This window comes from Solanum dulcamara, chromosome 10, assembly GCF_947179165.1.
Source record: "Solanum dulcamara chromosome 10, daSolDulc1.2, whole genome shotgun sequence".
NCBI classification, from domain to species: domain Eukaryota; kingdom Viridiplantae; phylum Streptophyta; class Magnoliopsida; order Solanales; family Solanaceae; genus Solanum; species Solanum dulcamara.
In genome coordinates this window covers 55,107,306-55,179,394 of record NC_077246.1, presented here as the reverse complement: position 1 = coordinate 55,179,394, position 72,089 = coordinate 55,107,306, and the positions used below count along the sequence as shown (strand labels likewise).

Below are 72,089 nucleotides of genomic sequence, written 5' to 3'. Positions count from 1 at the left end.
TTTAAATACATTAAATTGTTGATTTATCAAAAGTCCTTATATGAAGGCATGAAAAGATTTTGATCATGTTCTAAAGTATTTTGATCATGTTCTAAAGTATTTTGATCATGTTCTAAAGTATTTTGATCATGTTCTAAAAGTATTTTGATCATGTTCTCTCATGCCTAAAATAATTTGGGCATAACTTTTCATAGGATACTCCAAATTAGGTCCCTCCTCCACACCTATAAATATCCATCTTATTTCCTCATTTTATTCACCAAGCTTTCTTAAGCAACTCTTCCCTCTATATACTTCTTTACTCCTTCTCAAATATAGTTTTAGTTTTAGTAGTATAAAAATACTACTCTGGTTATTCTTATACTCCGGGTAGTACACAAAATGCTCCGGCGAGAAGAAAAGGCTAGGGGTCTAAGAGTGCTCCAATTCGGAGTAAACCTTCCGATTTAAGGTATGTAAGGCTTTCATAGCATTTGATTGAGTTCATCCATGCGTCCAATATTTAAATTTATTATAATTGAGTTATAGTTGAGTTTTATCCAAATCTTGAATTCTAAATGAATTAATTCTTCTTCTATTGAGTTTGATATATTTATGCATTAATATTATTATTATTGTTATCTCTCATATTATTGGAATTATTGTTCATGGCTATTTTTCCATGAATCCTAATTGATTTGATGTTCATAAATATTTTTACACATTTTTTTGAGTAAAGATGTTGGCTTTTATTGTTTTCATTGATAAAAAGAAAGTTATATGAATTAATACTATATATGTATTTTATTGAGTTTTGAAAGAGCAAAAGAGTTGAGTTTGAATGAATTTGAGCAAATGATATTTTGAGCAAGATGTTTTGATGAGATGTAAATGATGTTTTTGGAAGTATAATGATTGATGAACATGAAATGAGATGAGTTTGATGATTTAAATTAAAGTCCAATGAGACTAGATGATGAGATTAATATGAGCACATATTTTGGGAGTAGTATTGAGCACCGAGTTGGGTAAGAGTTTAATTGATTCAAACCCCAGAACTACGTAGCCAGCGTAGGATGGAGGCTATGCCTCTTAAGTCCCAAAAAGAGGACTTTGATGAGTGGATCCAAGATGGTGATGTCCTTTACCCTGGCAAGGTATTGGATGGATGTGGCAACAACATCGCTTCGTTGTATCATCGCTAGCTCATAAGTGATGGTTGTCGGTTAGAGAAACTCCCAACTGAGTAAGCAATTCTTATTACTATTATTTTTATTATTATATTTTAAACTTGCATTACATATTGATGTTGAGATGATGTTGAGTTCTGAGCTGAGTTTTATTGAGAGGAGTATCTTGATATTTGTCCTTACCTTCCTTCCATTTTACATACTCGTACATTCCACGTACTGATGTCATTCGACCTGCATCGTTTTATGATGCAGATACAGGTGTTAGAGATCCTCAACAGGCGCTTCGTTGAAAATCATTATTTTTCAGCTATTTGGTGATTCATTCTTGTATTCGGAGGAACTCTTTATCCTTTAATTATTATTGAGTATTATGTTTCTTTTAAGGTAGCCATGGACATGTCAGTGGCCCTATCTAAGAGTATTAGAGGCTTCATAGACAGAGTTTGATGTAATTGGAGTAGTTCTCCTTTGAAACTACTTCTTCTAAAAAAAATTCTTCTTTCATTAGATGTTGTTAATGGAGAGCCCATATAAGTATTCTTATTAAGTCTTCCACTGATGAATGAATAAGTGATGAGACCAAGTGGTTCTCAGAGGCCAGAGATGGTTTCTGAGTGCCGGCCACGCCTAGGGTACCCTTTCGGGGTGTGAGAAACTTGGTATCAGAGCACAGAGTTCAAGAGTCCTAGGGTGTCTATGAAGCCGTGTCTAGTAGATTCTTGTTTATAGGTGTGTCGTGCACCACACTTATAATCAGGAGGCTATAGGACATTAGGAATTATTTTACTTCTTTCATAATCTGAGTTTGTGCGATAGAGTTTAACTCTATAAAAGCTTCTTTTCTAATTCGTGCGTTTACACATTTCAGACATGCCTCCTAAACGTTCAACTAGTCAGAGGAACACTGCCAGCACTGAGGTTCCACAATCAGTGATGCCTCCACAGAGAATTAGGGGCCGACCTGTAAGGTCTACTGAGGTACCCCAAGTACCTACTATTCAGACCACTCCTACTTCTGAGGAAGATTTTCGAGGAGCGATTGCTATGCTCACCCAGTTGGTGGCTGCTCGAAATAGTAGCCAGAGTTCACCAACTCCTAGATCTAGTTATCAAGAGTCGTCTGTTGCCACAAGGATTAGAGATTTTCTGAGAATGAATCCGCCGATCTTCACAGGTTCCAAGGTTGATGAAGACCCTAAAATTTCATTGATGAGATGTGGGAGATACTAAAAGTGATGTATGCTATAGAGATCGAAGGGGTTGAGTTGGTGTCTTATCAGCTCAAGGATGTGGCAAATGTCTGGTATAACCAGTGGAAAGAAAGTAGAGGTGAGGATACAGAGCCTTCTCTTTGGGATAAGTTTGAAAGAGCATTTCTTGATAACTTTTTTCCCCAAGAGCTACGTGAAGCAAAGATTGAGGAGTTTGTGAGCCTCAAGAAAGAGAGTATGACTGTGAAAGATTATAGTTTGAAGTTTATTCAGTTGTCCAAATATGCCCAAGAAATGATTCCTCATATGAGGTCTAAGATGAGGAAGTTTGTCTCTGGCCTAGGCAAACATGTAAAGAAAGAATATAAAGCAATGTTAATGATTTCTAACATGGATTTTTCTAGATTGATGGTGTATGCTCAACATGTTGAGGATGACAAGAAAAAGGACTGAAAGGAACACCTAAGCAAGAAGGCTAAGTCTGCTGGGCATGAGAACGAGGAAAAGCAAGGGAAGGGTAACAATTCCTTCTTTCAGAAGAGGTCTTCTAATTATGTACCTTCCCCAACAAATGCTTTTACACCTAATACCAGGTATGATCAGAGGTCGCTGAGTCACCAAAACTTCCGAGCTCAGGGTTCTCAGTCCCAATTAAGTGTGTCTCAAGGTTCTAGAGGGAAACCACCATGTGCTAGATGTGGGAGGCTCCATTTGAGAGAGTGTCCTATGGGAACCAATGCTTGCTACGGATGTGGAAAGACAGGTCACTTCCAAAATGAGTGTCCTTCAAAGAGACAGGGAGATGGAAGTAGTAGAGCTCAATTTTCTTCTGCAGCTCTACAGAATAGAGGTAATCATAGAGGTACAGCTTCAAGTGCAGGCAGGGGAACCAACCGTCTGTATGCTATGGGTAGTTGCCAAGACCAAGAGAATGCACCCGATGTTGTTACTGGTATGCTTCGAGTCCTTTCTTTTGATGTGTATGCATTACTTGATCCAGGTGCTACATTAACTTTTGTGACTCCTTACTTGGCTAGTAAATTTGAGATCCTTCCTGAGTGTCTTCTTGAGCCTTTTAGCATGTCTACTCCTGTTGGTGAGTTTATCTTAGCTGAAAGGATCTATAGAAATTGTACTGTGTCAATCTATCACAGGGATACCATGGCTGACTTAGTTGAGTTGGACATGGTTGATTTTGATGTAATTCTTGGCATGGACTGGCTTTATTCTTGTTATGCTTCAGTTGATTGTAGGACCCGAATTGTCAAGTTTCAATTTCCAAACGAGCCTATCTTAGAGTGGAAGGGGAGTTCTATAGTGCCTAGGGGTAAATTTATTTCCTACCTTAAGGCCAAAAAATTAATCTCCAAGGGATGTATATATCATATAGTCCGAGTCAAAAATATTAAGGATCAAGCTCCATCTCTTGAGTTAGTTCCCATTGTGAATGAGTTTTCTGAAGTCTTTCCTGAGGATCTCCCCAGAATCCCTCATGATAGAGAGATAGACTTTGGTATTGATGTCCTTCCTGATACACAACCTATCTCCATTCCTCCTTATAGGATGGCTCCTGCTGAGTTGAAAGAGTTAAAAGAACAACTGAAAGACCTCCTAGATAAGGGTTTTATTAGGCCAAGTGTCTCACCTTGGGGCGCTCCTGTCTTATTCGTGCGAAAGAAAGATGGGTGACTTAGAATGTGCATTGATTATCGACAACTAAACAAGGTCACCATAAAGAACAAGTATCCTCTCCCCAGAATAGATAATTTATTTGACCAACTTCAGGGTGCCACATGCTTCTCTAAGATAGACCTCAGATCAGGCTATTACTAGTTGAAAGTGAGAAAATGTGACATCTCGAAGACGGCTTTCCAAACCTGCTATGGTCATTTTGAGTTTCTTGTTATGTCTTTTGGATTGACAAATGCTCCAGCAGCTTTTATGGACCTTATGAATCGGGTATTCAAGCCATACCAGGATACATTTGTAATTGTCTTCATCGATGATATTTTGGTCTACTCTAGAAGTAAGAGTAAGCATGCTAATCACCTTAGGATTGTCCTTCAAACTCTTAAAGAGAGGGAGTTGTATGCTAAGTTTTCGAAGTGTGAGTTTTGGCTTGAATCTGTAGCATTCCTAGGCTATATTATATCTGGTGAAGGAATTCAAGTGGATACTCAAAAGATTGAGGCAGTTAAGAACTGGCCCCGACCCACCTCTCCAACCGACATAAGGAGTTTCTTAGTTTGGCTGGTTACTACAGGAGGTTTGTTGAGGGATTTTCATCCATATCCTCACCATTGACTAAGCTGACTCAGAAGAAGGCTAAGTTTTAATGGTCTGATGCTTGTGAGAAAAGTTTTCAAGAGTTGAAAGCTAGATTAACTACTGCTCCAGTACTATCCCTACCCGAAGGAACAGATGGTTTTGTAATCTATTGTGATGCTTTCAGAGTTGGGTTGGGATGTGTATTGATGTAAAAAGGTAAGGTCATTGCCTATGCCTCCAGACAGCTTAAGGCTCATGAGAGAAACTACCCCACTCATGACCTTGAGTTGGCAGCTGTGGTATTTGCTCTTAAGATCTGGCGTCACTATCTTTATAGTGTACATATGGATGTGTTCACATACCATAAGAGCTTACAGTATGTATTCAGCCAAAAGGAGCTGAATTTGACGCAGAGGAGATGGCTAGAGTTGCTCAAGGATTATGACATGAGCATTCTCTACCACCCAGGTAAAGCAAACGTAGTTGCTGATGGTCTTAGCAGGTTATCTATGGGGAGTACAACTCATGTGGAAGAGGAAAAGAAGGAGTTGGCAAAGGAAGTGCATAGACTTGCGCGTTTGGGAGTTCAACTTATTGACTCTAGTGAGGGTGGTACGATAGTACAAAATAGAGCTGAATCATCTCTAGTTACAGAGGTAAAAGAAAAGCAAGATCAGGATCCCATTCTTCTTCAACTGAAGGATGAGGTTCACAAGCAGAAGGTAATGGCTTTTACCAAAGGGGGAGATAGAGTGTTGAGATATCAAGGAAGATTATGTATTCCAAGTGTTGATGGTATTCGAGAGAGAATCATGGCAGAAGCCCATAATTCCAGGTATTCCATCCACCCAGGTTAAACAAAGATGTACCACGACTTGAGAGAAGTATACTGGTGGAGTGGAATGAAGAGAGATATAACAGAGCTTGTGTCCAAGTGCTCAAACTGCCAACAAGTTAAAGTTGAGCACCAAAGGCCGTGTGGAGTGGCTCAGAATATAGAGATCCCATAATGGAAGTGGGAAATGATCAATATGGACTTCATTACCAGTTTACCACGAACCCACAAATAACATGACTCTATTTGGGTGATTGTGGATAGGATGACCAAATCGGCTCATTTCTTGCCAGTTAAGACTACAAACACTGCAGAAGATTATGCCAAACTGTATCATAGAGAGATTGTTAGACTACATGGAGTTCCTTTGTCTATCATCTCTGATAGGGGAGCTTAATTTACTTCTCAATTTTGGAAGTCATTTCAGAAGGGTTTGGGTTCAAGAGTGAACCTTAGTACTGCTTTTCATCCACAAACAGATGGCCAGGCAGAGTGTACGATACAGACTTTGGAGGATATGTTAAGAGCTTGTGTCATTGACTTCAAAGGTAATTGGGATGATTATTTACCCCTTATCGAGTTTGCATATAATAATAGTTTTTATTCGAGTATTCAAATACCTCCTTATGAAGCTCTGTATGGGAGGAGATGTAGATCACCAATTGGTTGGTTCGAAGTTGGTGAAGCTGAGTTGATTGGACCAAACTTGGTTCACTAAGATATGGAGAAGGTGAAAACCATCCAAGAAAGGTTGAGGATTGCTCAGAGTCGCCAAAAATCCTACACTGATGTTAGGAGGAGAGATTTGGAGTTCGAAGTGTACGATTGGGTATACTTGAAAATTTCACCCATGAAGGGTGTGATGAGATTTGGAAAGAAAGGAAAGCTTAGTCCTTATCAGATTATGAGGAGGGTAGGTAACGTAGCCTATGAATTAGAGTTGCCCCCAGAATTAGTTGCTATTCATCCTGTGTTTCACATCTCTATGCTTAAGAAGTGTTTGGGAGATCCTTCACTTGTTGTCCCAGCTGAGAGCATTGGGGTGAAAGAGAGTTTGAGTTATGAAGATATTCCAGTTCAGATTCTTGATCATCAGGTTCGCAAATTAAGAACTAAGGAAGTAGCATCTATCAAAGTCCTATGGCGAAATTAATTTGTTGAAGAGGCTACATGGGAAGCTGAAGAAGATATGAAGGCTAAATATCCTCATTTATTTGTGCCTTCCGATGATGATGTTCAAGGTAATATTCCTTACTCGTACCTTTGAGTCGATGTATATTCTTGAATTTTAGTCATGGTGTTTTTGAGAAATTGATGTCTTGATGATACTCATTCTTGATGTCTCCTAGTTTCATCTTCATTCGAGGACGAATGATTCCAAGGGAAAGATATTGTAACACCCCTAAATATTATTGATTCATTGATCCTTTCTTTCATGAAGTCCAAATGAATTATCAAAGTTTTCTATTTAATTCAAGCATGAAACTTTATTGATTTTTCATATCATAATTCCAAATGCATAGATTATTAAATATTTGAAATTTAATTACCTATCTTATATTAACTTATATTGGCTTTTAAATGCATTAAATTATTGATTTATCAAAAGTCCTTATATGAAGGCATGAAAAGATTTTGATCATGTTCTAAAGTATTTTGATCATGTTCTAAAAGTATTTTGATCATGTTCTCTCATGCCTAAAGTAATTTGGGCATAACTTTTCATAGGATACTCCAAATTAGGTCCCTCTTCCACACCTATAAATACCCATCTTATTTCCTCATTTTATTCACCAAGCTTTCTTAAGAAACTCTTCCCTCTATATACTTCTTTACTCCTTCTCAAATATAGTTTTAGTTTTAGTAGTATAAAAATACTACTCCGGTGATTCTTATACTCCGGGTAGTACACAAAACAAACCGGCGAGAAGAAAAGGCTAGGGTCCAAGAGTATTCCAATTCGAAGTAAAGCTTCCGATTTAAGGTATGTAAGGCTTTCATAGCATCGGATTTAGTTCGTCCATGCACCCAATATTTAAATTCATTATAATTGAAATTATAATTGAATTTTATCCAAATCGTGAATTCTAAATGAATTAATTCTTCTTCTATTGAGTTAGAAATATTTATGCATTAATATTATTATTATTGTTATCTCTCATATTATTGGAATTATTGTTCATGGCTACCTTCCCATGAAACCTAATTGATTTGATGTTCATAATATTTTTATACATGTTTTGAGTAAAGATGTTGGCTTTTATTGTTTTCATTGATAAAAAGAAAGTTATATGAATTAATACTATATATGTATTTTATTGAGTTTTGAAAGAGAAAAAAAGTCGAGTATAAATTAATTTGAGTAAATGATGTTTTGAGCAAAATATTTTGATGAGGTGTAAATGATGTTTTTGAAGTATAATAATTGATGAAGAGGTAATGAATGAGTTTGATGATTTAAATTAAAGTCCAATGAGACTAGATGATGAGATTAATATGAGCACATATTTTGGGAGTAGTATTGAGCACCGAGTTGGGTAAGAGTTTAATTGACTCAAACCCCAGAACTACATAGCCAGCGTAGGATGGATGCTATGCCTCTTAAGTCCCAAAAAGAGGACTTTGATGAGTGGATCCAAGATGGTGATGTCCTTTACCCTGGCAAGGTATTGGATGGATGTGGCAACGACATCGCTTCGTTGTATCATCGCTAGCTCATAAGTGATGATTTTCGGTTAGAGAAACTTCCAATTGAGTAAGCATTGCTTGTTACTATTATTTTTATTATTATATTTTAAACTTGCATTACATATTGATGTTGAGATAATGTTGAGTTCTGAGCTGAGTTTTCTTGAGAGGAGTTTCTTGATATTTGTCCTTACCTTCCTTCCATTTTACATACTCGTACATTCCACGTACTGTCGTCATTCGACCTGCATCGTTTTATGATGCAGATACAGGTGTTAGAGATCCTCAACAGGCGCTTCGTTGAAGATCATTATTTTTCAGCTATTTGGTGATTCATTCTTGTATTCGGAGGAACTCTTTATCCTTTAATTATTGTTGAGTATTATGTTTCTTTTAAGGTAGCCATGGACATGTCAGTGGCACTATCTAAGAGTATTAGAGGCTTCATAGACAGAGTTTGATGTAATTGGAGTAGTTCTTCTTTGAAACTACTTCTTCTAAAAAAAATTCTTCTTTCATTAGATGTTGTTAATGGAGAGCCCATATAAGTATTCTTATTAAGTCTTCCGCTGATGAATGAATAAGTGATGAGACCAAGTGGTTCTTAGAGGCCAGAGATGGTTTCTGAGTGCCGGCCACGCCTAGGGTACCCTTTCGGGGCGTGAGAAACTTGGTATCAGAGCACAGAGTTCAAGAGTCCTAGGGTGTCTATGAAGCCGTGTCTAGTAGATTCTTGTTTATAGGTGTGTCATGCACCACACTTATAATCAGGAGGCTATAGGACATTAGGAATTATTTTACTTCTTTCATAATCTGAGTTTGTGCGATAGAGTTTAACTCTATAAAAGCTTCTTTTCTAATTCGTGCGTTTACACGTTTCAGACATGCCTCCTAAACGTTCAACTAGTCAGAGGAACACTGCCAGCACTGAGGTTCCACAATCACTGATGCCTCCACAGAGAATTAGGGGCCTACCTGTAAGGTCTACTGAGGTACCCCAAGTACCTACTGTTCAGACCACTCATACTTCTGAGAAAGATTTTCGAGGAGCGATTGCTATGCTCACCCAGTTGGTGGCTGCTCGAAATAGTAGCCAGAGTTCACCAACTCCTAGATCTAGTTATCAAGAGTCGTTGGGGTTGTTTATAAATTTGAATTACCTAATTTGGACTGATCTATAAAAAGTTATACCCAAAATATAGAAGCAGTATCATTTTCATCGAAAATTGAAACACCACATACAACGTTTTAGGACTTGTTACAATATCTTTGTAGTAGTTGTGTCATAAACCTCTTTGATATACACTTAATCTATAAAACCGCAATAGAGATTCTGACCTTAATCCTTTCACAAAATGGCAAAATCATCTCCTCTTGACTAAAACAAAGCTGAGTAAGCATAGTTGGATAAGGCACAAAATCTAGCCTCATAGGCTACACAGACATCTTCCCTTGCTCTATATTCAGGAACTCATCTCTCCTCTTGTCCCTTAAGGTCCGGCGGATATACTTTTCCATAAAGAAGATAGAAGACGTTGCCTAAGTCATAGAGAACCTCTAACAACACTATCAAAAATGTTAGATCAGTAGCTATGATTATAAACAACTATTAAGAATGACAAACAAAACTCAATGGTCCATACATTCAATCACACGTAGCCGAGATGTGACCCTGATGACTAAATGAATCTTAAGGCTGTCGGACAACTGTAAGTATTCGTGGTAGCTCTTCTACATATTCTTATAAGCAAAGTGGTGCTTGTAGAACCATTGGTATACTTCAACTATCCCAAACAATACCAAATGTGCCATAGCACAAATGCCCAAGTCTGCCCAAGGATGCCACCCTACCAAAATGACAATCACATGATCGATATAGCTGATCCACCAGTAAGGAATCACCTGTAGATATAAAAACAGGCACAGGCATATGTAGCGAGTCATACTCCAATCCATATCCGAAATAAAGTAGGTGGTCACATAAGAATATACAGAACGAAGGTCGAATAACACAAGATACTACTTTCATAATGCCCATATCAAACATTTACATTCATCTGACTCCATCTCTTTGAGTTTTAGCTACTCACAATCAACCAGTCCGGTCCCTACACATACTCGATTTATCAAATCCCACATACTTCTTACAGTAATCCACTTTTGTACTAGCTCTAACGAATGGCTCAGTGATTGTTGTTGATTTAGTTCTGATCATTTGCAAAAATAGAGTGAAGAAGGACATATACCAATTTCTATCACCTAGATACTAATTAGATTCAAGTAATAGCACGAAAAAAAGAAAGAATAAAGTTTTCCTAAGGTCCCGTAGCTTCTAGAAGAAAAGTAAAGCATTCCGTACTGTTTCGCAAGACTCTACTAGACCTGTTCTTATGTGATGAGATCACTGAATCTAAGGCTCTGATACCAAGTTTGTCATGACCCAAAATGGACATGAGTGTCACTCACACTTAACCTCCTAGGTGGGAGAACCAAAGACACAAACCCCAACCTATATTAGTTGTTCAACTTATGAAATACGATAATAATACGGAAGCTCAAATCTCATTAAAGTAACAAATAACAAAAACCACTAAAGACTATTACGTACATTCTCCAAAATCTGAAAGTCATCACATTAAGGACATCTAATCTCAAAATATCAAGTCCAAGAGCATCAAACACCAAATTAGGTAAATAAAGTAGCTTGTGTCCAAAAACTAAGGATATCATGCCATGACTAAGAAAATCTAACACGAGCTAGAAGGATAGCTCACCCTGAAAATCGATATACTGGAGACTGGCTAGAGATGAGGGTGAATTGAAGTCGATGGAATACTCGCTACACTCCAAAAATAAAATAAAGAAAAATACAAGTAGGGGTCAGTACAGGACAACATGTACTGAGTATGTATCATCAGCTGACTCGAAATAGGAATTAATATGCATAAAGTAATTGAAGAAAATCAACTATAACACTTAATAGGTGGCAAGAAACAAGTACAAGTAACAACACAATGAAACAAATACGTAATCAATCAACAATATCAAGATCACACATGAGGACTCAGGTCTCCACACCACGCTCATTTGAAAAATGAGTTCTTTGGGATTGAGTAGATTAAGTCATTTTAATATGTTTTCCTTTAATATTATCGTGCCAAAACATGGCGCCCGATCCAATAATATCATGTCGGCTCTAGGCACCCTATCCAATTATATCATGTCGGCTCGTAACACCCAATCCAAACATATCGTGTCAGTTCATGACATCCGATCCAAATATAATTAATTCATCATTCTTTATTATCACTTTCTACTTCATTAACAATTTTTTATCAAGTTTTTTTTATACAAGGCATCACTTTTGATATGACAAGTTCAAGATTATGGATTTTACGGTCTTGGAATTGCATGTTAGTCACAATAATATATCAACCATCCAAACCACAATAATTAAATGCATAGTAAACTTCACACATTACTCAATGATTATCAATCATTATTAAGAGTCTATCTATGATTAATAAACCATAACCTACATCAATCGAAGAACCGAATTCAAGCAGGCTAATTCACCAATGCCTTTCCTTTCTTCAATGCCTCAAAACATTTTTGATCTATCAAATATATAATATTTGTAAGCAAACAAGTCCGTAGACACCCATATTACTATAACCAATTTTTTAAATCTCAAGCCTAAGGCTAAGTCTCAATTCCTTCAAATAACGTAACTCTAATGGTATTTATATAATATAATACACGTCATATTTTATTACATCTACTAATATAATTGTGATAATTATAGAAACAAATTTGAAATCAAAACTAGTAACTAAAACACGAAGCCAATTACATTTATCCGTGAATTTGTTAGGCATAATGTTATCTATGCATCTATCCTATAATATAAATTGATAACCTTCCTCCCAATGATGAGATAATCATTATGTTCATAATTACATCATAATTACCCAATAGTTGTTGTCCTTAGTAACGAACAAAATATGCCAACATTGTAACAATTTAATGACCAATTCTTTAGACACTAACGTACAATAACACTTATAGAAATATGCCCCCTGCCGATATATCCAATTTAAGGTTTAGGCGTAGTTACCTGATGCAGTTTTGCGGCTGCACTTTCTTTACGTTATCGACTTTTCCCTCTTTTGTTTTGAAACGAAAATTATGACCCATTATTTGTCACGCCCCGAGAGGGTACCCTAGGCGTGGACGGCACTCAGAAACCATCTCTGGCTTCCGAGAGAATCACTTGGTCTCATTACTCATTTGTTCATCAGCGGAAGACTTAAGAATACTAATGTGAGCTTGTCATAATCAAAGGAAAAATAGATAATTCTTAGAAGAAGTAGTTTCTAAGGAGAACTACTCCGATTACATCATCAAATTCTGTCTATGAAGCCTCTAATACTCTTAGATGGTGTCAATGACATGTCCATGTCTACCTTAAAAGAAATATAATACTCAACAATAATTAAAGGATAAAGAGTTTCTCCGAATACAATAATGAATCACCAAATAGCTGAAAAATAATGATCTTCAACGAAACGCCTGTTGAGGATCTCTAACACCTGTATCTGCATCATAAAACGATGCAGGTCGAATGACGTCAGTATGTGGAATGTACGAGTATGTAAAATGGCAAGAAGGTAAGGACAGATATCAATAAACTCCTCTCGAGAAAACTCAGCTCAAAACTCAACATTATCTCAACATCAATATGTAATGCAAGTTTAAAATATAAAAATAATAGTAATAAGCAATGCTTACTCAGTTGGGAGTTTCTCTAACCGACAATCATCACTTATGAGCTAACGATGATACAACGAAGCGATGTCGTTGCCACATTCATCCAATACCTTGCCAGGGTAAAGGACATCACCATCTTGGATCCACTCATCAAAGTCCTCTTTTGGGGACTTAAGAGGCATAGCCTCCATCCTACGCTGGCTACGTAGTTCTCGGGTTTGAGTCAATTAAACTCTTACCCAACTTGGTGCTCAATACTACTCCCAAAATATGTGCTCATATTAAACTCATCATCTAGTCTCATTGGACTTTAATTTAAATCATCAAACTCACTCATTTCATGTTCATCAATCACTATACTTCCAAAAACATCATTTACATCTCATCAAAACATCTTGCTCAAAATATCATTTGCTCAAATTCATTCAAACTCAACTCTTTTGCTCTTTCAAAACTCAATAAAATACATATATAGTATTAATTCATATAACTTTCTTTTTATCAATGAAAATAATAAAAGCCAACATCTTTACTCAAAAAAATATGTAAAAATATTCATGAACATCAAATCAAATGGGAAAGTAGCCATGAACAACAATTCCAATAATATGAGAGATAACAACAATAATATTAATGCATAAATATATCAAACTCAATAGAAGAAGAATTAATTCATTTAGAATTCAAGATTTGGATAAAACTCAAATATAACTCAATTATAATGAATTTAAATATTGGGCGCATGGATGAACTTAATCCAATGCTATGAAAGCCTTACATACCTTAAATCCAAAGCTTTACTCCGAATTAGAACACTTTTGGACCCCTAGCCTTTTCTTCTCGCCGGAGCATTTTGTGTACTACCCGGAATATAAGAATCACCGGAGTAGTATTTTTATACTACTAAAACTAAAATTATATTTGAGAAGAAGTATATAGAGAGAAGAGTTGCTTAAGAAAGCTTGATGAATAAAATGAGGAAATAAGGTGAGTATTTATAGGTGGGAAAGAGAGACCTAACAATAAATAAAATAATTATAAAAAAAAATTTGAAAATTTAATGGAATATATTGATGTCATGGATGATGTTAAATGGAGGACAATTTATGTCATGAGTGATGTCAAATGTATCTAGATCTTTCCATGGTAGGTAAGATGAGTTCTTTTTAATAGAATACTCTTTTTCGGAGCTGCGTTTGAATAAGATAAATTCCTTATTAGGATTTGGTGTCTTCATAAGAATTGTAGATATGGAAGTCTAGTTTCATATAGCTCAAGAATCAATCAATTTGGAGCAAACTACAGTGAGATATGAATTTTCTTCTATAAATACTCAATTCCGTTACAATACTATATCTTGCAAAGATTAATTTATTTGACCTACTTATACTCCGAATCTTAAGACATGTTCTTCATGAAAGTTGTAGGTAAGGATGTTATGGTTACCCAAAAAATTGAATCACCTAATTTGGACCAACCTATGAAACGTTATGCTCAAAATACAGAGGCTATATTATTTTCGTCGAGAATTGAAATACCGACATACAACATTTTAGGGGTTGTTACATTATTATCAAACCTACTAACTCTAATTTAATAATTATGGGATAAATGGTATAGAGTATTAAATAAATTATCACTTTAGCCTATTAATTAAATTAGTTATCTAAACTTACCCATCAACTAAATAACCGTAATTATTGAGTAGTCCAAAATAATCATTAAAAATTTATGGGATGAATTTTTTATGAAATAAAAAACTCTAGTACTCAAAATGACCTAATGGCGCGTTACACAGTGTACATATGTATTTTTTATTTTAGGACACATCTTTGATCTATTATGAGGGCACTTGGATGAAATGATTGAATAAAGTCAAACTCCCTAAACTATATCGATTGTATCCATTTGATAGTTGCTAAGTAAGTCACAGATTAAGACTACATTGTTAGTAATGTTGATTTAGGGTGAAGCAATTGGTTTTAAAATTTTGATTCAAATGTGGTCAATATTTGCTTTAAAATTAAATGTCGATAGCAACTTTTTGAAACCATTGTAAGCATTTTGCTTTGTTTTACTTAAATATAGTTGTTTTAGAGTCCACTGTAGTTCTAGCTTGCTTGAGGACAAGCAAAGACCTTCAGTTGGGAGTGTTTGTCTGCCTAGAAATTAAAACATATTCTATATTCTTTTCTTAGTATTTTGAATGTTCTTACACTTGTTTTACTATGCTTTTCTCTATTTTTGTGTTAGTTTTTATTTTATAGGATTTTGATGTCCAAATGGTCAAAAAGCAGAAAACACAATACATTTTCAAATTTTAGGTAATTTACGACCACATTGTATACCGTGGATATTTTGACGGAGCATATCTTCAATTGTGGAAATCTTCAGAGAAATTTTCTATTAAAAGTTCTCTGACGAATGTTAAAACACGAAGTAAAAGACGATCGCAAAATTATGTGAGAATCTGAGCTTGGCGAAAAAAATCTAAATTGTTATGGGGGTTGCGAGACAACAAAGTACTTGTGAAAATAAAAGCACGTCCGCAAAATAAAACATGATGCGACTCCAAAAAACCTAATTGGTAATTGACGACAACATAAAGTTGAGTCCATAATTTGTAAAGTAACTGATGGCCCTGAAATTGATCGCAGAAGTCTATCAGTGAAGCTTACCTTATCTGTTTAGGATTTCACTTTTTTTGGACTAATAGATGTGTATGCTTCAATTGTGAGGGGTCGATAATTTTCTTAGATTTTAGTTATACTAGTTTTTGTCGTCCAAGTTTACAATTTCCATAGTTATTGAATAAAGACTTCAATATTGTTCAAGCTTTCAACATTCGTAGTAAGTTAATGCTTTTTTAAAATTTATATTCTTGTTATTTCTTTTTCAGTATGAGTAGCTAAATCCTCTACTGTGGTTGTGAAATCCAATGTGATTATGTAGTTCATAAGGTTTCGTGTGATTACATGTTACTAGGTTGTTAAATATCAAACTTCTTTTTGTTCTTAATTAAGGGGTCGTTTGGTTGGGAACAAGTTATCCCAAAATTAATTATCCAGGGATTAGTTATCTTGGGATATGGATAACTTATCCTATCAGTATGGTATAAATGGTGGGATAAGTTATATCCAAACTTGCCAACCAAACAAGACACCAAAATTTTATCCCCGGACTATTATTTTATCCAATGACTATTTATGCATATCTCTTACACAAACGACCCCTAAAAGAATTAGTGGTTGCAAACATTAACACAAACCATAATAGCTTAATAAATTGTAACAACCCCAAAAATGTTGTATGTCGGTATTTCAATTCTCGACGAAAATAATACAGCCTCTGTATTTTGGGTATAACTTTTCATAGGTTGGTCCACATTAGGTGATTCAAATTTATGAGTAACCACAACATCAATACCTACAACTTTCATGAAGAACACATCTTAAGATTCGGAGTATAAGTAGATCAAATAAATTAATCTTTGCAAGATATAGTGTTGTGACGGAATTGAGTGTTTATAGAAGAAAATTCATATCTCACTGTAGGTTGCTCCAAATTGGTTGATTCTTGAACGATATGAAACTAGACTTCCATATCTACAATTCTTATAAAAACACCAAATCCTAATAAGGAATTTATCGTATTCAAACGCAGCTTCGAAAATGAGTATTCTGTTAAAAAGAACTCATCTTACCTACCATGGCAACATCTAGATACATTTGACATCATTCATGACATAAATTGTCCTCCATTTAACATCATCCATGACATCAATATATTCCATTAAATTTTCAGATTTTTCTTTATAATTATTTTATTATTGTTAGGTCCTTCTTTCCCACCTATAAATACCCACCTTATTTCCTCATTTTATTCATCAAGCTTTCTTAAGCATTTCTTCTCTCTATATACTTCTTCTCAAATATAGTTTTAGTTTTAGTAGTATAAAAATACTACTCTGGTTATTCTTATACTCCGGGTAGTACACAAAACGCTCCGGCGAGAAGAAAAGGCTAGGGGTCTAAGAGTGCTCCAATTCGGAGTAAACCTTCGAATTTAAGATATGTAAGGCTTTCATAGCATTTGATTGAGTTCATCCATGCGTCCAATATTTAAATTTATTATAATTGAGTTATAGTTGAGTTTTATCCAAATCTTGAATTCTAAATGAATTAATTCTTCTTCTATTGAGTTTGATATATTTATGCATTAATATTATTATTATTGTTATCTCTCATATTATTGGAATTATTGTTCATGGCTATTTTTCCATGAATCCTAATTGATTTGATGTTCATAAATATTTTTACACATTTTTTTGAGTAAAGATGTTGGCTTTTATTGTTTTCATTGATAAAAAGAAAGTTATATGAATTAATACTATATATGTATTTTATTGAGTTTTGAAAGAGCAAAAGAGTTGAGTTTGAATGAATTTGAGCAAATGATATTTTGAGCAAGATGTTTTGATGAGATGTAAATGATGTTTTTGGAAGTATAATGATTGATGAACATGAAATGAGATGAGTTTGATGATTTAAATTAAAGTCCAATGAGACTAGATGATGAGTTTAATATGAGCACATATTTTGGGAGTAGTATTGAGCACCGAGTTGGGTAAAAGTTTAATTGACTCAAACCCCAGAACTACGTAGCCAGCGTAGGATGGAGGCTATGCCTCTTAAGTCCCAAACAGAGAACTTTGATGAGTGGATCCAAGATGGTGATGTCCTTTACCCTGGCAAGGTATTGGATGGATGTGGCAACGACATCGCTTCGTTGTATCATCGCTAGCTCATAAGTGATGGTTGTCGGTTAGAGAAATTCCCAACTGAGTAAGCATTGCTTATTACTATTATTTTTATTATTATATTTTAAACTTGCATTACATATTCATATTGAGATGATGTTGAGTTCTGAGCTGAGTTTTCTTGAGAGGAGTTTCTTGATATCTGTCTTTACCTTCCTGCCATTTTACATACTCGTACATTCCACGTACTGACGTCATTCGACCTGCATCGTTTTATGATGCAGATACAAGTGTTAGAGATCCTCAACAGGCGCATCGTTGAAGATCATTTCTTTTCAGCTATTTGGTGAGTCCTTCTTGTATTCGAAGGAACTCCTTATCCTTTTATTATTGTTGAGTGTGATGTTTCTTTTGAGGTAGCCATGGACATGTCATTGGCACCATCTAAGAGTATTAGAGGCTTCATAGACAGAGTTTTGATGATGTAATCGAAGTAGTTCTCCTTAGAAACTACTTCTTCTAAGAATTATCTATTTTTCCTTTGATGATGACAAGCCCACATTAGTATTCTTAAGTCTTTCCGCTGATGAATAAATAAGAAATGAGACCAAGTGGTTCTCTCGGAAGCCATAAATGGTTTCTGAGTGCCGGTCACGCCTAGGGTACCCTTTCGGGGCGTGACATAAATAGACTCGAAAGAGCGGACTAGAATTTAGTAAAAGAAGATTGACATGAGCTCGAAGTGTTAATCATTGTTTGAAAGATTTACATTAGACATAACTAAAATTTACTTATCATAATCGATCGTTCTTACTGTCAATAACTCATATAGTTGCATAAACATCATATGTAGATAAACTTTTAATGAACTTGGAAACGATTGAGTGATAATGTATGAGACTGAGACACTGAGTACATATCTATTAGGATTATGTATCGGTCGGTTCGATTAATATTTTAAAATTTATCGGTTCAACTTATCGATTATTGATTTGTAGACATGATGAACTATTTTGGTTATCAGTTTATCGGTTATTGATTATTATTAGTTCGATTATCGATTTAAGCATTAAGATTTGACACAAAAAAATCATTGAAAATCATTTTGAAACAAGATGACAAATTAAATGAACCATGCACATGAGTTGATAGATTGCATTTTGTTTAAAATCAAACACTGACACATTGTAGAATAACCGAGAGTTGAGATAGATAGAAAAAAGGATGAAACTAAACCCTAAGTGAAGAAATATGTATATATCATATAATATAAATATAATTTATTAATTTACTATCCAGTTATTGATTAACCCAATGAAAAAATCTCAAATCGTTAAGAAGTGATAACCTGATAATAAAAAAATTAAACTATTGTTGAAATCGCTAAACCAATAACTCATTATCGATAAATCAATAACTTGTTAATATGAATAATTAATTAATCAGAAAAGGGTCAAAACTACCCTCGAACTATTCGAAATACCTCACATATACCGTTCGTTTATTTTTGGGATCAAATATACCCTCACCGCTACTAAAGGAGACCACTAATACTCCTTCACTTAACGGTTGGCCAATTAAGTTAACGTGACAATGCCACATGGAAAAAATATCTATATGAACGGCCACATCAGCTTCTCTCCCTCGTCTTCTTTAGTTCAGGGATATTTTTGACCATTTTTTTTATAGTTTTAATTTTTTTTTCTAAATTTTCTACACCACCACATAATCCCTCCCTCCACAACCCCACCCATTTTTTTTAATTATTAATTATTATTTTTTTGATTTTTCTACAACACCAAATACCCCCAATACCCCGCTCCCCCCCCAAAAAAATTTAAATTTTTTAATTTTTTTTGAATTTTCTACACCACCACATACCTAGCCCCCATCCCCTCACCCTAAAAAAATTCTTAAATTTTTTTTAAAAGTTATTTTTTTAAATTTTTACACCACCCACTCCATAACCCCCTCCCACACTCCAGCACTCTCTCCAAAAATTTAAATTTTTAATCACTCAAATTTATAATTTTTTATAATAAATAAATAAAATATGAAGTAGATTGATTTCTTTTTACTCCACGACCTCACCTCCTTCACGACCTACACTCCATCACCCTCCAAAATAAGTGTTGAAAATTTTTCTTTTTTGATTCTCTATACTATTTCCAACAAAAATTTAAAACTTTAAAAAACAATTTTTTTGGGGGAGAAAGAGGAGGGTGGGGGAGTATGTGGTGTTGTAAAATATTCAAAAAAAATAATAATTAATAATTAAAAAAAATAGATAGGGTTGTGGAGAGAGAAAATATGTGGTGGTGTAGGAAATTTAGATAAAAAATTTAAAACTATAAAAAAAGGGGTTAAAAATACTCCTGAGCTAAGATGAAGAGTGAGAGAGGCTGACATGGCCGTCCATGTGGATAATTTTTTCAATATAGCACTGTCACGTTAGCTTAAATGGTCAATCGTTAAGTGAAGAAATATTAGTATTTCTGATAATGACGATGATATATTTGATCCCAAAAATAAATAAAGGATAAATATGAGCTATTTCGAATAGTTGAAATTAATTTTGATATTTTTCGTTAATTGATCAATAGAAATTAAAAAGAAAACAAGTTAAAGAAAAAGTTCCATTCTTTCTCAATTCAGTAGGCTGCTGAGATTCTCTACTCCACATTTTCCGGTTTCCTCACCAGTGCCGTTTCTCCACCTCTTCAGCTACAAAATCAACATTTCACATCCCACACTCACGGGATTCAACGATCAAGATGGCTTTATCCACTAATCGGACGGTAAATCAACTTCTAAAGCCTTTGACAGCCGCCATCTCCGCCACGCGCCGCCTATCGTCGGAATCCACTGCCACCATCACTGTGGAAACCAGCCTCCCGTTCACTGCCCACAAAATCGATCCTCCGTCACGCGCCGTTGAAACCACCCCTAATGAACTCATGAACTTTTTCAAAGACATGGTGGAGATGAGGCGTATGGAGATTGCCGCAGATTCGCTGTACAAAGCCAAACTCATCCGCGGATTCTGCCATCTCTACGACGGACAAGAAGCGGTTGCAATAGGCATGGAAGCTGCAATTACAAAAAAGGATTGTATCATTACGGCTTATAGAGATCACTGTATATTCCTTGCCCGTGGTGGAGGGTTATATGAGTCATTTGCGGAGCTAATGGGGAGAAAAGATGGTTGTTCCAAAGGGAAAGGAGGTTCGATGCATTTCTACAAGAAGGAGAGTGGATTTTATGGAGGTCATGGAATTGTAGGTGCTCAAGTTCCTCTAGGTATTGGACTTGCTTTTGCGCAGAAATATTCCAATGAGGACCATGTTACTTTTGCTATGTATGGTGATGGTGCTGCTAATCAAGGACAGTTGTTTGAGGCTTTGAATATGGCAGCTCTATGGGATTTGCCTGCTGTTCTAGTCTGCGAAAATAATCACTGTAAGAATTATAGTACTTTTTTTCCTTGTTTTGCAAGTAATACTATAAATGCATGTGCTTTATATTCTAATGAATTTGTTGACATTATGTGGTGCACCAAGTTTAGTTCTACAATAGCATTGATGTTCATGAAAAGGAAAAAATTATTGGTTCCTCAAATAAGTTGATGCAAAGATTGTGGATAAGCGCCTAGGACTATGCGTGATTGCTTTTGTTGATGCAGATGGAATGGGGACTGCAGAATGGAGGGCTGCAAAGAGTCCATCCTATTACAAAAGAGGGGATTATGTTCCTGGTTTAAAGGTGATACTCAGTCACATCCTGCAAATACATTGTTATGATTTGTAGACATAATTTAGATGTTCCCCTTTTTTGTTTTATGTGTTAAGTAGGTATCGGAGACTACCTTTTACATCAGATATCTAGAATGGCCAACTTCTCTCCAATTTGAAGCCTGGGAATGGGTGGATTATATGCTGTTAGATGAGAATTAAAATGTTGTGTTTGCAACTGTAATTTTAAAAAAAAAATCATATCTTAAAGATAATATAGCATAGAAATAGTAGTGTTATACTTGTTCTTTTACCATTAATTTTAACTCTCACTTGGGACTTCTTACTCCAGCTGTTCCAAGAGTCTCCGCTTGGTGAACCATCACATTGGAAATTCTTTAACTCTGTAGTTGTTTTATTGTGAATATATTCATAATAATACATGTATATACCCTTTTAGGTTATTGGTTCAGCAAAATGCTTTAGAACTCTAGAGAAAAAGTCTGCAGTTTTCTTACACCTCCACTAATCTACTCAGTACTTGTTATCACCTCGTACCTACCCAAGTACCTGGTAGCATTGTTCACCCATTCTTAGATAGTTAGAAAGACATCATCTAGTGTTTTCTTTCCTCTGTTGAGATTTGAACCATGCTCTCTCATGGCCCATTCAACTTCTGACGGTTGATCCACACTAAATTGTGAAATTCATTTAACATATATTTCAAAACCCATGAATGACAACTTTAACACTATAATTCTTATGCAAATTTTCAGCGGTTACATTTCCATGGATAAGTGTCATTATAAATTTGCATGTTTCGGCTAAGCAAAAATAATCTTCTTTAAAACTTCAACTATAAGCTATTCTTCTCTTCTATATTTATTGGTTTGCGAATGTCTTGCAAGGCTTACATCCCATTGGGGTCAAAGTGGAGTTGCATTTTTTCGCTATTTGGTGAACAAACAAGAGAGTATTTACTCTAGTTTTTATACTACAATATTGCGTATTTCTTGTTTGCATCATAAACATTGGTCTCTTTGCCACCCACATCTTCAACATAGAAGGAAGAAAGTAAAAAAAATATGAAAAATCTTTCTCTTACTGCAAATATAAAGACCCAATGAGATCATTCTAAGTGAGAATCGATACAAAGCTTCAGAAAAGAATGTAAGAGTATGCTAACAATGTTCTTCATTTTATGTTTCAAATAGGTGGATGGTATGGATGCCCTTGCTGTAAAACAAGCATGCAAATTTGCCAAGGAACACGCCCTTAAGAATGGACCAATTGTAAGTACATAGCATGTCTAAATTTCAGGATCGATATGCAGTAAGTTACCCTTATCTCATAAAAAAAAGGATTGATATGCAGTTGCATTTCACACGTGCTTAAGTGATAATAATGTCGCGTGTACGTACTACGTTGAAAGATGTTTTAAATACTAGATATTAGATACTCTTGGGGCTTCATAGATATTTCCACAAAGTTAACTGATTAGCTAGGTTGAGACAGGTAATATGAGAAAATTGGCAAGGCATGAGAGAAATGAACATGAGAATTGAGATGCTAGACATTTCAAATCACATGGCTTAGCAGTTGCAATATAGTCTTTTTTTACATAAATCTAGTTCCTTGACATGATACTATTCTGTATCTTCTGATTCTTTGTTTGATCTTTCATGGTCATAGAGCCCCTCTTTAGGAGACTTTGCTAGAGATAATTCTTTTCTCTCTGCTCTCCTTTCTTCTTTAAGAGAAGTTTCTGAAAAAATGTGTGTCGCTATATTAATGCTAGTACTTCTTCTAATATTGAAGGGAGGAAAGTGGCTGGAAGATATGAATGAGATACTAGACCTTTCAAATCAGATGGCTTAACAGTCATTATATTTTATTTATTTCCGTAAAACATTCTAGTGTCTTGATGCTATTCTGTGTTTTATGGTTGGGACAATACATGAGATGTTTCCCAAAGTAGGCTGATTTTGCCTCGATGAGCTTTAACTATCGAGTGGTCCTATTTCCTCCTTTACTACTTTGAACAGATATCAATACCTCATTATAAGGCTAGATAAAGGAGAGTGAGATGCAGTGTTTTGGATGGGGAAGGGTGACAAGGGAGTAGCGAGGCGCTCGCCTTTTTGAATTGAGGCGCCAATTAATACCATATTCTTAAAATATTTAATTGCATAGATAAATATCCAAAATCTCAATAGCAATAGCATATATTAGCAAATATTTCAATTCAAAAACTAATAGTAGATACTAAAAGACTAGAACTTGAATGATTCAATAATTCATAAGACAATTGACAAACAATGCTAGAGCTCTAAAAGTCTATTCTTCTTCAAGATTATCAAAATCTTGAAGATCAACATCCACTTCATTATGATTATATTCATCTTCCTCCTCCTCGGATTCTTCATCAATTAGTATCCAAGATGTCCTACTTGAACTTGTAGATGTAGTTTGTACTCCTTTGCCCTTGTCAAGTGCCCTTGATCTTGAAGGAATTCCCCTAAGGCCATAGATACTCTCGTCAGCTCCAATTGCCGTAGCAACAGTACCCCAAGTAAGATCACCTTCCTCATAGACTAGTTCATCTTCTTGATCTTCTGGGCATCCAACCAACCTTTCATTTGCCTCGTCAATATAATCCAAGGCAATTGCATCAATGGTATCACGAGTATCATAATGACATTTCAATGTTCTATTGTACTTAATGTACACTAGATCATTGAGACTCGATAGTGCAAGCCTATTTCTCTTTTTAGAATGAATCTGCGCATAAGTAGTAGATATTAACTAACAAATACTACTAATAATATAATATGGATATTTGGATATAAAAATATTCTTCTTACGTGTTCAAACACACTCCAATTTTGCTCACATCCGGATGAGCTACAAGTTAGACTTAAACACTTTCATGGCAAACTTTTGCAAGTTTGGAGTTTGACTACCAAATAGTGACCATCATTCAACTATAAAATAAATAAATTTAAAGGTTAATAATAAGTATACATAAGTCAAATAACTTAAGTAAAGCTATAGTATAAAGAACTAAATCAACTCACTTACCCGGTGACCTTGTGTCTTTGGCTCTTTGAGTCTGACCACAACCAAACAGTCCACCATTTTGTACCTAGGAAGCTCAGTGACTAGTAAATCTTGTGTTGCTATATCGGGGTTCATCTTCTCAACACATGCATGATAACTCGTCCACGCATCTTGATGTATAGTGCCATCTTTATGTGCTTTATAAAACAATCCTGGGTTTAAAATATGGCCTGCAGCATGCAAAGGCCAATGGAGTTGGTCAGTCCACCTTGCATCAATAATTTCAAACACCTTCTCATATAGCTTCTTAACTCCACCAAAGGCCCGCTCAGTAGTTTCCTTCGCTCTATTCATTGCTTCGTAAATATAGCCCATTGGTGGTTTTTTCTCCCCATCCACCAAACGAAGCACTGTTGTCAAAGGACCACAAATTTTGAGTGCCCGAACAACATCATTCCAAAAGTGGGTAGAAATAAGAAGGTTGACAACATCTTTTCCCCAAGTTTCCTTTGCAAATCTACTTGAGTCCATACGTTGAGAAGATTAGCATTCTCAAATTTTTCTTTTAACTGTACTTAGCTCTCAAAGTCAAGTAGGTCGTTGCAAATCTTGCCCTGGCCGGTTTCACCAAATTTCTTTCATTGGTGAATTTTCTCATCAAGTTCAACAACAATGACCTTTGACTAATGTAAGAATGGATCTTGATGACCTTCTTAAAAACTGTTAAAGTAATATAATTACGGTAATTAGTATCTAATAAATATTAAATATTAACTTTAAAGAAAGTTAGAGGATATGAGAGTGATATTACCCGAAGCATATGGGTTATTCTTGAATATGCCACCAAACATCAAATTGATGCAATGAGCAGCACATGGAGTCCAATAAATCTGTGGGTACACACCCATCATCATGCTTCCTGCTTTAACATTCTCACTAGCATTATCGGTGACAACTTGTACAACATTTTCCGGTCCGATTCTTTTAATAGTGTTCTTGAACAAGTTCTACATTTTGGTAGAATCGGTAGATTCATTGCTAGCATCAATAGAACCAAGAAACACTCTACCGATTGGAGAATTCACTAAAATATTGATGATCATTTTACCATTTTGTGCCGTCCATTTGTCCATCATAATGGACCATCCAAACTTAGTCCATTGGACTCTATGCTCATTAACAATTTTGTCAACTTTCTTCACCTCTTTTTTTAGGTGAGTAACTCTTACTTCATGGAAGGTAGGAGGCTTCATTCCGGGGCCATATTGTCCTACTGCCCTAATGAATTTATCAAATGATTTGTAATTAACACAATTAAAAGTGAGCCCCACATCATACATCCATAATGCAAAAACACTTACCGTACGCTCCCTTAGAACTTTCTTGGTTTCATCAAATCCTGCTCCCTTTTCAAAGCCTCCTTTTTGTTGTGATTTTTGTGAAAAATAGAAATTGAGAAGACCTTTCGTCACTTGCTACCCCGTGGATGATGCACTTCCACTAGAAGACATCTTTTGAGTTTTTGAGGGAGGCATCATTTCACCATATTCATCCATATCATCATCATCAATATTAACCACATGTTCTTCTTGCTGCCTCACTTGAAATCTCGGATTACTCGCCATTTTATTTTCTACATAAGCTCTTATTTCTTCTCTAACTTCCGGCGGACATTTTGGATATTGTTTTACATTTCTATTTCCACCCATCAAATGTTGCTTGTGTCGAGTAATACCACCATTATAAGTAACTTTTCAAAACATACATATTACCAAATTTTTGTTGGTCCTTGCATACCATAATTCCATCCAATGTCCTTTTTGTTAGCATCGGATGCCATTGAAATAACTATTTATGAACAAATAAATACTATGTTAATTAGTGTAAAACTAAATTGATTATGAGAGAAATAAATAGAGAAAAATTAATTTTTTTAAATGTTGGCAGATTGCTGCAGCTACAACAGTGACTCAAAACTCAGTCCCAAAAATAAAACAGAGACAAGAAAAACAGAGAGAGGCGCAGAACACTGTGCCTGAGTCGAAGAAAGAAACTGAAGAAAAAAACGAGAAGAAGAAAGAAGAAGAAGAAAGAAGCAGAGAAGAAGAAAAATAAAGAACTGAAGAGAAGAACATACCTGTTGAGACTTGAGAAATTGCTGAAGAAGAAAGACAACTTGAGCAAGAGGAGAGGAACTGATGCGCGACTTGTGCGAAGAAGATGAAGGAAACTGATGTGCGACTTGTGCAGCAAAAAAACCCTAAAATTTTCTTTTATTTAATAAAGCAGTTCATTTTTTAAAACAAATTCAAAAGGCGCGCCTTTCTCGCCATCGCCTCGCCATGTCGCCTCTCGTCATTCATCGACTATTGGATCTCGCCTCGCCTAGAAGAGAAAAGGCGACAGGGCATCGCCTCGCCTCGCCATCTCGCCGCTGGCAAGAGGCGCTCGCCTTTTAGAACCCTGGTGAGATGGAATAAGGGGAGTTAAATTTTATCATTTTAATTATTTTGCACTTCTTTTGGTCTTTTCGTTTTCTTTCTAATCACGTGTTGTTCTCTTCCATGTTCATATCCACATCAAAAAATGCCTCTGGCCACCTGAAAATCAACATCCTTAACAGGCCAACGACCCATCTCCACATCCGCACCTTGAACCACTATTAAACACCAGTTTCTTCCACTTTCATCCCTCCACTGGTCACATTTATCAAGATGACGAACAGAAACATATAAAGAGTTCTAATCATCAAGGTTTAACCATTCAAGGTTCTATTTGGTGTTATGAATTTTCACTCAAAAGTTTAGATGCCTTTAATGGTTTTGGCGCCTTTTTTTTCTTCTGCATTTATAAAGTTGGCAGTGATCACTCAAGTGGTTTTGTGCAGTGGTGGCTCTGTGACAGTCTGATAGAGTAGTGGTTATTGTGAAGCAAGAAGATAACAACAGGTGGTTCTTGTAAAAGGTGAGAAAGAAATTAGAGAGGAGGTTGGTGGAGGTCGCATCAAATGTTTTTGGAGTGGAGGAAGGTTGTGGCAGAAGCGACTGTGTTTGAGTTCTATGGCGGTGGTATGGCAGTAGAAGAGTGGCGGTGGAGGAGGGATGGTGTGTTAGAGTCAAGGGGGCATAAGTGGGTTTGATCCGGGGCAAGAAAGAAAAATGTGGGGGGTTGGGTGGGGAGAGCTCCACGGAGGAGGTTTGGTAGCTGAAGGGGATGGCGTTGGAGGAGAGGTAGTGTATTAGAGTTAATGGGCAACATGTGGATTTGATTTGGGGTATGAACGAGAGGGGAGGGGGAGAGCTAAAACTAACCTTTAACTTTTGTAAATTTTAAGAAGTCGAGAAAAAGAAAAATTACATGTCAATCAAGGGTTTATGCATGTTATGTACAACCTTTATTAAAATGGAAAAGGGTCAAAAATGCCTTTGAGCTATGCGAAATTTAACAAAAATGCCCTTAGTTATAGTTTGGTCTAATAAAACCCCTGCCATTAATAGTTTGGTCCAGAAATGCCCCTATTGCTAATAGTTTGGTCCAAAAAGGCCCCTATTGTTACAAAATGCGTGGAAGACCTCCCACAACCTCATCCAATTACTCCCATAAGCACTTTTTGACCTCATCTAAGCCCGATTGTGGAGCATAAACACTAATGATATTCAAAGTATGCCCTCGCCGTGTCATCTCGTCTTTTATCGCCTTTTTGATCTCGTCTCGCCTCATCTCACCTCGCAAGGAATAGGCGACAAGGCCTCGCGTTGCCTCACCAAAGGCGATAAGGCGCTCGCCTTTCACAACCCTATTTCGGTGACTACTTTCTTATTTGTGTAGGGTCGTGCCATCATTTCGGCCCTATCCATATAATTTCTCCTTATTAGTAGGGTCGTGCTGTCATTTCGACTCTACCCATATAATTCTCTTTCTCAGTAGGATTTTGCCATTATTTCAACCCTACCCACATAATTTTATTTCTCAAATTATGACCACTTTCAGCCATCAAATCTAATAATCCGGCGCATGAGCATGTTTAGATCAGTATTACAATGACTTTCTTGTTTAAGATCTACTCATCTCTTGATTTCAAGATGATCCACGTATTTTATATTGGATTTCAAGCACTTTTTAGCGACTATTGCATTATTTTCGATAGATTTGAGTTTTTTTGTAGTGTTTTCTTTTTGTTTCAAATTTTCTTTTGCCAAAAAGGGGTATACTCAGATATTTGGGTTGGATTATAGTGATATTTTCTCTCCTGTGGTTAAGATAGCACATGTACGCTTTTTTTTCTATCTATGGTTGTCGTTCTCCATTGGCCTTTTAATCCATTGGATATTAAGAATGTTTTTCTCCACAGTGATCTTGAGGGAGGTGTATATGGAGCAACCACCTGGTTTTGTTGCTCATGGAGAGTCTGGTAGCCTTGTATGTCGATTGTTAAGTCACTTTATGGTCTAAAACAGTATTCTCAAGCTTGGTTTGGGAAGTTTAACACTGTAATTCAGGAAATTATTACTTTGTGTTTTATTGACATTATGCATCAAGTCTAGTTTTTCATGAAAAGAATAAGCACATTAACATTGACTGTCAATTTTGTGAATCGAGTGATCAACTTGTAGATATCTCACCAAGCCCCTCATCGGTCCTCGTATTAATTACATTTGTAACAAGCCAGGTACATATGACTTGTATGCACTAGCTTCAGGGAGAATGTTAGAATAGGAATAGGAACAAGAATAATATATACAATCCTACTTAGAATAGGAATAGGATAGGAATAATATATAGAACCCTACTTGGAAAAGGACTTTAACGTAGTGTCCTAGTTGGAAAAGGAGTCGAATATAGTGTTTATAAATAGAGCCTTAATGTAATAATGTAGAGACACAATTCAATAATATTTTTCTCCTATATTTCTCATACATAGATAAGCTGGAAGTTGGGGACTATTGAAGGTGAGAAGAGGGATGAAATTAAGAAGTAAAAACGAGGAAAGCAGGGTGGGTTATGGTGGAAGGTTCCATTAGAGCTTTTGAAGTTTTTTGATTTTTGGTTAGTCCTGTTTGAATCTTCTTTGCTGCTACTATGATGGGGTTTAATTTGTTATTTTGGTGTGTAGATGGTATAGGATGAAGAAGACTAGGGGTTTGGACCTTCTCTCTTTTTTTTTCTTGTATTATTTTATTGTGTTTATTCACTTTATCTTGTGATATACGTCAAATTGTCAGTTGTTCATTTAACACATCACGAAGTGATTGTATTTCATGTGCAAGGTTTGCTGGATTCTGGTGTTCATGAGACACACTTAGGCATGGTCACCAGGATAGTTAAGGTGTCTAACTGGTAGTTGGTGGTAACATTAAGAGCTATCCATGTCTTTTACCGAAATTTTATTTCATAACACATCAGAAAGTGATTGTACTTCATGCGGGAGGTCTGCTGGATTCTGGTGTTCACATGACACACTTATGCCAATAAGAGGTATCTAAACGGTCACCAGGATAGTTAAGGTGTCTAACTAGCCGTTGGTGGTGACATTAAGGGCTATCGACGGCAAAAACGATAGCTTTTGAACGCCTCTATGCTGAACTAGAAGAAAAAGGTGGGGATAGGAAATTGTTCAAGCTAGCCAGGGCGCGGGCGAGAAAGGAACGCGATGTGGATCAAGTGAAGTGTATTAAGGACGAGCATGGAAAAGTATTGGTAGAAGAGACTCTCATTAAACAGAGGTGGCAGTCATACTTCCATAAACTCTTGAATGACGTAGGGGACAGAGACTTTGTATTGGGAGATTTGGAACATACAGAGAGGCGTCGCAATTTTGGATATTGCAGGAGTATTAAGGTCGAAGAGGTTAAGGGTGCTGTTCGTAGGATGCGCTGGGGAAGAGCAACCGGACCTGACGAGATTTCTGGGGAATTTTGGAAGAATGCCAGCTTGGTAGGTTTGGAGTGGCTGACTAGGTTATTTAATGTCATCTTTAAAACGGCAACGATGCCCGAAGAATGGAGGTCGAGTGTAATGATCCCTCTATACAAAAACAAAGGGGATATCCAGAGTTGCAACAACTATAGAGGTATCAAGTTACTAAGCCACACTATGAAAGTGTGGGAAAGAGTGGTGGAGATGAGGGTGAGGAGAGGCGTGTCTATTTCAGAGAACCAGTTCGGATTTATGCCGGGACGCTCAACTACAGAAGCCATCCATCTTATGAGGAGACTGGTGGAGCAATATAGGGAGAGGAAAAGGGACTTGCATATGGTATTCATCGACTTAGAAAAGGCCTACGATAAAGTTCCAAGAGAGATACTATGGAAATGTTTGGAGGCTAAAGATGTACCTGTGGCATACATTAGGGTGATCAAGGACATGTATGAGGGAGTCAAAACCAGGGTAAGGACAGTAGGAGGGGACTCAGAGCATTTCCCAGTTGGGATGGGGTTGCATCAAGGATCAGCTCTAAGTCCATTTTTATTTGCCTTGGTAATGGATGCATTGACGCGACAAATTCAAGGTGAGGTGCCATGGTGTATGCTTTTCGCGGATGACATAGTCCTGATTGATGAGACTCGTAGTGGAGTTAATGCTAAGATGGAGGATTGGAGACATACCTTGGAGTCTAAAGGGTTTAAGCTGAGTATGACCAAGACAGAGTACTTAGAGTGCAAGTTTAGTGAGACACCTCAGGAGGTTGGCGTGGAAGTTAAGCTTGGTGCCCAAGCTATTCAAAAGAGAAGTAGTTTCAAGTATCTTGGGTCTATCATGCAAGGCAGCGGGGAAATTGACGATGATGTCACACATCATATTGGGGCAGCGTGGATGAAATGGAGGCTCGCTTCCGGAGTGCTATGCGATAAGAAGGTGCCACCACAACTTAAGGGCAAATTCTACAAAGTGGTGGTTAGACCGGCTATGTTGTATGGGGCAGAGTGTTGGCCAGTTAAGATCTCTCACATTCAAAAGATGAGAGTTGCCGAGATGAGAATGTTGAGATGGATGTGTGGTCACACCAAGAGCGACAGGATTAGAAATGAGGCTATTCGGGACAAGGTAGGAGTGGCCTCGGTGGAAGACAAGATGCGGGAAATGCGACTGAGATGGTTTGGGCATGTGAAGAGGAGAGACACAGATGACCCAGTGAGAAGGTGTGAGAGGTTGGCTATGGATGGCTACAGAAGAGGTAGGGGTAGGCCGAAGAAGTATTGGGGAGAGGTGATTAGACAGGACATGGCTCAGTTACAGCTTACCGATGACATGACCTTAGATAGGAGGCTGTGGAGGACCCGCATTAGGGTAGAAGGCTAGTACATAGTCTCGTTATTCTTCCCTATTCATAGGCGCACTAGCACATTACAATTCCTTGTACTCTCATTTCTGCTATTTCTGTTACTATTTATTGCTTTCAGTACTTTTGATTACTCTATTTTATCTGTGATGCCTTCGTGATTTATTTTTCTATAGCGCTTTGAATTTTTTTAACTTTATCTGACCCCCTTTTCCGCTTTTTTTTGAGCCGAGGGTCTCTCGGAAACAGCCGTCCTACTTTGGTAGGAGTAAGGTCTGCGTACAATCTACCCTCCCCAGACCCCACGTTGTGGGATTTCACTGGGTTGTTGTTGTTGTTGTTGTACTCATGTCATTGTTTATTGAAGGTCTTGCAATTCAATTTACAATAACAACATACCCCGTGAAATCCCAAATTCAATTTGTTTTTCCAATTTATTGATTTCATTCTTTCCATATCATGTTAGTTTGATGTTCTCCCTTTTTGTGTGGTTCAGATTCTTGAAATGGACACCTACAGGTACCATGGTCACTCAATGTCTGATCCTGGAAGCACCTACCGTACACGTGACGAGATTAGTGGTGTTCGACAGGTAAATATATTCTTTAAGACTCCCTGACATATCTGAACGTGCAGATAACTTAAGTATCCTGATATAGTTATCTTTCAACTTTACAGGAACGTGATCCTGTTGAAAGAATTAGGAATCTCATATTAGCCCATGATATAGCCACTGAGAAGGAGCTGAAGGTAAGTTTTCATGTCATAATGAAGTTTGAAACCTGGAAACCAAATGTGCAACAATAGATTGATTATGTGGTTCTTGACCTATAAAATGCTGCTAAACTATTTTTTAACTATATATTCTCCTGCCCAGGATATCGAGAAAGAAAAGAGGAAAGTGGTAGATGAAGCCATTGCTAAAGCAAAGGTGAGAAGAATGCTGCCAGTTTTGTCTAATTCGTCATAATTGAAGAATAGTAGGGAATTGTTTTAAAGCTTAATGGCCAGTTACTGATTGCTCATATTTATTTTCAGGAAAGCCCCATGCCTGATCCTTCTGATCTGTTTACTAATGTTTATGTGAAAGGGTTTGGAGTTGAGGTGCGTAGTTGTTTTTACCTCTTTGTTATACTATACTAATTCTAGAGAACTTACAGCTGCCCCCCCCCCCCAAAAAAAATAAAAAAAAAGAAAAAGAAAAAATAAAAAATAAAAAATAAAAAATAAAAAATAAATAAATAAAAGAAACAAAGAGTCCTGAGAAATGTAGTGGATTGGTTACATGTGCCAATTATATTTGTTAGAACACGTGTTAAGACAGTTAGACAAGTGATACTTTAAATAACACTTAGATGGTATGTTGGTGGATTATCAAATGCGTTGTATATGTGTCACGCCCTGAGTCTACATCCTAAGCGTGGTTGGCACTAGGAAAACCATTGCTGGTCCCAAGTGGTATGTTAGCCTGACTGACTATTAAGCTAAGGGCTAAACCCAAATGCAGAAGCTTAAAAAAAGAGCATTTATAACACTTTAAGTAAAACTCATGCATCTCGATTATTCTTAAAGTAAGAATCTATAAATAACTCTAAAATAGAAGGAAATAATGTTTAAACATCAAACAGTAATAACTGAATTGACTCTCTAACTTTGTGTATGAAGCCTCTAATAATTAAAGATAGGTGCCAGGACAGGAACCCACAACTACCTCTAATAACTACTAAATATTGGAAGTAAAAACTGAAAAGGAGTCCTATGAAAGCAAGGAGGTCTCACCAAAAGCTAACGAAGTATGATCTCAACAGAGCGCCTGTTGATGATCCTGAATACCCGCGTCTGCATCATAAAATGATGCAGCGTCGAAAGACGTCAGTATATGGAATGTACGGTATGTAATATAGCTGATTGAAACAATAATTGCACTGAATATTCAACTGAAGAAATGCTGAAAATAACTTGACTGAAAGTAAGCATGCAAGTGTAATGAAACCTCAAAGCTTTACAAATGAAAAACAGGCAATAAATACAACTCTTAAAGTAATACTTTTCTTTTCTTGGGAAGTTGTTCTTACCGTCAACCATCACTATGAGCCTCGTGATGGTACGACATACTGCTCATGTTGTCAGAGCCGTCCAATACCTTGCTAGGATAAGGGACACAAACTCAACTCATGGATCTATCTAAAAAGTCCTTATCAGGGACTATAGTGAGGAGTCGCCCAAACCAACGCCACGATCCTATCCTATGTTGCCTACACAGTTTATAGGGTTTGAGTTATCTGAACTCTTACCCAAATCTGTGCACAATACTACTCTCAAACACATGCAGTAATGCTCATATAATATCTCTGTGAGTAAATACTCAAAATACTCCTCTGAAGTCACATTGAACTTTACTTTAACTGACTGAAACTTCTTTCTCAAACTCTTTATGCTTCCTTAAAATAGACATGATTTTCTCAATACAAATAATGCATTTGAAACTACCCAAGTTTCCTCAAAACTCATTCTCAATAATAATGCATAATACTTAAACTCTAAAAAATATGCATAATGAATAGTTACTTAAACTCTAAAAAATATGCATAATGAATAGTAATGCAAAACTTCAAAATTTTTAGCTAAAGAAGGTTCATGTGAGAAATAAACATGAACAATAATCCAAGGATCAGAATTTATGAGAAACACAATCTCAACGAAAATACATAGAACTCAATAAAAGGAATGACTCACTCAAAAACTTCAACAAGACTTGGGTCAAGACCCTAGCTTATACATTTATTGACTGAATTTAGATGTAGGGCGTGAGGACGTACTTAGTCTAACATTGAGTGGCCTTACATACCTAGAAGAACAAGATTCTTGAAGGACTTGAAGAACACGCTCGAAATCCTAGCTTTTCTCCTCTTGAAACCTTGCTCTAAGTCTTGAGAGTGATTATGAGAGGAAAAGGGTCGAATGGTATTGTTAAGGGACTTAATTAGGTGTAAAATCGTTGAGGTTTAGGCTTAGAAAGGGTGATAAAAGACGGAATTACCCTCATTAAAATCTGATTGGGTCTGTCTACGGGACTTCTATGGGCCGTAGAAACTTCTACGGGCCATAGAAGCTTCTCGTAGAAAGTTGGCTGAGATTTTGAAGTTTGGACTTATGGACCCTTTCTACGGGTCGTGTACCTTTCTATGGACCGTCCTGTACGTCTCTGTAGAAAAGGTATTGAGATTGCGGTTCTCTGAAGTTGGGTTTATGGGACCTTCTACGGTCCGTAAATCCTTATACGGGTCGTAGTCCACACTCGTGGATAAGTACTGGGACTGGGTTTTTGGGACTTTGATCTACGGATCAAGTCTACGGCTCGTACTAAGTTCCACGGCCTGTACACTTGGTCCATAAATCTCAGATCCCTTTATTGATTTCAGGGGTCTGGTTCCACGAGCCCAACTACGGTCCGTGGTTACTTCTACGGGCCATAGATGGTGTTCGTAAATCCGACTTCATGGAAATTTTCAAGTCCTTCTCTATGCTTTTGTGATCTGATCTAAGCTAGAATATTTGGGGTGTTACAATATGTTTGCTATCTCAAGCTAAGTTGCTTGGACTCTTCACTTTCGGTGCCTCATCATTGTTGACACAACGTGGGTGTGAGATCCGACATCTGGTCAACCGGTTTTGGGTACATTGACCAAATTCAAGCGAGAAATTCTGGACAGATTCAATGAAATTTGTAATCAGAACAAAAAACTAAGGTGAAATTGAAGAAAGTGGGATACCTTTTATTTATTAATTTTTGTTGTAATTCCCTTCCTTTTATCTCCTTTCAAGATTCTCGTTTTGATCAATATTTTCTCCTCAATTATTTCTTGATCACTAATTCCATATTGTGATAGTCACAATATGGAGGTGGTTATTTTCTCTTCTCTTTGATTCTGCTTGTTATGTGCTGAAGCTTATTTGACGCTTGCTCGTGTCATGGATAGGATGTGTGGTTGGAATTAGCATTAGGAGAAGTTGGAAGACTGATTACTTAGTATTAGACAAAGCTTATTTTTATTGAAGAGATGAATTACTGTTATTAACAGTGATTACTCTGTGCCAAAACCTATGGAGGACACAAAGCCATGTTTATAGCTTCTCATGTATAAGATTGTGCAACTTCCGTGAATTGTTCAACGAGGTTTTAGCAACCAACAACCTCAGGCTTGGTCCTCAATATTTAATTTAGATCAACAACAACAACAACAACAACGAACCCAGTGTGATCCCACCATGTGGGGTCTGGGGAGGGTAGAGTGGATATTTAATTTAGATCGTTTGAGAATAATATTGTTTATGGTATGTTGTAGTGGTGGACTAACTCAGAAAAAGGTGTTGGCAGACACAGTTATTGATCCTCAAGTAGGGGAGATCGTTATGAGAAAATTGAAAGAGAACTTGTCCGACATAAATCTTGCCTTATCACCAAACAAGGAAACAATTTTAAAAAGGAGGGTTTGAGGGAACTTGTCCCACATTGATAGACATTGTGTTCTCCATATTATCCGCTAGTTTTTGAGTAAGGCTCTCTAATTTAGCCTATATCAATTGGTATTAGTGTGGAACTTATATGCCCAATTCCCCCCCCCCCCCCCCAAACCCAAGCCAACTCAGTACATCAAGCTGGTCTGGGCTTCTTTTGCTCAATTTTTATCCCATCGAGTCACTTACTCTGCCCCACTCATATTTCTTAGTCTATGGACCATCTATTTACTCTTAAGTTCATTTATCAGCTGGTTGAGCTTACTCTTTCTAAGAGAAGTCCAAGCCCACTATCCAGCTTTTTGAGCCACCTCTTCAAAGAAGAAAACAAAAAGAATGTCTCCCAAAGAAAAACAAACAATAAAAGTTGAAAGAATTATTCAGTTCACGTGTAAACTGGTACTATAGATAACCTTTGACTAGTCTATTCTCACAATCACAGGTCTGATTTAAAGCCACACGTGATACTCAAAAATCGAATTAGAGATGCGAGAGTGTTGAGTTATATAGGTATTCCACATTGGACATAAAAAGATATCCAAAAGTTTGTAAATGTTTTGGAGCATTTTACCTTTACTTAAGATTTAGTTTTGGGTTGGATGTTCAAATTCTTTGATAGTTCTTGTATCGACTTAGTTGTGTTAGTTCCTTATAAATATTACAGCAGCTTGTGGTCTTCCAGAAGCCATCAGATGATTTTTCTGTGCTTGGGAAGTCTTATAATGATGGCTATAGTAGGTGGAACTGTTTATTTTATGATAGAAAAGTGTTGTTACTTTAGGTTTGGGAGGTGACTTTGTACAGTAGAAAAAAGTGATTTGCTTTGTTACAAGGAGAGATATAGATTGTGATTACACAGAGTAAAAGAAATATGCCTAATAGCAAATAAAGAATGTTCTATGAAAGATGGTCTTTTTAGGACAACTCTGTTGTGAGTGAATCACTAGTTTCTGAATGTTTAAATGACAAGGACTAATAGGTGGGTATGCTTTTCAGGTCTGTGGTGCAGATAGGAAAGAAGTCAGAGCCACACTACCATGAGACAAACAATATGGTTGCAATTTTGATTAGTGTGTTGCTTGGATGCTGGAGGAAAGAAAGAACTGCAGACAACAAGAGTATCGATGACAAAAGCTTGTATTTTTACTGATTTCATATAATATTGAAATGGTTTATCTTTACTGTAGGAAATGGTTCTTGGTTAATGTTGTTTGGCTTTTGCTGCAGATACTTGGCCTCTGATCATGTTTTTTTGTTGACATAATTGCCGTTTCATATAGTAATAAAACTGATCATGCAATAACTATTTGCAGCTTGAGCTGTTTTGAGTCTTTAATGTTATTACCTCAATTCTCTCATGGTGGCTCTATATATTTGTATTGAAGAGTTGTTTATTTGAGGGAAGAGATGTTAGCTAGACTGCGTTAGTCACCATAAAGTATTCTGTGTTTGCAATTTGGTGTTTGAGGTAGGGTAGTGAAGGTAAGAAGGAATTTTACATTTCATGACAATGATAATTTTTTAATTATAAGGACTAAAAGTGATTATTTATGAATTTTATCTCATGACATAAAGTAGAGGTAGGTAAGAGAGATTTCAACTTAGCTTTAGGCCTTTTCATTTTTATCATTTTTTTTCATTGTACATATTTATTTTTCTTAGTTGACTCTCTCTTCCTGGGTCCATTATTTATAAAAAGCTTGAAGGGACTTTCGTATATACTGTTATTTTCCGCTTCTTTTTCAACCAACAACGAGAGATTTGTCGTGATCTAAAACAGAATTGAAAAATGACGCGTCCTTTTGGAATAATTTTCGATTATATTCTGAAAAAGGAATTACAATCTATGGTAATAATGAGATGATACAGAAATCGAAAGATGAGCATTAACTTTTGGAATGATTTGGACGAGGTGGTGAGAGAGATATATCACACACTGACAAGTTATTTTGTAGGAGGAGATTTCAATGGTCATATTGAGTCTACTCTAGTAGATGGAGGTTTTGATTTTGGAGATAGAAACAAAGGAGGAATTCCACTAACTCGATCTTGCAGCATGCGGGCACGAGTCTTCCTATATGTAAAAGATTTATGGGTTGGGGGGGGAGGGGGGGGGGGGGGGAATTCAGAGATCATTTTGCAAGAGTTTTTGGGTTGGTGTTACCCAATTTAAATTTTCGAAGGAGGAGCACTTGATGACCTTCCATAATCAGTGGCCAAGACTCAAATAGGTTATTTGCTCCTTAGGGAGATTGATAAAGGTCTTCGTAAATATTGCAAAGTTATTTCGAATGAGAACCTTATTCATTCGGCATAAACTCTTGACATTTGAAGATCAAAAGAAGGGAGGATGAAGAGGGTTGAGGATGACCAATCAAGGATCAAATTGGTAGCTTGACTATGACCAATACTCATGAGATGGGGGAGAAATTGATGGATATTAAGGATTGGAGAGTAGTGGGGATGCAAACACTATGTGGGATAGAACGTCTAGTTGCATTAGGTGAGCAACGAGAGAAGTGTTTAGGATCTCAAAAGGTATACTGGGTTAAGATCGAGGGGAATGGTGGTGAAATGGATCACCTTGATAATGTTGGTCTTGAACTTTGAAACTCTACTTCTCCAATGAATAAATGTTAACGGTCATAAATTAAAATTTGTTAAATTTAAACTTTATTCATGAAACAAGCGAGATAAAAATTCAAGATCAATTATCTCTCATATCATATTTGTAAATTACTCTGTAAATTTAGGGTTCTTTTCACTCTATAATTTTTTTCTGTTAGTAAATTTCATGGGTGGTCATTCAACTTTGTATTCATTACACAAAAGTCTCATTTTTTTGTTATATAATAATCATGTTTGCTTGGATTAGCACAAAATTACTTTTATTGAACTCCATTCATCAGAGAAGTGACGTGACACCCTTAATTAATACATTTACTTAATTAAATATGATTAATATACTAAACCACCATTATACCTAAAATAAAACGACACATACATCAGTGATTTACTAAAACACGTATAGATGATGGGACACGTATAATGGTGAAAGGATCTTGTTGAAGATGTCGGTCATCAGAATTTGAATGATCAGAAAGAGTGTTTGATTAGGAGTATGAGCAACCATGAATCAATTACATAATTGAGCAGTAACTCCACTAGTTTAGTTCTTGTAGGAGTGTAAGTATAAGCATTGTTATATTAGTTGTACTAGCCTCCTATAAATCGGAGCATATGTAATCTCAATCAATGTCAATAATACAATCAATTTTCTCTCTAAACAGTGTGTGAGATTTCTAAATGGTATCAGTACAATAGAACTTCTCTCGTTGCTGTAAGTGTTGATAAATAGAAACTACTTCTTGTCCCTCCAAAATAGAAGCAATGGACCCTTCGATCAATAATCTCTCTGCTTCATCGTCTCATTGCCTCATGTTCCATCAAAATTAAGCCACCTAATTATCTAATCTGGAGGATACAAATGATGTAACTTATTCGGATTTTAAAACTAACCTATCTCATCAAGGAGGCAACAATTGCATCACCATCTGCTAAAACTACTGCAAAGGCTGCTGAAACTAGCACTGGGAAGGATGTTGAAGATGATTGGGAGGAGAAGGATCACATACTCAGAAGTTGAATCTCAGACACACTATCTAAGGAGAGTAGTGGGAGTGTTTGGGGGAAGCCTACCTTCAATCCACAAAGGACAAAGAGTTCCAACTTAAATGACAATTGCAAAATGTTAAGTTGGGAAGCAAGAAAATTGATAAATACATCAAAGATTTCAAAAGTATCTGTGATGGAATTGCAGCTATACACAAGCCTGTTGATGAGGATAGCAAAGTTACCAACTTTAAAAAAGGCTTGATTCCAAATACAAGACATTTAGGACTTTCATGCTAGGTAAGGCACCCTATCCTACTCTAAATCATGTTGTCAAATGCTTTCAGGGGATATGACATGGGAGAGGATGAAGAAGAAGTGCCACAATAACAACAAAATTTTAATATAACATTCTCTTCTCAAAGAGGCAGGGGAAGAGGAAATTATTCCTACAGAGGTCGAGATAACAATAACTTTAACTCCAAGGGAAGGGGTTTCAGACCTGCTCAAAGCGAAAATCAGAGCAAAGAGAAATACACCTATGAGGCATGTCAGATTTGTGGTAAGCACAGCCACACTGCTTTAAAATGTTTCTATAGGTGAGATTATTCATATCAGGCTGCAGATGAATTACCACAAGCACTAGCTACTGTGAATTTGCTGAACACCTCAACAGAAGATGACAATATGTATGTGGCACACTCATGAGCCAGCAGTCACAAGACAAACAACTCAGGTAATCTTACTGATCTCAAAAACTATAATGGATCCAATAAGATCATTGTTGGAAATGGTTCAAAGTTATATATAACTCATATTGGGAATACAACTAAATCAGGATTGAAATTAACGGAAGTGCTTATTGTTCCCAAGATCACTAAGAATCTGCTTTCAGTTCATAAGATTGCAAAGGATAACTCATGCACTCTTGAATTTGATGAATCTAACTTTGTTGCAAAGGAAAAGAAGACAAGGACTCTACTGGCTAAGGGATCTAGTAAAGATGGACTCTATGCCCTGGAGGATAACAACCTATATATCTTAACTGCATCAAAGGACCGGAACAGACAACATATGGCATGTTAGATTAAGATATCCTAGTTTAAAGTCTTAAAAAATTTGAGTAAAAATAGTTGCATTGATGTTAGTAGTTGGAATAAAGTTCCTACTGTGTGTTTTAGTTGTCTTTGTTGAAAATACATTGTGATCTTTGGGGGCCTGTTCCTGTTGAATCTTCTCAATGAATGAGGTATTATGTAGTGTTTGTAAATGATAACACAAGGTTTACATGAATTTATCCACTGAAAAAAAATCAAAATTCCTTGAAGTATTTTTAAAATTTCAGAAAATGGTGGAAAACAGTTCTCAAAAACTATTAAAATATTTCAGTGTGATGGAGGTGGTGAGTTCATTAGCACAAACTGCACCAAGCATCTGGAGAATTGTAGCATTATCAGGCATATTTCATGTCCTAACACAACAAAATGGGATTGCTGAAAGAAAGCACAAACATATAATTGAAACTAGTTTGACTTTGTTGTTTCATGCCAAATTACCCTTATTCCTATGGGTAGAAGCCTTCTTGACTGCTGTGTTTCTCATAAACAGGCTCCCCTCCTCCATACTGAAAATGAAAGCTCCTTTTGTTAAGTTGTATAGTGCATAACCTGATTACAACAGTCTCAAAGTATTTGGATGCAGGTGTTTCCCTTACTTGAAAGGTAGCACAAAGTTCAGCCCAAAAACTTATCCATGTGTGTTCATAGGATATAGTAATCTGCACTAGGGCTTTAGATGCTACCATTCTCCAACAAGAAGAGTACATGTGTCTAGACATGTGGTGTTTGATGAAATCACACTTATGTACACTCAGATCAATCTCACAAAAAATCTGATGAATCTACTCACTTAGCTACTTTTGTTGAATTTTCTCGAAGATGCAGGCACCAAACATTACCAGCTCCACTTCAGGGGGAGTACTGTCCAGCAGTCCTCATGTTAACAACTGTAATTAACGGGTAATGCAACAATACGTGTGCCTATCCATTTATATTATGTGAGGACAAATGATGAAGCAAATGAAGAGGTTGTGCATGGTTCTCTAGATTTAGCAACCACGGAAGGGATCTACTTGAAGGTTGATCTCTCATAGAGGTTTAACACTAAAAGTCAGCACGTAGAAGCAGCAACAAACACGGAAGGTGAACCAAGTCACAGTGTTACAGATCAGGCAGTACCAGTGACAAGTACTGAAGGAGAACCTAGTCAGAGTGTTATAGATCAGACAACTTTTGAGTTAAAAAGACACCATATGGTTACAAGACACAAAGCAAGATTTGCTCACAGTGCTCTTGTTTCAAGCAGAAATGAGACATACATAGAACCAAAAATTGTCAAGGAGGCACTAAAGTCTCCACTTTGGCTTGCATCTATGCAATAGGAGATTGATGCAATACACTGCAATCAAATGTCACGACCTGAGACTACCCCCTAGTCGCGACACGGTGCTTAAAGCCACAAGTGACCCCAAGGTAACCTCATGGCATGGAATGATACTAAAATTTACAAAATAAAAAAAAAGAGATAATTAAAAATGCGGAAGACAACATGAATAGTCTAAAAGAGTCCAATCATCAAATAGACAAAATCTAATACACATAAGCTGAAATCTAGTTTGACTATCTGAAAAGCCTCTACTAATAGTGAGCTCCTAGGACAAGATCCTAGCTAACTCCAACTGTCTGAAATGAAATAGAAATACTGAAATCAGAAGATTGAGGTTATCCCCGAATAATGAGGACTCGCTACAAGGCTAACTCGCTGATCAGAACTCATATTAACCACGACTTGAATGTTGAACATCCGAACCTATATTATCAACAATATAGGCAGAAAGTATGCGGTCAATACTTTGAATGTACTAAGTATGAGGAATATGCATAAATAAAACATGATATTTGAACATGATAAATCTGTACAACATGCTGCTACAATGATCAAGTAAAATAATATGAAAACTGAACAAATTAAACTGAAATAACTGAAATTTTTTATCACAATAACTTAAAAGTCTGACTGTGTGAGATACTAAAACCGACATAAATCAAATGCGCTACTACATGGAGTTCAGTGTACTGCCCTACACCGAAAAAGAGGGTGTCCAATACTTGCCAAGGAAAAGGACCTGAATATGAGCTAATGTGGATCCACTAAGCTAATGTCTATGTGACACAAAACTTATGGTGTTACATAGTTCTGGGATTTAGGGATTGCTATTAAAGGTCCACGAATGCTGACCGGAATCTTTTCATCCCTAAATCCGCTCGGTGCTAAGTATTACTCCCATAGAAAACATCCAATCAACTAAAGCTAGTAATAATCTGATACTACGGAATCATACTAATAATCTGATAAAATACTGAGTAGCTCATAAATCATAATTACTGATCATATATTGAGAGATGCTTTATTAGAAGAACTCATGATAATCTGGTTATCTGAAAACATGCTTTTGGAGAATCATAGCCATGAAAATACTTGAATACTTTAGGGTTAATGAAAATATCATTGGAAACATGTAATTATACTTGAAATCATGCAATTGAAGATGATCTAAATTTCAATAAAAACCCATGAAAATCTTAAAAACCCTAGGTTTAGACAATCATAGAGCTTGAGAAATTGGGGTTCTTTAGGACTCAATGGGTGAAGGTATACCCATTGATGAAATCCACATACCTGAGATGGAGAACCCTAGCTTGATTTCCTTGATTGGAGACTTGAATCTTGGAACCCAATCCTTGTTTGAGAGGAAATTTGAGAGAGAAGAATCTTGATTTGAGAGAGTTATGAGAGAATGAGGGGTTAAGGCTGATAGGAATCACTTATATTCACTTATAATGGCCAGAAATGATGCAGTATAGGAATTAAAAGAATGGAAAAATACCACAATGCCCCGGGATAAAACTTCTACAGGTCATCTACGGAGGCCTTGGAAGTGTTCGTAAACGGAGAATTTTTTTTGGGTTCTTAGGGTTACCTCTATGGACCCTTCTACGGTCCATAGAACTCTATATGGTCATACAAGTACTCGTAAAAGACATAGAATTCTGGGTTTCTAAAGTCTTGTTCTACGGATCAATCTATTGCCCATGAAATCTTACACGGTTTGTAACAGTGCCTGTGAAATGTTAGATAGATTTTTCTTATCCTGAACTCTGGTCTTCGGATTCCATTACGGTCTGTGGTTCCTTCCACGATCCGTAAAAGTGTCTGTGAATAAGAGATTTTATAGGTTTCAGTTCTTTCTGGATTTTCAAGGTATGATCTAGGCTTAGGAACTTTTGGGGTGTTGTAATATATCTTCCTTTAGAACACTCTTCCTCGAATGGAATCTAACAAGGCTAAAAAGAATAGAGAAAGATCTACAATCGCAGAACTGAAAGCTAAACATTGAAATTGATGAAGTGACTAACTCCGAACTTGAACATGAAGACTGAACTGATTTCGTGAACATGCATGCATACTGAGAGATGAGAAAACTGAGAGACATGATTCTAAAAGAGTGCTATGGAGGAACTATTACCTCACACTGGAACTGAACTGGAAGGAAAGAGATGGGGGTACTTGGCCATCATATCTTCTTCGGCTTCCTAGGAGCTCCCTCAACTGACTGACTCCTCCAAAGGACTTTCACTTAAGCGACTTCCTTATTCCTCAACTTACGAACCGGACGTTCAGAAATCTCAACTGGGACCTCTTCATAAGAGAGACATTCCTTTATGCCAACTCTCTCTAAAGACAACGCTGAAGTCGGATCACCAATGCACTTCTTCGACAAGAACACATGAAACACTGGATGTAACTGATGCTAGATCTGAAGGAAAGTCTAACTAATAAGACACTTTGCCAAAACACCTCAAAATCTGGTAAGGACCAACATAATAGGGACTGAGCTTTCCTTTCTTACCAAACCTCATCATCACCTTAATAGGTGAGATTTTCAGATAAACCCAATAATCAACATCAAATTCAAGCTCTCTTCTCCTCACATTCGCATAAGATTTCTGTCTACTCTGGTTCATTTTCAACCTCTATCTAATAAGTCAAACTTTCTCCATAGCCTCATGAACTGACTCGGGCCCTATCAAAGCCACTTCACCAACCTCAAACTACCCTATAGGAGACCTACACCTCCTACCATAGAGCATTTCAAATTTAGCCATCTGAATACTTATGTGGTAATTGTTATTATAAGTAAACTCAATCAAGGCAAATGATCATCCCAATTACCTTTGAAGTCTATTACACAAGCTCTCAACATATCTTTTAAGGGTTGAAAAGTTCGTTCGGCCTAACCATCTGTCTGTGGATAAAAAGTTATACTAAGCTTAACCTGAGTACCAAGACCTTTCTGAAATAATCTCCAAAATTGAGAAGTGAACTGGGTACCTCTGTTGGAGATAATAGACAAAGGAACTCCGTGCAATCTAACCAAATCCGGAATGTAAAGTCTCGTATAATCTCGGCTGAATAAGAAGTCTTAACTTGGAGGAAATGTATTGCCTTATTCATTCGAACTACAACCACCCATATAGAATACTATTATCGACGTGTACGAGGCAAACCTGTGATGAAGTCTATATTAAAATCTTTCCACTTCCAAGTAGGAATACTGATATCCTAAGTCATACCTCCTAGTTTCTAATGCCCAACCTTAACTTGTATGTAATTTGGACACTTAGCCACAAATTCTGCAATATCTTTCTTCACACCACTCCACCAACAGACCTCTCGCAAGTCACGGTACATATTGGTGGCTCCTGGGTGAATAGAATACCAAGAACGGTGAGTTTCTGTTAAAATTTGTTGCCTCAAAGCATCAACATCTGGAATACATAACCAATCACAGTAATGAAGTACACCATCTCCCCCTTAGGAAAAAGCCTCAATAGCCTTTTTGAGAACAACGTGCTTCAGCTCAACCAAGTTTGTATCATCATTCTACTTTGCCTTAACATCTATCACAGGAGATGATTATGATCAATAATCCCACTATCTTCTGAATCCACCAAACAAAATCCTAAAAGAGAAAGCACATGAACATCTCGAACTAACTCCTTTTTCTTATCCTCAATGTGAGCAACCTTATTTATGGACAACCTACTAAGAGCATCTCCTACTACATTGTCTTTACCCAGATGGTATAGAACACTCATGTCATAATCTTTCAACAACTCAAGCCACCTCCTTTGGCGAAGATTCAAGTCATTCTGATTAAACACATATTGCAGGTTGTTATGATAGGTGAAAACATCCACATAACTACTATAAAGATAGTGTCTCCAAATCTTCAAGGAAAATACTACTGATGCTAACTCAAGATCGTGAGTCGTGTAATTCTTCTCATAAACTTTGAGTTGTCTAGAAGCATATGCTATGACCTTGCCATGTTGCATTAATACACAACCAAGACCAATTCTGAAAGCATCAAAATAAACCATAAAACCATCTGAACCTTCTGGTTGAGTCAGAACTGGAGCTGTTGTAAGTCATGTCTTTAACTCCCGAGAACTCTTTTCACAAGCTTTGGACTACTGAAATTTGATTTCTTTCTGAGACAATCTGGACAAAGGAGAACCAAGAGAGGAAAATCTTCCACAAATCATTTGTAGTAACCAATTAAACACAAGAAACTCCTGATATTTGAGGGAGAAAGAGGTCTAGGCCAATTCTTAAATGCTTCAGTCTTTTGAGGATCAAAACCTGAATGACCTCTCCAGAAACTATATTGCCAAGGAAGGCTACTGACCTCAACGAAAATCATACTTGCTAAATTTAACAAACAACTGACTCCTTAAGAATTCGCAAGACAATTGTCAAATGGCCTGCATGCTCACCCTTACTCTGAGAATAAATTAAGATGTTATCTATGAAGATGATGAAGAACATATCTAAATAATATTTGAACACCCTATTCCTAAAATCCATAAAAGCTGCAAGAGCATTTATTAATCCAAAATACATAACCATAAATTCATAGTGACCATATCGAGTCCTTAATGTTGTCTTGTAATGTCACACTCTCTGACTTTGAGATGATGATAGTCTAATCTGAGGTTTATGTTAGAGAAGAAGCTAGCACCCTAAAGTTGATCGAATCAGTCATCAATCTTGGGAATGAGATACTTATTTTTTATTGTGACCTTGTTCAACTGGCGGTAATCGATGCATATTCTAAGACAACCATCTTTCTTACAAATGAAGAGAACAAGAGCTCCCCATGGAGAAAAGCTAGGCCTGATAAAACCTTTGTCTAGAAGGTCCTTCAATTGCTCCTTCAACTCTTTAAGCTCAGCTGGAGCTATTCTATAAAGAGGGAGGGAGAAAGGCTGGGTATTTGGAAAAAGGTCTATTCCGAAGTCGATTTCCCTTTGGGGGGATTTCGAGAAGATCTTTAGAAAATGCTTTTGAGAATTCATTGACGACTAGAATTGACTGAAGAGTTAGGGTTTTGGAACATGAATCATTAAACTGAACTAAATGATAGATACAATCCTTGGAAGTTATCTTTTAGGCCTTAAGGTATAAAATAAATCGACCTATAAGCGCTGAAGTACTACCATTCCATTCAATGACTGTCTCATTAGAAAACTGAAATTTTACGGCTTTGGTTCTATAGTTGACTAAGGCATAAAAAGTGTGTAGCCAGTCCATGCCAAGAATGATATCAAAATCAAACATGTATAACTCTACTAGAGCAACTGAGGTGATTTTCGAAAAAACTGAGATCGGGCAATTTCTGCATACCCATTTAGCTAAGACTAATTTACCAACAGGAGTAGAGACTGAGAACGACTACTACCTCCTAATTTCTGATGAGAGTAGTCCACACTATATTTCCAAGCCTTCTTGTTGTCCCTAACACTCTCCTTTAGTTTTTCCTCCTCAATCCGTTGAGCATGAGTAATTAAATAAGAGATATCCATTTTTTTAATCAACATGGCAGTCCTACATTCCTTCACCATTGTCTCAGAAACACCGGAAACAAACTTACTCATATGGGCCTTAGAGTCGGCCACCATAATCGAAGCATACTTTGAGATTTGAGTAATCTAAAGGAGTAATCCTTCACAATCATATTTCCTTGCTTCAAGTTAATAAACTCTTGAACCTTAGCTTCCCTCAACTCAAGGGGAAAGAACCTGACGAGAAAAGCAGCCTCAAACTTGTCCAAATCAAGTGGGCCTGCATCCACAACCTTATCATCCTTTCATTGCTTGTATCATATTTGAGCTACTCCTTTCAACTGATAGGCACCTAAGTCTTCACTCTCGACCAGAGTGACACCCATAATCTCAACATCTTCTTGACACCCTCAATGAACTCTTGTAGATCTTCATCCACCTTTGAACTATGGAACTTCGAAAAATTTATCCGAGTGAAGTCTTGAACTCTAGTAGCAGTCGTATTAGCGTTAGGGTTCATTAGCGCCACAACCTATTGATTGTCCTGAGCAGCTATAACTTGGGCTAACGCTTGAAAAGCAGCTAGAACTTGGGCTAATTCTTGAAAAGTAGCCCTAAACTCAATATAAGAGACCTGTTCAACCAAAGGTTCATCTGAGTGAAGTCTCAAACTCTAGTAGGGACGTATTAGCAATAGGGTTCATTGGGGCAAGAACCTTTCAATTGGCCTGAGCAGCCATAACTTGGGCTAATACCTAAAAAAACATCCCTAAACTTAGCATGAGAGACATGTTCAGTCGAAGGGTCAGCCGGACGTGGTGGTGCTTATTGCTCTTCATCTCTATTCCTTCAGACATAAGCTCTTTTTGGAGGCATGATGTTGTAAACGTGTAGAGCAAGGGTTAGAAGGAAATTACGTAGAGTTGTACTCTATTGAACGACTGAGAGTATGAAAGGAGTGAAATATTTCCTAGAATGTTTCATAGCCTTCTATTCATAGATGTGGCGCGCTTCACACCCATGAATAAGACTCTAATTAATGTGGCTTTTAGACACCCAAAAATGCTTGAACCTGATGCTCTGATACTAAGTTTGTCACAATCCGAGACTACCCCTAGTCGTGACATGATGCTTAGAGCCACGAGCGACACCAAGATAACCTCATGGCATGGCATAAAACTATGATTCACAAAATCAACAACAAGAGATAATTGAAATGCGAAAGAAAACATCAATAGTCAAAAGAGGCTAATCATCAAATATATGATATCTGATACACATAAGCTGAAATCTACTCCAACTGTTTGAAAAGCCTCTACTAATAGTGAGTTTCTAGGACAAGCCCCTAGCTCACTCCAACTGTTTGAACTGAAATAGAAATACTAAAATCAAAAGATAGAGATTGTCCCCGAATAATGAGAAATCACCACAAGTCTAACTTGCCGATTAGAACTCGTACTAACCATGGCTCGAATGCTGAATATCCAAACCATATTATTAGCAATATAGGCAGAAAGTATGCAGTCAATACTTTGAATGTCGTAAGTATGAGGAATATGCATAAACAAAATATGATATCTGAACATCATAAACTTGTAAAACTTCTAATGCAGTGATCAAGTAAATAACATGAAAACTGAACAAAATGAACTGAAATAACTAAAATACTTGTTCATGCAATAACTGAAAAGTCCAACTACGAGAGATACTAAAATCGACGTAAACTATGTGAGCTACTACATGGATTTTACTGTACTACCCACACACCAAAAAAAGGGTGTCTTATACTATCCAAGGTAAAGGAACTGGATTTGAGCTAAAGTGGATCCACTAAACTAATGTCTATCAATGACAAATTCTAAGATGCTACATAGATTTGGGACTTAGGAATTTCTACTAAAGGTCCACAGACGCTGACCAGGATCCTTCATCCCTAAATCCACACGATGCTAAGTATTACTCCCATGGAAACATGCAATCAACTGAAGAGAATAATAATCTAATACTACTAAATCATACTGATAATCTGATAAAATACTGAGTAGCTCATAAACATGATAACTAATCATATACTGCGAGATACTTCATCTAAAAGCACCTAAGTCATGATAATCTAAAAACATGCTTTTGAAGAATTATAGCCATGAAAATACTTGTAAACTTGAGGGTTCATGAAAATATCATTGGAAACATTAATTATACTTGAAATCATACAATTGAAGATCAATACTTGAAGATGAACTGAATTTCAATAAACAGCCATGAAAATCTTAAGAACCCTAGGTTTGGAGAATCATAGAACTTGAGAAATTGGGGTTTCTTTGAGAATCAATGAGTGAAGGGATACTCATTGACGAAATCCCACAGACCTGAACTGAAGAACCCTAGCTTGATTTTATTGATTAGAGGCTTGAAGCTTGGAACCTAATCCTTGCTTGAGAGGAAACTTGAGAGAGACAAAATTTGATTTGGGAGAGTTATGAGAGAATAAGGGGTTAAGGTTGATCGGAATCACTTAATCCCACTTAGAATGCCCCAAAACGATGTAGTATAAGGATTAAAAGAATGAGAAAAGACAACAATTCCCCATAACTAAAACTATCGGAGGTTATCTATGGAGGCCTTCTACGGACGTAGAATATTCATGATCCGTGGAAGTGTTCGTAAATGGAGAGAAGTTTTCTGGGGTTTTGAGGTTCAACTTTGTGGACACTTCTATGGTTCGTAGAACTATATACGGCTCATACAACTGCTTGTAAAAGATATAGAATTTTGGGTTTCTATAGTCTTGTTCTATGGATCAATCTACGATCCGTGAAAGCTTCCACGGTCCACAGTAGAGTCTGTGAAACATTAGACAAATTTTCATTGATCTGAACTCTGGTCTACAGATCCCATCACGATTTGTGGTTCCTTTAACGGTCCATAAAAGGGTTTGTAAATCAAAGATTTTATCATTTTCAGCTCTTTTGGACTTTTTAAGGTCTCATCTGGGCTTAGGAACTTTTGGAGTGTTACACCAAACTTGGACTTTGGTTCCTTAAATTGCAAGAATGATCATAGCTTGTGCAAAATTGGTGTTTAAAACTATGTTGAAGTCAGATGGAACCATTGATAGGTACAAAGCAAGACTTGTTGCTAGAGGTTTCTCTTAACTTGAAGGGGTTGATTTTGAGGAGACTTTTATTCCTTTGGTTAAGGCTATAACTATAAAGGTAGTACTTGTAGTGGTTGTGAGTTAAAAATGGAAAATTAAATATTTGAATGTAAAAATTGCTTTTCTATATGGGCATCTAGTGGAAGAAGTACACATAAGTCAACCTCCCAATTTTACTGATCACAGGTATCAGATAATGTATGTTAGCTAAAGAAGGCTCTATATGGCCTTAAATAGGCACCAAGATCCTAGTTTGATAGATTTAGTTTGCATTTGCTTCATCTTGGGTTCTTATGTAGCACATCAGATCCTTCTTTTTTCATACTTCACTCTCTGAGAGGAACAATTCTTCTTCTTTTGTATATCGATGATATTATAATGACAGGAAGTAATCCAAAACATGTCTCAGAGATTATTACGAAGCTTGGAAAGGAATTTTCAATGAAGGATCTTGGACATCTTTATTTCTTCTTATGAATTGAGGTAAAGTACTTCTCAGGTGGAATTCACTAAGTCAAGGTAAGTATGTCGCCGAACTCCTTAGCAAGATAGACATGACACACGCCAAGAAAAAGCACACTCCTCTAGTTCAAAAACATGGACTACATGAGGCTACTGGAAGTCCTATTGATGTCTCCCATTATAGAAGCATTGTGGGAAGCCTGCAGTACTTAACACTCACTAGACTAGATATAAATCATGCAGTCAATCTAGCTAGTCAATTTATGCAGAGTCCTAACAATGAGAATCTTCAAGGAGTCAAGAGAATACCCAGGTACATTAAAGGAACCTCGCATCATGGACTCAGGATCATCTCACAGTCCCCTTATCGATTGTATGGCTATTCTGATGCAGACTGGGGGATGAGGGGTTGTCCTACTACAAGGAGGTCTATTACATGCTATAGCATATACCTTGGTGCAAACTATATCTCTGGGGTATTTAAGAAGCAAACTACAGTAGCTAGGTCCAATATTGAAGCTGAATGTAGAGCTTTGACAGCCACTATAACCGAAATGACCAGGATCATTTATACTCTGCATGACATTGGAGTTTATCTTAAGATAGTGCCTACCTTATTTTGTGACAATTTGAGTGCTCTATATATGACGGGAGATTCATTCAGTAGCATGCTAGGACCAGAAATGGACTACCATTATGTTTGAGAAAAGGTAGCCAGAGGACAATTGCTAACATAATTATGATATAGACCTAATATCATATTAAAATTAACAATTTTAATATTACAATTTTGATATTATAATATTTGATATGGTATTCAATATAATGTTTCAATTTGGTACATTAATAGGATCAAATACTATATCGAAGTATATAATTATATATAATTTTTGTATATTATTTGTATAATAATAAACTTTATTATTTTTCTTCATTTCTTTGTCTTTTGTTCTTGTCTGTTATTTATAATACTAGCAAATATATATATGCAAAATAGTATTAGTATAAAACTAATTATGTAGGCGTTGAAATTTTGACTATTTTATCTTGATTGAAATGTCTTTTTTGTGTAATTAATTAATGAAGTGAACTACTTGTACTTTATTTTGAATATTCGATATGTGTAAGGTGTTAATATGATATAATTAAGGCATTTATTAAAAAATTGAAGTCATAAATATCTATTATGTGAGTATAGGTAAGTCGAAGTCAAACAAATTATGATTATCGGTTCAGAGTATTGCGAAAAAATATGAAATTGTTATTAAAACTGAAATAGCTAGGTGAATTGAATCGAAAGAAAACATTTTATTGAACTTCAAGCTAATTCAATAAATAGAGGAGCAGTACAACTGAAATAGAAAATGGACAGCTAAAAGACTACTAACATGCCTAGAAAATAGGAACAACTGTAACTAGTTATTAGGATAATGGCTACAAGGAAAAACTAATCTCCTAACAATCAACTGAAGTCTCTGACCCACTCCAAACAGATCCTGAGACACATAACAACATCTCTTTCTGGATCAGGAGCTGCAAACTCTCAACTTTTTTCTAAGAAATTAGAATATGATAACTTGAAATGACTTGGTAAAAATATCGCCACTGGATCTCTGATTTGCAATAGAGTAAAACTACTTCACCATTTTTCTTCATCCCTCAAGAAATAAAACTTGATGTTGAAGTGCTTGGTCCTTTTGTAAAACACGAGATCTTTGGATATGTCTATGACAACTTGATTATCCACAAGGATCTCAATGCTTTCTTCTTTCTCCAGCTGCAAATCGATCAAAATTTTCCTAAGCCATAGTGCTTAATTAACAATAGATGTTGCTATGATGAATTCTACTTCAGTTGTTGATTGTGCTACTATTTTCTGTTTCTTTGAGCACCATGAAAAACACTCTGATCCAAAAGTGAAGCAATAACCAGAGTACTTTTCATATCACCAGTTGACCCGCCTTAATCACTATCAGAATATCCAAAAAATTTGAAATTCTGACTATTGCTCAATTTGATGCCATAGGTTAGAGTTCCTTTAAGATACCTAACCACTCTTTTTGCAGCCATCATGTACAACTTGCACTATTTAAAAATCTGGATAAAACACTCACAAGAAATAAGACGTCAGGCCTTGTTGTTGTGATATACATCAAACATCCAATCAAGCTTTGATATTCTCCCTTATAAATTAGTTGGGCTCCATCACCCCTTTTCAACTTTTCTTTTTGATTCATTGGAGTACACACGCTCTTGCATTTTTCCATTCTAAATCTTTAAAGAATCACCTTTGTATATTTCTTTTGACAAACAAAGACTTTATTTTGAGTTTGCTTGATCTCCATTCCCAAAAAATAAGTCATCTCGCCAAGATCGGCCATCTTAAAGACTTTCATCATCTCCTCTTTGAATTCTTCAATCAGCGCAACATTATTTCCTATCACAAGTAAATCATCGACATACATAGAAACAATAATAATGTTAGATTCAACTTTGTTGACATAAAGAGTCGATTCACTTAAGGTTTTTCAAATCCTAAGTTTAGTAAATGGTTATCCATTCGGTTGTACCAAGCTCTAGGAGCTTGATTAAGTACGTTTAGATATTTCTTTAATAGATAAACCATATCTTTATGTCCTAGCATGCTAAACCCTTCTTGCAGTTCAATATAAATTTTTCCCTATATTAGACCATTCAAGAAAGCAAACTTCACGTCCATTTGAAAAATCTTTCAATTTTCTGTGCCGCTATAGTCAAAAGCATTCAACTTGTATCCAAATCTTTCTACTGAGGAAAAAGTCTCATAAAATCTAGTCCACAAACTTGTGCATAGCCTTTCACCACCGATCTGATTTTGTGCTTGTTTATCAAACCTTTTGGGTTTAACTTTGTTTGAAAAATTCATTCAACTCAAATCACTTTTGGGGTCTTTCCACTAGCTTTCAAATTTTGTTTTTTTCTATCATGGCCAACTCCTCCTTGATTACATTTGTCCATTTTTGCTTCCTCATATCCTATAGGTTCAAAAATAGCAACATTGCATCTCTGATAAATATTAGAGAGTGACCTTGTTCCCCTAATATGCTGATCATCCACCAACTCATCATAATCAAGCTGTGAATTATTATTCTTAACTCGAGACTCCTCATTCCAGCCCATTACTCATCTTCAAGGAATTGAACATCTCTACTTACCATAGTCTTGCCTGATTGAGGTTGAAAGATCCTGTAAGCTTTAGAAAATAAGCTATAGCCAATGAAGATTCCCAAAACTGCCTTTTTATCTAAACTGTCTCTCTTAACTTGTGGAACATAAGAAAAACATAGACATCCAAATATTTTGAGTTTTTTCAAAATAGTTTTGATAGCATTCCGTGCCTTGAATGTAGTCTTTCCTTCCACTGCCCGTGTAGGTAGTCTATTCAGCAAGAAAACAACAGTGTTTGTTGCTTCAGTTTAAAACTTCTTTGGTAGATTCTTTTCATGCAAAAAGCATCTCGACATCTCGGTGATTGTTCTATTCTCTTTCTCACTCACTCGATTTTATTGTGGAGAATAAGGGACAGTGAGTTGGTGCTCAATTTCAGCTTCTTCACAAAACAAATTGAACATCTGATGTATATTCACTTCCATTATCTAATATAATGACCTGAATCTTGCAGTCACTTTGATTTTCTATCCAAGGTTTGGACAACATGAAAATTCCAACAAGTTCAGACTTAAACTTCATAAAATAAATTCAACATATTCTTGTTAGATCATCAATGAAGATAATATAATACATGTTATCATTGTGTGAACATTCTGAATTGCATTTTGTTCTTGGACACCATGATGAGATAGAAAGTGTGATACAGAGGTATTTTCCGACGAGAGTGTGATGACGAGGTCATTGCAGGTGAGAGTGTGATGCCAAAGTTATTTCCGGAGAGACTGTGATGCCGAGGTCATTTTCAGCTAAAGGGTGATGCCGAGGTCATTTCCGGCGAGAGGGCGATGTCGAGGTCATTTCCGGCGAGAGGGTGATGCCGAGGTCATTTCCGATGAGAGTGTGATGTCGAGGTCATTTTCGACGAGAGTGTGATGCCAAGTTCATTTCCGATAAGAGTGTAATGTCGAGGTATTTTCCGGTGAGAGTGTGATGCGAGGTCATTGCCGGCGAATGTGACTGATGCTCGATTATTGATTGTAAATGAGCATCCTTGCATACTTATTTGTGGTGCATTGACTTTTGTGGTTGATTCGTATGACACTTGTGATGACTTTATTGTGATTGTGGAACATATTTGAACCGTGTATTGTGTAATATAGGTTGGGCTAATTTTTTGTGCAGGTTGTAGTTTTGGATGTTCGGTTGGGATGAATGAGTTCTTGTGTTCTTTAAATTTGCTTAGTTTTGTTAGTTGACTTGATGAGTATCGTGTTGGTTGGTACTCACTCCTTGCTTCTGCTCTTGTGTAGGTTCTGAGCCTGGAAAGTGTATTTGAGATATCAATTATCCTCTAAGGCTTCAACGTGACTTAGAAAGGTAGCCGATTGACGCCTAGTGATCCCCCTTTGTCCCTTTTTATTTTCTGCTTTGTTCAATTTGAGATACAAAGACATTTGAGACAAGTATTATCTTTTATTCATATTTATTAGTGGTTTGTACACGTGACAACTAGATGTTGGGGGTTGTTCTAGATATTTAAGACTTTCGCTTTTATTTATTTGATATATATAGTATTTCCATAGTATTTCTTATAATTGTTGGGTTTTGACTGACTTTTTCTAGTGGGATAAGACGAGTGTCATCACGTCCAAGTTTGGGTCGTGACATTTACTATCACATTTTCTTCAAAATCAAGTCAACTAACAATTATTGCTTTCAAAAAAATTGTTTTTTTTTAAATTATAAATACAATAATCATTAAAGTTAACCTGCATCTTATTCTCTTATACTGTAACACCCCTAAAAATATTGTATATGGTGTTCCAATTCTCCATGAAATGATACTGCATTTGTATTTTGGGCATAACTTTTCATAAGATGGTCCAAATTAGGTGATTCAAATTTTTGAATAACCCCAACATCATTACCTATAATCTTTGTAAAGATCATAGCTTAAGATTTGGAGGCTAAATAGGTCAACTAAATTAATCTTTGCAAGACCTGGTGTTGTGATGAAATTGAGTGTTTGTAGAAGAAAAAATCATATCTCACTGTAGGATGATCCCATTCAATTGATTCTTGAACAACATGGAAGGAGACTTCTAGAGCTACAATTCATGTGGACAACAAATCTTAATTAGAAAGTTATCTTGTTCAAAAGTAGCTCCGAAAAATGGTATTTCGTAAAAAGAAGATTTATCTCACCTACCATGGAAGATCTAGATCCATTTGACATCACCCATGACATCAATAGTCCTCCATTTGACATCACAATCCTCCATTAAATTTTTAAATTTTTCTTTATAATTATTTTAATTATTTTTAGGTCCCTCCTTCACACCTATAAATACCCACCTTATTTCATCGTTTTGTTCATCAAGCTTTCTCAAGCAACTCTTCTCTCTATACACTTTTTTACTCATTCTCAAAATATAGTTTTAGTTTTTAGTAGTGTAGAAATATTATTCCAGTGATTCATATACTCCGGGTAGTACACAAAATGCTCCGGCAAGGAGAAAATGCTAGGATTCAAGAGTGTTCATTAAGTCCTTCGATTCTGAGTAACACTTTGGATTCCAGGTATGTAAGGCTTCAATGAGAGTATTTCTTCCACTCTCATGCCTAAAGTATTTTAATTATATGATAAATTATGTTTATTTACCCAATTCTTTTTAAGCTTTATTATAAGGTATGTGGGTGTTTATCCATGGGTTCTTCCACCCATGGAGTCTGAAACTCTTTCAACTAAATCTCTTGATTTCAAATAAGATTTTCCTATAGGTAATTCTTATTTCTACTTAATAGATTGAATCATGGTTAAACTAATGATTATTGGTCTATTTTGATGCAAAATGATTTCATATGTATGAATTGATGGTTTGCAAGTATTTTGTTTATGTAGTTCTTTAAAGGCTCTTGAAATTTATGGTGGGTTGTTTAAAACCTAATTTTTAATTGACGGATTTCAAAGTATCTATGCATAATTTCATTTACATTCATGTTTGAAAGGTGTAGTGATTTGAACCCACCTAATTTTACTATATTTTCAATGAAGTTTGACTTAAAAGCTTTGATTCTAAATAAATGTTTATGAAAGCAATGTCTATGATCAAAAGGGAGTCTTATGAAATAAAAGAATGATGAAATGCTATGAATGATGGATTTTTATGCTATAAGGACAATTCTTGCATATTTGAATTACTAAAGGTTTTAATAAGCTATTCCACCGAATGTGATGTTTTGAATTCTCAAGCTATATGCTATGACTATTTTGAAGTATTAAACTATTCTGTGGGATTGAATTAGTACCGAATGGGTCATTGAGGTGGGATTCGATAAGAGAATCTTAGTAGCAACTTCTTGTCTCATAAACTATGTGCTAACATAGGAGTCTTTGTAGGCTTAGGCTAATGGATCCATGAAAACCTTTAAAGTTAAAGTTAAAGAATGAATGTAAAATTGACGGAGTTCTACCCTAGGCAAGTAGACTCCCCAACCAACGTAGGGGGTTATGTTGGATTCCATGTAATAGCTCACATGGTCTTAATGACGGTTATAGTCAACTTCCCACAAATGAACGTTTCAAATGCTATTTACATGATTACTCATGCATGTATATATCCACATATGTATGATTTAAATGATATCTACTTGATTACTTATGCATGCACTCATTTATGTATTTTACCTTATAAATGTCCTAAATGTTTTACTTTGTAATGCATGCCTACATACTTAGTACATTCAAAGTACTAACGTATATTATTTTGTCTACATGGTATCACTATGTAGGAACCGGTGCTCCTCCTCGTTCTCCTCCACGTGGCTAGTTGAGATTTCGTTTGAAGGCTACTTTTGGTGAGTTCCCATGTTCCGGGAAAAATACTTCTTTATCTTTCTAACTTATGATATGTTGAGATCTTTAGACACTTACTATGACATTTCTTTCTATTATGATTGAGGGTGAGCTAAGGACTTGTCTTAGCCCTATTAAAAGTATTGTTGGACATATGTAAGTTGAAGATTTAATACTATGATTTCCATTTGTTTATTTATTGTCATTACCTATGAAAGACTAAAAGAATGCTAAGAGGCTTGTTTGAGGTACTTTCGGGTTCTTCATTTGCCATGTCACATCTAGGCCCTAGACTTGAGTCGTGATATATACGACCCATGAACTGTAAATAAATATATACAATTTGTGCATCGTGCGGATATATATACTAGTTTAATAAATAGAGGAGCAATACAACTGAAATAGGAAATGAATTGCTAAAAGACTGCTAACATGCCTAGAAAATAGGAACAACTATAACTAGTTATTAGGATAATGACTAAAAAAAAAAAACTAATCTCCAAATAATCAGCTGAAGTCTCTGACACTCCAAGCAGGTCTCAAATAAACTGTGGGGGGAAGGGAAATTTTCGAAATTGATGTACAAATAAATTGAGTTAACTTTATATATATATATATATATATATATATATATATATATATATATATATATATATATATATATATATATGTGAGATCTTTTAGAAAATAACTTCAAGGCTTCTTAAAAGGTTGAACAATTTGTAATACGTTTACTTGAGCTATTTGCAAGCTGCATGTTTAATTGCAAGCCTGAGTAAGCTATTGCAAGTATTTTCAAGAAATGGTAAGAGCACATAAATAAATATCCATTCTATAATATATTAATTGTTATAAAATAAACAGAGAAGGGCTAGATTCACCCTTGTACTATTAAAAATAGTTTAAATACACCCTTTGTTATACTTTCGATTTATATATACCCGTTCAGTTATACTTTTGGGCCAAATATGCCCATCTCATTATATTTTGGCACAAATTTACCTTTAATTTTAACGGATAGTCAAATAATCATATGTAAAGGTAAAAAAAAGTCCATTGTGATTGTATAAATATAATGTTGTGAACCTTGATGACTCCATAAGGGACTATGGGCTAGACGCGATAAATAAGACTAATCTAGTTGATATTATTATGAGAATTTTGAGATATGACAAACCTTTTAAGCATAATTACTTTATATGAGTATAGTTTTCCTAATTACTTATAATGACAAACATAAATTTGCCATTATACAAACGTTGTAGCGAATTATACAAAAGCTGTAGTGAATTATACAAATGCTATACCCACGAATTATTTGTATATCAAAATATACAAACACTGATATACATATGTATTTATATATCTGACAAGCGAGATTGAGAGATAGGAGAAGAGAGGCGAGCGAGATTGAGAGAGGGAGGAGATAAGCGAGCGAGAAGCGAATTATATATGTACATATGTCAAATTGTATATGTATATTTTGTCAAAAAATTATATATATGTAACTGGTATAACATATGTATTTGTATATCTTGCAAGCGATATTGAGAGAGAGGAGGAGAGAGGCGAGCGAGATCGAGAGAGGGAGGAGAGAGGCGAGCGAGATCGAGAGAGGGAGGAGAGAGGCGAATTGTATATGTATCTCTATCGAATTGTATATGTATATTTGTCAAAAAATTGTATAATGGTAATTGATATACATATATATTTGTATATCTGGCAAGCGAGATTTGTCATATCGCGTAAATAGAAAGCTATATTTCCTGCGAGCCGTAATTATTTTAAATTATACCCTAAACACGTAATATAGTAGTAAGGTTTGTCATACCACGTAATTTTTCCATATTATTAGGTTGAGTAAAGTGTTGGAGAATTTTATTTAGATCCAGACCCAATTAGCTGGAGTGGTTATGCAAATTATATTGAAGCTTTGGTTATTAGTTATCTCTCATCCCCTTTCTCTGTTCTAGCTTCTCGGTTGGAGCCGAGGAGGAAAGTGAATTCCACAAATCAGTTTGGGAAAAGTCTTTCCCGACGGTCGCTCAAGCACTTTCACGCAACAAGAAACTTTCCACCTCTTGCTTTCATAGAAAAAAGAATTTAGGAGATGAAATCCCGATTACATTACTACAGGCCTAGCCAGCTTACTCTATTCCCCTACGATAAGGATGAGAAAAGGCCAAGGAGATCTTTTTCGGTTGAAAAAAAAGCCCTTGCGACTTGCAAATCGTTCGCGAGTCGAACTCGCTCTCTTGCCACGCATTTCACTCATCCATCCAAGAGCATTTGGCTTCAGAATACTTTCTTCTTTTTCTTTTTCTATGGACTGCATAAATCTTATCTTTCAGCCCAAAGGAGGATAATCTCTTTTGGCAGCTCAATCCTCACGGTAATAATTATGCCAATTCTGCCTAAAAATCTCTTCGGTGATCAAGTGGGGTGGGGTGGGGCGAGGTTCCAAAATTCTTTGCGGCCTCGTCACTTTAATCTCCAGAAGAGAGCAATTATGATCTGGAAGTCGATCCGGGGCAAGTGTTAGGATCTATTATGACATAGCCTTTGAATAAAGAGAAAAAAAAAAGAATAGATAGACTGAAAGGCTTTACACAAGACCACAGAGCGAGAGAGAGCGCCTCCGCTCAAGGACAAATGATTGATTGTCGCTTTCTTTTGAAAAGAGATGTTTTGCCCTTTCCGGCTCTTCTTCTCCATGCTTCAGTTGCCGAATATATCAGTGATTGTGTTAGAAATCAGGTTTGTTTTGTTTCATTGGTGCTTTCATCCGGAGGTCTTCAATGAAGGACCAAATATATTTCGAACTACAGACAGTTCAATTAAGGTTGTGAAGGATTCATGGTCAAAGGATATTGCGAGATTCGATGTATGTTACAAGAGGTGCAAGGGAAGATATCCCCAACTGCACCTCGATTTTCCCTTGGTTTGCATTCGTCCGTAGAAGCAGAGTCAGTGAAAATACCCAGATTCAACGGTGATGACCCTGCGGCGTGGATTTTTCAAGTAGAACAGTATTTCACTCACTATAACATTTTTTCCGATCATAAAATGTCATTGGCTTCTTTATATTTGGATGAAGAAGCTTTGGATTGGTATTGCTGGTTATTTCGAAACAAACTACTGGCGGATTGGGACCATTTTGTGGCCAAATTGTTCATTCGATTCCGAACTCAAAGTCGGGAAGTACCTGAAAGGCGTTTAGCCCTTCTCCGTCAACTTACCACAGTGAACTGTTGCCTGACACGATCTGCAACTAATCCGTCATGGAGCACCATGGCTGACGCGCCTCATTACTGGAACTTAGGCTATGACCACAACAACCAGACTTTCGCCCACAAGGTGTTTGGGGAAAATCCGGATAGGATAACTGAAAATATTGGGGATGTGGAAACAATGCTTAAAACACCGGATGCCATGAAACCAAAAAGTGAGTACAAGGATACACCAGTACAAGTTAAAATTGAGGGTGCTGAAATTTTGATTACTCAAGTAAAACAGGAGATATGCAATTTGAATGAGATATCCGATTCAGATTTGGATGACAGCGAAGAGGATCCCCTGCCTCTTGTTATTGCAGTTGCAGATATAAATGTTTGAGGAGGCGAGCCATTGCACACAGAAACAGTTGTTGAAGTTATAGAAAACAAACAGCAAAAGCTGTTTGGTGTTTATCTTAAAAAAACCAGGCAATAATTTTTTTGACAATGAAGTGGTCGACTCACTCTTGGAAAGGAGTGACCCACAGATTGATGCACAAGTATGTATTCATACATTTTCCATTTGATCCTGGTGAGTCTACTCCTCCATCCATTATGTTCGAAAGCTTGGATATACATCTGTATATATTGTTGGGTTTAATTGATAGGTTGAATGGGAAATTGAGGGAAAAAGAAATGGAGAGCAAATGATATGTTCTCTCTTATTTTATTAAATAAGCTTTGGTCCCACATAGGTGGTGGAAATGAAAAGTCTCCTATTTAAAAATAGAAGCACTCCTTCATGTTGCTAAAGGGTCAAGAATAGGGTCTCCCCTCGCGCCGTCGTCGTCGTCGCTCGCTCGGCTCGGCTCGGCTTCGGCTTCGATCAATTGATTTGATTGATAATCTTTTTGGACCAAATTTTCTTTAAATTTTTAATTAATTAATATTATTTATTTAATTAATTAATTAAGTGGAAAAAATCCTGACCCGCGACCCGCAACCCGCGACCCGTTTCTTCCCGGATTAATTTAAAATTTTCCTCCGTTTTTTCCAACGGATTTTTGAATGGTTGCAACCTTGTCCGAAAAGTTGCAAACCTTCTCAACAGGCAAACCTTTCCCAACAGGTGCCTTTTCTGAAAAGGTATAAACAGTCTATATATATCTGTAAAATCTTCAGAATGTTCCATACGAAATTCTGAACATACCATCTTCTTCTTCTTCTTTCTGCACTTCCTAAAATCGTGTGATATACATCCTTCAAGTGGTTCGCTGTCATCAAAGATTTGCAGTACCTCTACTTTGGTGAGTAAATCGTTCTATCCTGGGAGGAAAAATTCCAAAACCTCGGGTACTTTGAGGGGAATAATTTCCTTAAGGACACACTGTGCATTCAGTGGGCTCGATTCTGTTTATGCATTAATTTTTCCAGATTCTGTGTTTTATTACCTTTACTTGTTGTTACTGGTTTTAATATTTACAATACAGTTTACTAACATATATCACATTACTTGTCTACTGCACTGTATTCTGGTGTATTTGTTCTTGATTGTACTATGAAAGGTGGCAAGTTGTTTAATGAAATTTCCAGTAGCAAAGTGGGTGTACAAACTAGTCAACCTTGGCTGCCACGACCACAGCTTTACTAAAATTCGATTTCAATGGGCTTGCCATAATTGGTGGGGTTGATTAACTAGTAAATTGCAACCTGCAGCAGCTGCACTTGCTGTCATGTTAGTCCAGGGGCGGAGCTACATGGAGCCCAGGGTTCGTCCAAACCCCTTTCTGATCGTAGTAGTTCGCCAACCTCTCTAACTAACATATGATACAATTTCACTTCACGGCACGGCAAACATTTCTAACAGTGGTTTCTCCTCCAACAGTCAAGTAACTAGCACTGGTTATTCCAGCAAGAGCTCTGAAGTCTGATGTTATTGATCTGATCTTTTCTTTCCTGGGTGTGGACGAGACCTTTTTCTTTTTATATGGACTGCATAAATCTTATCTCAGCAGCGAGGTCAGCTCCATCTCCTCTTCCTTTGTCTTTGTCTACTGTTCATCCTTGGCCTTCTTTCCGAACTCGTTAACACCGGAACATGGAGGGAGTTGCACACTCATGCAGATGTATATTCAGCCACATGTGCGGGTGTGAAAGGATTTTATGGTCTCGCAACCCTGAAACAAGTTCTCAAATCAATCTATTCGAGCGGTAGTTAGAGTTGTGCTCTTCCTGAGCAGCTTTCGTGCGCTGTTGGCGGAGCTACATATGGATTTTGGTTTTTCTGCACCTTTTGCCTCTTCTTCTATCTTTCCGCGGAGACCTTCGCGCAGGTCGAGGCCTTATATCAAGTCGGTCGAGTTGAAGCGGCGCATTCCCACAATTTAGGTGAAGATCGAAAGATCACCTAAGTAATCCTGGCGGGGCATGTTTGAAATGCCCGACGATTAAAAGGACATGCGTCGATTCTTTGCTGGAGAAGCCTAGATCACTAGTTTTGGACTATCGAGAAACCCCCCTCTACCCGCATGGCTAAACAAAGGACTTGGTGATTGGTAGCTGGTTCAGCAAGAGCAATTTGATCTTATTGGCTTGCAGGAGTCGGTGCTTGTGAGTACTTATTGATTTTCGTTTATATACTTAATGGTGCACCCACTCAACATAAGCCATAGTCTTGGTTCAGTGGTAAAGTGGGTTCACAATTTTGTCAAATCTCCTCTACCTTGTGGGTTCGAGTCTGGATAGCAACCTCTTTTTTCCATATTTTGGCTTGCTGTTGCTGCCTATTCTTTCTAGCCTCATATTCATGGTAATTAAATCATTTTGTGGTAATTTGATCCTCCATCCTCTTTATTTCACTGTTTTTATTTTCCGGGCTAAAAAAATAATTAGAAACCATAATATGATTTTTTAATTTCCTATGTTTTATTGTTGGTGTTGACGTGGAGTTGAATTTTTATCTAGTTGCGTATATTTGATCTGATCCGACCCTCTTATTTATGGATACTATTAACGTATTTACTTATTTTTTTGAACCCCCTCGATGGAGATCCTGCCTCCGCCACTACATGTTACAGGAGTGGAAATTGTTAAAATTAAGAAGTGAAAATAAAGCGAAGCTTCAAGCTGTGCACCCTACTGCTCACACATTCTTTGGTGTCATTGAGATAGTAAAGTTGTTTGCACGCAATAAACGTCAAGGCTTAGTTGCACTACAGAGATCTGATGGAGAGCGAGCTTATAAAATTGTTCATCAGTACTTCAAGGTAGATAATTTTAGCTCTGATGGGTCCAATCATGTTAAGGAGTATTGCTTGTATCATATTTCAAGTGCTTCCGAAGCTTCTTTTGATCATAGTAGTAGTACTCGTGATGATATTCTTGGCATTCCATTATTTGATACGAATACCTATATTTTGAACTATAATGTAAGTATGTCATTTGGTAAAGAAGGAATTGATGATAAGAAAGAATGGAAAGGCCATCTTAGCTATATCCATGAATTGCTGTTGGCAAATATTATAACAGTTCCTCATGTTGATACCAGTAATGCTTCTAAGATCAAAACTATCATCATATTGTTCCTAATGATTTTCATATAAGCAAATTGTAATACTCCAAGTTACCGAATGAAGTTTTCTGACATGAACGTTGAGGACAAGGTTCGTTTTGGGGCCGGAAGTATTGTTGTGAACCACGATGACTCCATAAGGGGCCTATGGGCTAGACGCGGCAAATAAGACTAATTCAGTTGATATTATTGGGCTTAGTAAAATATTGGAGAATTTTATTTGGGATCCAAGCCCAATTAACTATTGCTAAAAGGACTAAGAATTACAAAGAACGGTCATGCAAATTATGTCGAAGCTTTGGCTATTAGTTATCTTTCATCCCCTTTCTCTATTCTAGTATCTCATCCCTTTCTAGTTACCTTCTTCTATGTTAATCTCTCCTTAGTTAATATGTTATTATTTTATTGTGCGTATTCTATTTTGTAACTTGTATTAAGAGATAATAATATATATTAGTAATTGTGTTAGAAATCGGGTTTGTTTCATATAATCAACGTATAACATTTACGATTGCAATTTACCACGCAAAGCACCAATTATATTAAAAGCTTTTAGATTGAGGAGAGAGAAAAATCATGAAAGCAATTTGCCACAACCAATTGAATTTCATTACCTAACAAGTTTATTCAACTTCACAGTTTTAAATATACATTGAGAGTTAACAAAAGACCCGTGAAAGAAACAGTGTGAATTAGCTTATGTTGCTAACTAGTAAGAGCCGCTTGGATGGGCTTAAAAAAAGTAACTTTTATGTATGAAGTGCTTTTAGAACTTTAAAGTGCTGAAAGTTATTTTTATAAATAAGCAGTTGAGCGTTTGGATAAAAGTGCTTAAATGAGAAAAATTACGTGAATTTTAGGGTTAAAAGAATAAAAAGGGTAGTTTGGAAATTTAGTTAAAATATAAGGGATATAAAAATAATTTCCATGGTCAAAGAAAATGACTTTAAACACTTAGAAAAAAAAAGTTAGGAATCTTAACTTTTCATTTTTGACTGACTGCTTAAAGTTAGCATTAGGCAAACACGTCCAAAAGCTGAAAAGGGGCTTTAAGTTGGTTTTGACCAACTTAAAGCCAATCCAAACGGGCTCTAACACTGGGTTGGCATGACTGATATTAAATTGCTAATAAGTCAAAATCATGCAAAAAGCAATAAACTAATCATTCTCTACGACTTTTCAGCTTATAAAAACTTTTAATTTGATTAATATTTTACTTTTTTATTCTTAATTTTTTTAAAAAATAATTTCAAACTATATTTTTAAAAACAAAAATCCTAGCTTCCGTTTCATACCTTATTTGTTGTTCCTCCTTTTTTTTTTAAAAAACAAAAACTTTAAATTGATATTTTTTTAACAAAAAAATTAATAATATTATAGTCATGAAATTAAAAAAACAATTTGTAGTAGTATTTTTTTTAAAACCAAACACATCAATAAGTAAGTGTTTATTTATCCATTTTCCTCAAATGAAATACTCTAATCCACAATCTACAATTTAAATTCAGCAATATTTAAGTAAATAACGAGAGAGGCGAACACATACTGGAATTTGATCCAGAATGGATGTCATTCTATATAGTTTGATGTCTAGAAATAATCATGTCATTAAAGAGGAAAACCAACATATATAAAGGAAGAAGAAAAGAGCCTATCATTTGATCATTTGTTAAAATTAAGGATAAGTTTATGCCAAAATATAATAAAAGGGATATATTTGATTCGAAAATATAATGAAAAAGATAAATTTAAATCAAAAATATAATAAAAACTATAATTTAGTGGGGCATGACATTCTACTAGTAGAGCGGCATATTAGGCCCTGTTTGTAAAATAAAATCGGAGAAGTAAACTAAATTAACAGGGAGAGAAATAGGAGCAAGTGTACTACTCTATATGGTACTTTTCTGTTGCCTTCACATCTAAAATACAAAGATATATATTGGCCACGAACTTAAAGAGGTAAGTTTGTAAAGTGTAGTGGGCCATGACATACATCATTCTATTTTCAACATTTTAAATGTTTCCAAATAATTTGAATATTTAAGAACTCCAATTAAGATGCATATTATATGATCTTCAATGAATTAATGTGTAATTGGGCATTAATTAGGTGGACATTAAAGTTCAGATACGCTAACATTTCCATTATGTAATCTCTCTTTCTTTCACTCTGCAGCTCGGAGTAAGCAAGAATTTGAATAAAGGAAGAAAATGGGAAACAAGCTAGAACAATAAGAGTTCTTACTGAATCACTCACAAAATTCAACAACGGCTTGTCTAAAAACCATGCCTTTCATCATAGGTGTTTATCTCTTTTTGTTTCTTCTTACTTGTTCTTTTTGAACTTTCTTTTTGTTGTTGTAGTGAATGAATCATGTGAGAAATTGGCAAGTTTTGTGTTGCTCCCAAACATGATAATCTACATTACAACATTTTATCACATAGAAGCTGCTTCTGCTTCAGTCTTACTTGGATTACGGTCAGCACTTTTAAATGGCTTGGGTATTTTTGAGGCCTTTCTTTCTGATTCTTACTTGAGAAGGTTTAGGGCTGTTGCTATTGGAACCATCTCCCGTTTAGCCCTCCTAATTTTTCTCTTCTTGCTTCTAATTTGTCCTGTTTAGCTTAGCATAAACTTTGCTATTCAGTTATTTTCAATAAAATGGCATGCTCTTTTCTTAGTTCCTAATATATTACTCCCTTTTTATTCAATTTATTTGTCTTAGTTTCTTGTTTTATCCATCTCAAAAAAAGTCTTTCTTCACTTTTGATAACTCTTTAATTTCAATTTTTTTCACGTGCCCAAGTTTTATATCATGCCTTCAAATGGAGGCTGTTATCTCTCTAGCTCATGAATAAATCACCTGCTGAAAGGAATAGCTGGAATAGAATGAAGGAATGATTCAATCTTCCATCATTTCAGAGCCGATGCCTCCTTTTCTATATTTCTGTCTGTACTTCCCATCCAGGTGAGCAAGTTATGTAACAAGTGAGCTTATTGCTGGACTGTTTATTCAGATCCAACAATTGGTTGTCGGATTTTTGTGGAGTCCATCCATGCACTTAGTATCCAATTGCTGCAAATGTATCTAGTCTTCAATTGCTGCAAGTGTAACAAAGTCTTCAATTGCTTCAAGGCAACAAATGGACATTCTTGCCGTGAATATAGACTTTCAGCAAATGTTGGCAAATACCATTTTGAATTGTTATTTGTCATGATATCGTCAGTGACATCAAAGGAAAAAAATTTCTATAAAAGGAGCTCTCAGTTCATTTATTAGATACACCAATTCACAGAGAAAAAAACTATTTAGAGAGCTGTGAATTATACTATAGACTATAAGAAAATAATCCATGAAGAAAAATAGAGAGTGAGTGATATTTTAGTAAGGTGGAAAATCAAAAGAGTGTTATTCCTTTTGAGTGTGTTGTGGTCACTTTAAGTATTGTACTCGTGACTACCTAGTGTAAAATTTTTTACTATAGTGATATCAGTTTCTCTTCTTGGCCTGTGATTTTTTTCTTATTTAAAAGAATTTTCACGTAAATTCTTGGTGTCATCATTTTTTTCTATTGTTATTTTCACTATTTTGACCATACATATTTTTGTGTTAGTCCGCATTTTTCCACCAAACTGGTATCAAAGCGAGGTTTTATCTAAGTATGCTATGTGGTTGCAGCACAGTCTGAACTTTTACATCAGAAAATATTTACTTTATTTTGCAATAGCTATATAGTTTTGGAAAAAATAATGGAAGTCAACACAAGTAGAATAATTATTTTGAATGATGTTAATTATGTCATTTGAAAGAGAAAAATGAACGATCCGCTTTATATCAAGACTTTTTATCAACCAGTCTTTTCCCCTATAAAGCCTGATAATAAAACAGATGAAGAGTGAAATTGGTTGCATAGACAGGTTTGTGGATTTGTTAGGCAATAGGTTGATAATAATGCGTTGAACCATATTTCTGGGAGACACATACTCGTATCCTATGAGAGCATCTTGAAAGCTTGTATGCTTGAAACACTAAGAATAACAAAATGTTCTTAATAAAACAGATGCTAAGTTTAAAGTAGCATGATAGTTCTCCAATGACAGGTCACCTAAATAATTTTTAAGAAATCATGAACCAGTTATTTTCTATGGGTATAAAATTTGATGAAAAAATTCAAGGCTTGCTTCTACTTGGTTCCCTACCAGATTCTTGGAAAACATTTAGAACTTCATTATCAAATTTTGCTCCAGATGGTATGATCTCTATGGATTTCACCAAGAGCAGTGTCTTGAATGAAGAGATGAGAAGAAAATCTCAAGGATCTTCTTCGTTAGATGTACTGGTAACTGTATCCAGAGAGACAAACAAAAATCGTGATTCTCAAAATAGAGAACATAACAGAAGCAAATCCAAGGGAAGACGTAAGGATATTGAGTGCTATGATTGTGGCATGAAAGGGAATACAAAGAAGTTTTACCGAAACTTCAAGAGGGAGAACAAATACAAAGAGGAAAATAAAGAAGATAGAAATGAAAATTTCCTAGCCAAGTAACCACAGAAGATCTTGTTATCGTCCTTGATGCAAATATGATAAATATTTCTTGTGATGAGTCAAGATGGGTTGTGGACACTAGTGTCGCATCTCATGTGACATCAAGGAAGTATTTTTTTCTCTTCCTATACTCCTAGTGACTTTGGAACCTTGAGTATGAGTAATGAGACTGTATCTAGGGTGGTTGGTATTGGTACAATTTGTTTGGAAACTAGTGTTGGAACTAAACTAGTTTTGAATAATGTAAAACATGCACCTGATGTTCGTCTGCACCTAATTTCTGTTGGTGTTCTAGATGATGAAAGATATGTTGCTACTAATGGCGATGGAAAATGGAAATCCATTAAAGGTTCCTTGGTTGTGCCTCGTGTTGACAAATGTCGTGGTCTATGTTGGACTACACCTTCTATTCTGTCAATATGGTGAATGCAGTTGAGAGCGATAACTTTTCAACGTTATGGCACAAGATGCTTAGACACATCAATGAGAAAGGATTTAATGTTCAACCAAGAAGAAATTGTTATCATATTTTTAAAGTACTAAATTAGAATAATGTGAGCACTGCTTGGCTGAAAAATAAAATAGAGTTTCCTTTAAGTCTAACCTTCCTTCAAGAAAGACATAGTTACTTGAGTTGGTGCACTCTGATTTAAGTAGTCCAATAAAGATAAGGACTCTGGCGGTGTACTCTACTTTATTACTTTCATTGCTGATTGCTCAAGAAAGCTTTGGGTCTATGCCTTAAAGACTAAAGATCAAGTGTTAGGTGTCTGTAAGCAGTTTTAGGCTATAGTTGAAAGAGAAACTGGAAAGAAACTAAAATATATTCGTACTGATAATGGTGGTAAATATTGTGGACCATTTGACGAATACTGCAAGCATTAAGGTATTAGACACCAGAAGACTCCTTCTAAGACTCCTCAACTTAATGGGTTGGCTAAGAGGATGAATAGGACCTTGATGGAAAGAGTTAGATGTTTGCTTTCTGAAGCAAAGTTGTCGAACTCCTTTTCGGGTGAGGCCTTATTGACCGCTGCACATATTATTAACTTATTTCTTGTTATTTCTTTGCAAAGTGATATTCCAAATAGAGTTTGGTATGGAAAGGATATTGTTTTATGACCATTTGAGAGTATTTGGTTGCAAAACTTTTGTACATGTGTCGAGAGATGAGATGCCAAAGTTAGATGCCAAGACAAGATAATGCATCTTCATTGGATATGACCTTGGTGAATTTGGTTACAAGCTATATGATCCAATTGAGAAGAATCTTTCCATGATATCGTCTTCATGGAAAATCACCCATTGAAGATATTGACCAAGCGAAGAAGCTAGAATCTTCAAGTTCAGATGGCGTAGTTCATTTTGATCAAGTTTCTCATACAAGTATGGATGATGATCATGGTGATGTCCAGAATCATGTTTCGGATCAACATGTTGATGTTCATGATAACAATGATGTTGTTATTAATTATTCTCCTACTCATAAAATTGTGGACGAATTAAATATTCCTCTTAGGAGGTCCACAAGACAGCACATTCATTCTTCTCGTTATTCACCTGATGAGTATCTGCTACTCACTGACAGAGGTGAACCTGAATGCTATGAGGAATCCATGGAAGATGAGCATAAGGATCAATGGATTGAAGCCATGCAAGATGAGATGCAATCTTTGCATGAGAACCACACTTACGAGTTGGTGAAATTGCCTAAGGGCATGAGAGATTTGAAGAACAAGTGGGTGTTCAAAGTTAAAGTTAAAGAACACAGCTTGAAGCGCAGGTACAAAGCTAGATTGGTGATTAAGGGATTTGGTCAAAGAAAGAGTATTGACTTTGACGAAATATTTTCTTCTGTCGTGAAAATGTCCTCCATTCGTATAGTTCTTGATTTGACTGTTAGTCTTAATTTAGTGATTGAACATATGGATGTGAATATGACTTTTCTTCACGGTGACATAGAAGAGGAGATTAAGCCTCATTTGTTTGCACTTAATGGAGGTCTGAATCTTAATCATTTAGATTCAGCCCATTAAGTGTGTTTGTTTTTTAAGTTTGAATCTGAACCATTCAATATCAACCCATTAAGTCCATTTTATTTTTAAAAAAAGACCTCTTAATGGATTTGAAAAGATCTGAATGAATCAGGTCTGTAGCAGAGTCTTAATAATATTCAGACTTACTAAATACGCTATAAAAAATAACAAGACAACGTCTGACCTCTTGCACTCTCTCTTTGCACGACTTTGGTCTC

The 72,089-nt window shown here is 36.1% G+C and overlaps 2 protein-coding genes and 1 long non-coding RNA gene across 5 annotated transcripts; 2 read left to right on the top strand and 1 right to left on the bottom strand.

Annotated features, from left to right (window-relative positions):
* The first annotated feature begins 20,319 nt into the window (after positions 1–20,319).
* LOC129870812 (pyruvate dehydrogenase E1 component subunit alpha, mitochondrial-like) lies at positions 20,320–37,649 on the top strand. 2 transcript variants are annotated; one of them, XM_055945676.1, is made up of 8 exons: positions 20,321–21,162; positions 21,386–21,465; positions 22,649–22,726; positions 32,270–32,365; positions 32,452–32,523; positions 32,651–32,704; positions 32,812–32,877; positions 37,288–37,649. In XM_055945676.1, the coding sequence occupies exons 1-8, from the start codon at positions 20,478–20,480 to the stop codon at positions 37,330–37,332; spliced, it is 1,176 nt and encodes a 391-aa protein (XP_055801651.1). In that variant the 5' UTR covers positions 20,321–20,477; the 3' UTR covers positions 37,333–37,649. The 2 variants fall into 2 exon arrangements, with proteins under 2 accessions (XP_055801652.1, XP_055801651.1); XM_055945677.1 differs by lacking the exons at positions 32,270–32,365; positions 32,452–32,523; positions 32,651–32,704; positions 32,812–32,877; positions 37,288–37,649 and adding an exon at positions 26,442–27,215 and having other exon boundaries at positions 20,320–21,162.
* A 4,866-nt stretch (positions 37,650–42,515) lies between these two features.
* Positions 42,516–51,048, bottom strand: LOC129870511 (uncharacterized). 2 transcript variants are annotated; one of them, XR_008762092.1, is made up of 3 exons: positions 50,240–51,048; positions 43,642–49,346; positions 42,516–42,771 (listed from the first exon to the last, which is right to left on the bottom strand). It is a non-coding gene; the product is annotated as an uncharacterized LOC129870511 (long non-coding RNA). The 2 variants fall into 2 exon arrangements; XR_008762091.1 differs by having other exon boundaries at positions 43,642–51,048.
* A 533-nt stretch (positions 51,049–51,581) lies between these two features.
* Positions 51,582–52,193, top strand: LOC129869814 (uncharacterized mitochondrial protein AtMg00810-like). Its single transcript, XM_055944417.1, has one exon. It carries the CDS (start codon positions 51,582–51,584, stop codon positions 52,191–52,193), a length of 612 nt encoding a protein of 203 aa, XP_055800392.1.
* The last annotated feature ends 19,896 nt before the right edge of the window (positions 52,194–72,089 follow it).

Excerpts from the sequence above, each read along its gene's own strand:
- LOC129869814 (XM_055944417.1), top strand. The coding sequence starts at position 51,582 with ATGACACACGCCAAGAAAAAGCACACTCCTCTAGTTCAAAAACATGGA.
- LOC129870812 (XM_055945676.1), top strand. The coding sequence starts at position 20,478 with ATGGCTTTATCCACTAATCGGACGGTAAATCAACTTCTAAAGCCTTTG. Across the intron at positions 21,466-22,648 it reads ATTATGTTCCTGGTTTAAAG|GTGGATGGTATGGATGCCCT; the intron begins GTGATACTCAGT and ends TGTTTCAAATAG. Across the intron at positions 32,524-32,650 it reads CCACTGAGAAGGAGCTGAAG|GATATCGAGAAAGAAAAGAG; the intron begins GTAAGTTTTCAT and ends TCTCCTGCCCAG.